Source organism: Gymnodraco acuticeps, unplaced genomic scaffold (genome assembly GCF_902827175.1).
Source record: "Gymnodraco acuticeps unplaced genomic scaffold, fGymAcu1.1, whole genome shotgun sequence".
NCBI lineage: Eukaryota > Metazoa > Chordata > Actinopteri > Perciformes > Bathydraconidae > Gymnodraco > Gymnodraco acuticeps.
This window is the reverse complement of record NW_022991154.1, coordinates 461,445-533,147: the sequence shown is the minus strand read 5'-3', so window position 1 is coordinate 533,147 and position 71,703 is coordinate 461,445. Positions and strand designations below refer to the sequence as shown.

The window sequence follows — 71,703 nt, the reverse complement described above, 5'->3', positions numbered from 1 at the left end:
GTTTGAATTGATAGGGGGTTTTGAAGACACAATTCCAGTATTTTCGGTCCACAGTCAAGATCTTGAGATTTTGACCTGTCAAGATATTCTGATTTACTGAAGTTTTATTCTTGTCAGATTAACAAACCAACAGAAAGACCCTGCGGACTACAATGAGAATTCTACCATGGTGAGACTCTCAAAGCACCCTTCCCACGTATTTAGTTGTTAAAATATAGTTTAGGTAGGGTGTTAAAGAGATTATTATATACATTTAATATCAATAAATAACTGGGCGACATTTTCATTCGTTTGGAGTTGTGTGTCTGGCCACTTGGCAAATCTTGGTCCAATATTCACTCCGTTCCAACTCTGGAGAAAATATCTGGCTCTTTAGCTGCTAAATGCTGCTAAATGTTAACCGGCCTTCGCTAGCATCGGTTATCTGTTTGTTTGGTGCTGTGCAGGTAGTGTACAGTGGGATTTTAGAGCTTATTCTCTGAAAACAGCTGCCTGCTAGGAAGCTAAACAATGAGCTGAAACCTGTTTTATATTACAGAGGAGAGCTACAAGCAACCTTTTACACATCATGTCATTTGATGAAACATTGTTATTATAAAACTATCGATTACAGCCATTTTAAAGACGTAGCTCTAGAAGAGGATCTTGTAAGACTATAAGTGGACAACAGTTACTGGTCAATACATGACATTTGATAAAAAAGCAATCTATATTTTCTCAGCGCAAATTAAAGGGGATGGTCCAAACTGTTTTGTCAAAATGCAGTCCCACCTATCTTCATCTGAGTCGTTGCTTTCCCTAAAGATAGTTCCGACTATTCACTGCTTTAGCTTTCTACAGGTTTTTCACTGAGTCTGTTCCAGATGCATTGATGGACCATCGTTTGTGCTTTTTGAGGCTCAAGTCTGCAGAGACCTCTTGTTTCATCACTCTGAATCATTCATTATTCCTATTCTGAGCTGCGGGAGGCTCGGCCGCTGAGGAGACATGTATCGGATCTGAGTCGGTCAGCCATGTGTTTTTAACAGGGCCTCTCTTCAGCTGTGAGAAACACGAGGTTCAAAGCAGGGAGGCACTGGAACATAAATGACTATCGAGTCTGTAGAAAGCCAATGACGGCTAAGACTAAGCTTATCTAGACAATCTGACATTTTCACACATCAGACTTTGCAATGTTGAGAAGTAAATCCCCCTCTCAGATGGAACAACCAGTTTATTAACCTGTAAAATAAATTGCTACTGTATATCATTAGCATTAAGTGAAATCCTTAGGGAGATCTTGGCTGTGTGTTCATGCGGAGATAAACATTCATGCTTATCCCGTCGAATAAACAGACACAGATTATCATGCTGCCAAAGACAACATGGTAACTGCTCCGGATACAGCCTCAAACACATCCACTAGTCCTCCATCAGGAGCCCTACACAGTTTACTCAGACACATGAAGCTGATTGGCATCTGACCAGCACTGAAAATAATTTATATCATTTATCATTTATATCAATTTATATCAACATTTTAACATCATGTATATTTTACTTTTGACTAAATGATTAACTTGGCAGAAGTTTGCTCAAATAAAAAATATTTTTCCTCTTTGCTGATAAGAAAGTGCCATGGCCTATCGTTTTTTAAACTGAACTGCTTATAGGATTGGATCTTTTTTTTAAATAGCCATGTTTTGCAAAGGAATTGTTGTAATTTTGGAAGATAACATTAAGCAGAAGAAAGCTTTTTTTTTATCACATGTGTTTGCTACGTGAAGAAGTTTGAGTTTACATACGTGGTAAAATATTTCCTCAACGGCAGTCGGTCTGAATTCTGCTCTTTAGTACTTCCATCCATCACCTGTGTGTGGATATCTGCAACTAAATGAATGTGCAGAGCAAATATACATGTCCTCCCTGACATACATAAACACGGTAAAGGTCAGACAGTATGCATTTCTTTTTCTATATTCTTTGGAATATTTGTTTATTTTACATGAAGCCAAACTAACTGGCTGAGCAGAAAAGTTAAGGTCAACATTACGTTTACTGGGCATAATAAAACCAGCTGGTGTCCATTTTCTTCTCTTTCCAACAATGCGTTATAATAAACATGGCATTTAAAATATTTGATTTTTTTATTGATTTATTTTGTTATGTTTTCTTTTCATTATACCCTCAGTTTTCTGCTCTTCCAACATTGTGGATCGCTTCTGTCCTCTAGTGGAGAGATAAAGAAAAGGTGAAAACACAACCTTGTCCTCCAAATATAAAGCTTATCAAGGCCTAACATGGTTAAATAGTGGCTTGGATGACGCCTGTGATTACACTTTTACATTGTGGTGTTTTTGCCAATTATTTATAAATCTTCCTTTTATTCATAATTTGATATGCTTGATATACATTTGTTGTGGAGACATTGCTTCAGCTTTTGCATCTTGCAGTCCATAGCTATGGGACACACATGTCCTCCTTGACCCTTTGGTAATCCATATATGGGGATATGTCTAGCCTCTGCACCCTCTATAGCAGGGGTGTCAAACTCAATGTCATCGCGGGCTACATTAGCATTATGGTTGCACTCAAAGGGTTGTAACTTTAAGACTATAGTCTTGAACTTTTTTAATCTCAGCTAAAAACTCACCTCTTTGCACTGGCTTTTAATAGGCCTACTAGTTGAACATAAAATGTTGACATTTGTATGTGTTTTTATATCTTTCTAGTCATTGTGCTTTTTATCTTGTTTTTAATTATTGTTTTATTATTTTACACCTATTTTGTTATTCTATATTGTATTTGTTCGCTGTAGAGCACTTTGGTCAACTGAGGTTGTTTTAAATGTGCTATATAAATAAATAAAGATTGTGATTGAGATATAAATATATATACATATATAATATAATGTATTATATATTACATTATTGCCTCTGCATTGGATTATTACCGGATAGGGTAATAACTTCATAATTAACTACGTCTGAAAGCAGAAGTCTAGGGCAAATAATTGCAAGTCTCTTCAGTGTGCATGTCACAAAATGAGATGCATTGTGGGACATGCAACATGCTTCTGTAAAGCGGCATGTAACTGTATAATAAACGTATTATATTTTTTGCAAGCTCTTGCGGGCAACATAAAATGAAGTTGCAGGCCGGATTTGGCCCACGGGCCTTGAGTTTGACACCCCTGCTCTATAGGCCTACAGTAAATGCATCCACATCAAGCACGGTGTGCCCCTGTGGGAATGAGTGGGAGGGCCAGTGGGATTTGAATCTGCCTCTGTTCCCACAGTTGCCTCTCAGCTGTGCTCTGAACAAGACTGACCCACACAAGCATAATACATATTAATTCATTAGATTTTCTGTTGGCTTAAAGGGGGGAAATATGTAATGCTTAAAAAGATGCTTTTGTTCCTCAAATTATCAAATCCAATTAATTGACATGCCTCCAATAAAATGAAAGCTTTTAGTTGAATGTGCAGACTGGGATAGAATCAACTAAAATAGATAGAAATATTAATAAAGGATGAACGTTATAAGTTTGCCTTTCAAAATTGGTAATTTTCTTGTCATTACTATTGAAAAGTTCCTATTATTCTAAAGAAAACTGTTTTAATGCATCTCTATGCCTACATCTTTACCCTCAGAAAAGACATATCATATGTTTTTTTTTCATACATATATTAAACAAAAAATATAAGGCAGAGAAAAGCACCTCGTATTTAACACTTAAAAAGGGCAACGGTTTGTTTGATTGTTTGATTAAAGTGATCGATGGACTGCATTTCCAAATAATAATACAACAAAGATGTTTTGGTTGTTTAATTTGGGGGGATTGTTGACAACAAAAGTCAAGTTTTTGCAGTATAAAAACATTTATTATGTGACAATGAATGTTTTTATACTACAAAAAAAAGTGGTGAGTCCCAAACCTATGGCAATTGGTATGTGTTTTATGTCATCTGTAGTATGAATTTTAAATGGAGTTTGGTTTGAATCATGATTTCTTTTTAAATAAAAAACACCCAGCAGATTGACTGTTTCTACCAGAAGAGATTAACACAAGTTTGTTTGTGTTGCATTTTGCTTCTCTGTAACTGTATATGTAGCATTTGAATATTCAGCACCATCTGTTTTAACCTCCTGTCTGTCTTTGTGACGTTTAGATACTACTGGACCCCAAAGCAGAGACTGACAAAAATAAAGTTTCAATGAGTTTAATAAACAAAGGTAGTCCAAGGCAGGTACTGACGACAGGGAGCTTGGCTGGCCGTAGTAAATCCAAAAATAAAGCTGCGGGAAAACGTTCCCGACCAAAACTCAAAAATAACTCCTTAACTAACTGCAAAGTGAACAACAACAGACTCCAGGCTGCAGAAAGGCACTCCGGACCGCGGGACAGCATGAAAAATACTCTGGCAGAGAAGTGATGTGAGGGCCAGGCTCTTAAAGAGCAGGTAATCAAGTGAGTGGGGACAGGTGTGCCTCATCTGCAGCCAGGAGTAACCAGCCACGCCCCCCTGTCACACACCAGCCCTGCAGAGACAGAAAGACAGAGGAGTGAGGGGTAAAAGGAGCACACAACAAGTAAAACACAAAAACAACAAAAGCCCCATGCAAAACATAACAGTCTTTGCCCCACTGATTTACTTCATAAACTCGGTTTAAGGAACATATGCTTAATCTAAACAGGAATTAAGTTTGGCAAGTTTTTTGGCAATAACAGGAAACTTAAGGGAGAACAAAATGTAACTTTTTTTGTATAGAAATAGTTTATTACTTCATTCCAAACACTTGCTGGGACTTTGCTGTTACCTCTGGATATTTCTTCATATTTCTCTCAGTGTTTTTTGTCTCTGTGGAGCAACACCTGTCCGGTACCTCAGGAGGTCACTGTTGAGCGGTTCCTGCAGCAGCTGTGTTCTTGGGTCAATATCTAATCTAGAATCTTTGTGTTTTTATTTATGGATGTGTCATAGGCTCTCTTAAAAATGATCAAATTGAAGCATCTTTGCTTCTCATATCATGCCTCTTTCCCTTCTATCAGCCTTTTGCTGTATACTACCTAAAACAGATATGCATGCAACTGAAACCATCATAAGACACTAAAACGAAAGAATTCCAGGAGGCTTTTTCCACCCTGGCAGGAAAATAAATTATATTCTTGACACATAAAGATAGCAAGACAGTGTTGAAAAGGGAAGACGGCTGGATTTAATCTGCATTAGGACTAAGCCCAAGTGCATGGGTTGCCATTTTGGGGAAATGTAGATTATAATAAAGCTTTATATCGGCTTTAAACTAATCTCCTACCTTCAGATTGAATATCATAACAGTTTCTTATCCCTGTTTGTTTTCAAATGTTGTGCCAAATAAGTTGGTGCAATATTTATAATGACGCAAACACTTACCTAACTTCTGTTTTCATATTGTCTGCTTATCTGTATTATTGTGTTGCATTGTTGGAGAAGCCTGTGACCTAAGATTTTCAATGACATAATTACTCTGTAGCTATGTTAGTTTGACAAAAAGAACCTTGAACCCTTGAACCTTGAGCCTTGAACCTTAGTACATCTAGTATGAATAACATGAAGCCATGTTGAGAAATGAAGGCAAATCCTGCATTGCCTAACAGCTAAATTTTGATTTCCCAACTGAGTTTTGGATCTGAATTTGTTTGCAAGCCTTTGGCAACTTTCTCTACCTTTTTACAAGGCCATCAACAAACAAGAGTTTGTATGAACTCTGTGTGAGTGTTGCGACAACTTTGAAATGTATGCACATAAAATAAACTTTAGTTTGATATTCATTTTAAATAGTGGTTATACTTTGGAGTTCAAGTTTCAAGCTTCAAGTTTTGAAGTGAAATTCCTCTTAACTTATTGTTTTATTTGATTTTCACTCGAGATAAGAAGAATCTGTGTCGACATGATAGAACGGAGCGCATTTGTTTGCGCTATTGATTGCTGCAAATGATTACCAAGAAGGACAAAACCAATAAACCCTTACAGGAATATTCTGTTTGTGTTACTGAATGATAGCAGAAGATGACTGGACAGGAAAATAAATCCATTGGAACACTAATTGCACTGTATTATAAAACAAAAAAACTTAAATCACTTTTTCTGTGATTTATTGAGCTTCAACTACCACATAAATCGTAGTCATACTTGAACCAATACAAAGAACAAATGTTTCAGGCTTTCTTAGTGATGCAGTGTGTCATTTAAGGTGTTGTGTGTGTTGTGACTTCCCCATTTGTTCTGTTGCCTGTGAGCTTCAGATTGGTTTGGAGGCTGGAACAGACTTGCGTAAATCATTGAGCAACCTCCTTCCCTGCGAAACCCTGAGCTCTCTCCCTCTCTCTGTATATAATAGTGTTTCAGTCTCCTGTCTCTACTTCTGTTTGGCGGTTCAGGGTAATGAAGATAACATGCATCTAATAACCCAAAGCTGTGTCCTTTTTTTGTGGATGCACTCGCTGACCTTCGTGAAAGGTGAAGGTAAGCCCAAGTATTACAATTTTGTATCTAACCATTTACCATTTACCGCTTGATGTTTTGTATCGGAGTTGGACACAAAATACTGATATGTATTTCTTGTCCCACAGAGTGTACACTCCAACAGTTTTTAAATAGCCCCCAGTATAATCAACATTTTGACACAAGTGGTCTGGCAGCCACATACAGTGGTGGAAAACAAGTCAGAGTGGGCTGCAATGTTGGCTTCAGTGGCTTTTTCAAACTGATCTGTGTCGAGGGAAAATGGGACACCAAAGGCACAATATGTACACGTGAGTTAGGATCTATTACTTTGTATATTCTACCATTAGGAAGTCATTCTATGCTAAGTACTTGTAAACATTATAAGCAACATGTAATCTTGTAATAGCATATGATTTTACCTATAAATGTCATGGTTTGAATCGGAGTACATTGCACAAGCAGGCTAAAAGTACTATTGTATCACCAAAAATTTGTTTTATCATTCTTACTTTTTAAGTAAAACCATGTGGTCATCCCGGTGATTCCCAGAATGCAGATTTTCAACTGGAAAAGGGAGAGGATTTTGTCTTTGGGTCACAGGTGAAATACACCTGTCACAAAGGGTATGAAAAGATATATAATTACAAATGTGTACTTCTTATGATTCTTTGACTTCCTACATATTATACGTTGTACATGAAGTTAACCCTGTATAACAAGCAGTACAGTTTAAATGTGGCTTTAACCCTTACATTTTAAATGAATGTATTACTATTTTCTACATTTCACCCCATTGCACCGTTATTACACCCATATTTAACTCATGTCACAACCATGTTACACTGTTATTACACCCACATTAATCCTATATTACACACATGTTACAACCGTATTACACCCATATTGCAATGTTATAGCACCCATTTTAAACATGGACACAGCCTATCACATGACTGTATACCCCGGGAAACAGGAACTATTTAATGGTGAACAAGGTATGTCCATCATCCTGTTACTACATTATCCTGTTTTCAGTTATCAAATGGTCAGTCGCACAAACTACCGGCGTTGCATGGCTGAGGGCTGGGATGGTAATATTCCTGTATGTGAAGGTAAGAGCTAAACAATTATGTTATTCTTCCAATAATTGACACTCAAAAACTCTATACATTTTAAATTGTTTTGGGTTATGTTTGTTTCAGCACAACAGTGTCCAATAATCAACGTGGACAAGCATGTCCAAGTGAATGGGGACATTGAGGAAGCAACCTTTGGCAATGTAGTTCGATTCAGCTGCAAGTCCAGCTCTAAAATGCTGTTTGGGTCAGCCGAGATGTATTGTGATGAAAATGGAGAGTGGGTGGGCAAATCTCCAACATGCAAAGGTATTGCAGTGTGTGAAAACAGGAAGCACAAAGTGTCTCATGTTGAGAAATAAACTGAAAATAGAGGGAAAGAGGTAGACAGGCACACATACACTATTAATCACCCTGTCAAGAACACCAACATAACAAAAAGCACATAATGACCACCATGTCAAATGTAAAAAAAGCAAAATATGTAATACCACCACCCCTCCAGTTGATCAAGGCGCATTCCACACTATGGCTTTTTCATTTGCCTTTTCCTTAAAGGTCCCCTATTATACTGTTTTTCATCAATATATTATAGGTCTCAGATATATACAAAACATGTCTCTGAAGTGTTTGGCTCCAAACACCAAACAGATCATTGTAGCATCCCATAAACCCCTCTGTTTCAGCCCTGTTTCAAAAGTGCTGATTCTCTGTCTGTTACTTTAGATGAAAATAAGGAGCCCCTCCCCACGCCCCTCTGAGAGATATTTGGTTAAAAAAAAAACAATGGAGCTCTAGGAGGAGATTCAGGTGATAAGGTGGGGTGGGGGGGGGGGGTTACCTTGGTTGGTGATTGGCTAATGGTTACACAAGCCAATAACTTGTGTAATTGGCTTGTAAAGTGGCCGAAATCTGATCAGCTCATTTTCAGACAGGTTTTTATATAAATGGATCAGGACAAAAAGTGAGCAAATCTTTGTTCCTGAAACTTTCAGAATCTCTTTATACAGTATAAACATATTATACATGTTTATGTATAAAAGACATGAAAAGACATTGCATAATAGGTGACCTTTCGGAAATCTTTATTCTTGCTTGTGTATTATTCAACAGAGATAATATGTACAGCACCCGAGATTGAAAATGGTGAAGTGCTTGAAGAAATCCAAGAGTACAAAGAACATCAAGTCCTGGAGTTTCAGTGTAATCCCTCATTTATACCTGCTGATGCCAGATCTCCAAAATGCACAAAGCATGGAGTAAGAGCAGAATGGAGCCCCACACCTCTGTGTGAACGTAAGTAAAAACTGAGTAATGCAGTGTACTGGTGACACTTCCCAATAAATATAGGTTCTGACGGATAATATGTTTATTTTCCAACAAATACAGCAATAACATGTAAACTACAACTGCCAGGGCTGAAAGGAACCAGCTATGAACCTGCTGAAAGAAACAGGTTTCTAGTTGGCGAACAAGTGACAGTAAATTGTGGAAACAACCACTGGATTTTTAGTCATCAACAGGTCTCAGTAGTAACTACATGCAAAGAGGACGGAGAGTGGACTATCACACCTGAATGCCAAGGTATGACACTGCTGTGAATGCTGTTTTATTTGTTTATATTTCATAAGCTCGATTACTTGAGATTTACAAAACGTTTTCTTATTCTAGAGGTTACGTGCAGCAAACGAGGAGTCCCACATGTGTCTTGGGACAGTCGTTGGCAGCTAACATTGAAATCGGGTGAGATGACACGTTATGGGTGCGCGAGAGGCTACAGGAGGAAATATGACAGGAACGACATGGCCACATGCACCCGAGATGGATGGCACCCAAATCCACTTTGTCAAGGTATTGTGAAGTAAACCTTATGTTTATAAGATATCTGTTATTTTGTTTCCATATTTGGCTATGGGGGGGGAGTTTTTACTATATAGTTTACTGTAAAAGCTACTTTCAAAAAAAGAGTCCCATGAACTGCAGCTAAGCACAGGAACAGTCAGGAATGTACTTCTTTTTTTTAATTGCTTACACATGCTTTTGAAATCATGGCTTTTTTCTTTTGATCACACAAGTCTTTAGGGTGGTATAAACATCATGACTAACAAAAACTAAACAAATATATTTTTATTTTTGTTTTATTATGTGTCCTTTGTAGAGGTCATCAGGTGTTAGTTATGCGAAGCATAGTATACAAACAACATTAACATACAAGTACATTTAGACAACATTAGAGCACAACAACTCAATGCAACAAATACTGAGCCCTCATTTGTAGTACTCCATCCTTTTTTGAAATGCAGAGATATATCTGACACTTGAGGCACTTGATGTATGTTTTCCCACTGCATCCGTCTGCCATGAACCCTACAGAAACCTAAGTGTTAGTTTTGGCCCATAGTGGACTCCATGTGTGTTGTGTAAAATGGGGGAAATAAAAAGTTAGCAAATCCCCATGTCCTCCTCAGAGGACATTCCTAAAAACATTTCGTTTTAGGTCAAATAGGTATTACACTGCTCTGAAAACTCACTACACTAACTCCTAAGATGTTCCCTTACTATAATTAATTAAAAATATTGAACTCACAACACTGGTAATTACAAAATTACAAACTTACCATTTATCTTTCTATAAATAGTGCCAGTGTTGATGGACGCCATTTTCGAAATACAATGAAATTATCTTTTTCAAAGCCACACCCGCACATATGTCATATGTTTGAAAAGCCCAGGATGTCCTCTGTGGAGTACAATTGGACTTAATGCTGTGGCATGCATAACCTCAAAGTAACGGACCAAAACCCAATGTGCTCCACAGAGGACAAAAATGAATGGGTGGGTCTCTGGAGGATAAACACTTGAAGTGTGCACCAAATGGCACACACTTCATTTAACATACGAGACACTTTGTCCAACCAACTTCAAACTCTGGTGTTCAATCAAAAGCACACTCATTTCTTATGGACTTTGTTCTGTATGTAGATAGTTCTGCAGGACAGAAATATGTGCAGAAACACAAATATTTTGTTGAAAGTAAACATTTGTATTTGTATCCTCAACTAATCTGCGAAACATGAATGCACAGCAAATACAGTCACAGTTGTGTGAACAAAAAACATGCTCTCAATCTGATACAGTAAATGGAAAAGAAAACTTAGAGAGAGGAAAGAAAAACACTTAAGCTTCATTTCACCACCTAGCTGGGTCTGGCCACAGCACGTCATCAACATGCAGAAGAAGCATGCATCTATAGGCTACAGTAGGCCTGACGGTCATAGAGCCTCAACTGTTAGGCTGCAAATCACTTTTCAATTGACTTTAATTCATCCTCCCTCTACCTCTTTCTGCTATGTCCATATATCCATTGTTGTTGTAAAAAGCTCTTACATGAAGCCTTTTTCTTGTGCTTACATCCTGATTGATGAGTCAACAATGAAGCAGTTTGGTGTCTATGGTCATTTGGCATGCGTATTTGTTAACTGCTTCATGTGTGTAGTATTTTTAATGGCAGTGTTTTGAAAATGGCAGACAAGTTAATATGTCAGATGTCTGTGTCTTACTTAGAGAACAGTGTGCAGTATATTGAATTGTAAATTGGGTTCAGAGCTGAAAATGTGTTTAGAGTTTTGGAGATTTGAGCTGAGGTTTTGCACATGTGTATATCTCCAATCTTTTCATATATATTGGTTTTCTTTTCAGTGATGACATGCCCTCAGCCGGGTTACCCGAATGCAGGCATTGTTGGAATCGACCTGGAAGAATATGAATACAGGGACAAAGTCAGGTTTATTTGCAACAACGGTTACGAGGGAGAATTCACTGTAACCTGTGGGGTTAACGGTTGGATCAGAGGTTTGCAATGTACAGGTAAAAACGTTTTCCTTTTTGTTATGCTTAAAAGACACATTAAGAACTTAATTTATTTGTAACAGGCTTGCTGTTCAGTAGATTATCAAGAAATGGATCACTTAAACAGTAAAAGGGGAGGTACCTTGTCTTTAAACTCTATTATATAGTTTCTATTTTTCTTTCTTTGTGTTGCCTCAACAACTGACTTTGGGGATCAACAAAGGCATTTTCTTTTCTTTTTCTTGAAGACATAATTTTTGAAATGGTTTGTTTGATTATGTTTTAATGTAACCGGAATAGCTGGAGGATGTGTGAATAACTTCAAATATTCTTTGAATTTGTTTCAGAAAGACGGTGCGAGAAACCTCACATCGACGATGCAAACTTTATCGGCGATGTAAGTGAAAGTTACAGGCAAAATGATCACATCCAGTATACGTGCAAGAACAACGTTGACATAATTGTTACTCTTACCTGTGAAGAAAATGGTTGGAATGAGACTCCGAGCTGTTCAGGTAAAGTCAAACAACAAATCATACAACAAATACAGCTTAAAGGAAAATGATAGAGGGATTTGGGTGTTTAATTAGCATGGTCTTAGCGTGTTCTCTTAACAGCTAAAAAATAACATCTTCAGTGACTTTAAATTGCATAACTACTTCGATGACCCTGTTTCATCAGTTTCAAAATGTGTACTGTTGAACAATTTCTACTTCATGCTTTTTCTCTCCCCTCAACACATGCCTGTTTACTTGAAAATGATAAATGAAGCTCCTCTCTTGATTTACTGCACTCTAAACTTTCATTTAAATAACAATGCTATCTTGTTATCATCCTGATCATTGCAATGCTAGCATGCTGTAAATGTATCAGGTCAACTGTCTTAGTTTAGCTTAGTTTAGCTTGTTAGCATGCTAACATTCGCTATTTATCAAGTCACGCCATCTCAATATCACTTATTTCTTTGTTTTTCATCAACAGCATGTTCAAACGTTAATGTCCCAAATGGATTTGTAGTGCCATACAACGACACCCTGTACTACACCTGTGAAGAAGGATATAAGCTTCCAACCAAAGGCTGGTGGGCTGAGGCCAAGTGCAATGACAGTGTGTCGTCCGAACTTAAATCATGCATCGGTAATTAATCTTTAATGCCTAACAGGTCTTGTTGTTGCAACCATCATGAAGCATACCAAAAACTATTTTAAAAGGTGTAGAAGAGGTTTTTTGGAAACGGTTAAGAATAAGATTTCCTAAGGATATACACAAACATAATACAAATCTATACTTTCTGAAAGAGATTATTAACGGTTTTGAGGAACACGAAAATCATCACAAATAAACACAATTTTGTATGATTTTGCAAGCATAAAAGCAATCGCAAATATAAAGCTAACGTTAAACTTAATAAGGCTATTAACTAATAACACAGTCACGCGACTTCAATTCCTCACCAAAGGCAGACTAATAATGACTTATGAAGTAGTCTGATTTTTGACACTTGTGAGCAACCACCTATTTGTAAAATGTTAATTAGTCTTAGTTTGAATTTGTTACAACTTCATTTATTTTTTAAAAGTGACATCCTTGATTGTTTACATTTTTATAATTTCAATGTTATGTATTGCTAATACCTGTTACAACAATAACAAACTAATTGTTTGAAACATATCCACTCTAGAGAATACAACGTGTGGAGATATTCCTGTTATTCCTAATGGGAACGTGACAGTTGCAGTCACAGGGGAAAGTGCCCAGGTTAATTGTAAAGAAGGATACAGCACTGACATGTCGCAGTTTAGTTGTCGTGATGGAAAATGGAATTCAAATGGAGTATCACTGAAAAGAATCTGTACACGTGAGTCATCTTCACTCTTAATCTGTACATGTTCATTATGATTAGAAGATCACATGGCGTAACCCAATGCTGTACATGTTTTCAACTTTTCAGCTATTGCCAATCTCTGCAATCCTCCACCTAAAGTACAGAATGCAGTTCTCATGACTCCATATCAGAAAAAATTCTTATCTGATTCCAAAGTTACTTATAAGTGCCGTAAAAGCTATACAGCGAATGGAAAACCCACGATTCGATGCAAAAATGGACAATGGGGGGAAACGCACATGATGTGCACACGTACGTACATGAAAAAGCATTTCACAAAATGTTGTTGTATGATGTATACATGGTAAAGGGAATTCACTGGCCTGAAGAAATACAGTATCTCTAAATCAGAATATGCTGTAAGGCAGTATTGGTTCATAATTTAGCTGTTCAAATATGTACACTTGATTGGTGTTCATACAACTTTATTAATGACATTATGATTTAAACTGAAAAAGAATTCCTTAAGAAATGCTACAATTATTTTCCAATGTATTATTATCATTAAGATGTGAAGCAGAAGATGCACTGATTTATGTTTATAGATCGCAAATAAAAAAGCGTCTCAAACTTTGTTATGGTTAGGATTAGGTTCTAGTTTCTCTTGGTTATGGTTAGAGAAAGGTTAGCAGACTCTTGTAAAAAGGATGGAGCTGAATGCATTATTTACACACTGCACTTTAAGATATGATACTGAACACATGTATTCCCTCCCACAGCTCCCGCTCAACAACGGTGATGCAGTGATTTTGTTGGTGGTCCAAAGAAATGCTAATAAAATGGACCCCCCAAAAATAATCTATGGTCTTTTTGGCATCTGTTCATCAGTAAGGAAGTGATTTTAAAGTGTGCATTACTCATACTCATATATCATCTTAATACATAATGCATGTATTATTATATACACTTGTTGGAAATTGAATGACTGAATCAATCATGTATGTATTAAACAATTTTTATACATTTGCCATATTGATTAAAAAATAAAATAAATTACAATTGCCTTATTTGGTCTCTTTATTGTGTTATAATGAAAAACAAGCCCGTAGTGACAGAATATGCTTTTTACTTATTGTAAGTGGCAGCTGCATAAAAAGACATGGCATTGTACAATACAAATTCAAAGACAAGAAATAAACAAGAAAGTAGAAAATATACATGTTGAATTTACAAATTAACAATAACAAGATATAAAGCAAGGTGTTGTATTTTTATATTTAAGTATGTGAGAGATGGAATATTAAATATTAGACTGAATATATAAATGTAAAATGTACAGTGAAGAGAAAAACTACAGCTTCAAAGGGGTCCAGCTCGATGCCGATGACAGACCCAGCTTTCCTGATCAGTTTATTTATTCTGCTGGTGTCACCGGCTCTGATGCTGATGTTAGTCAAGTTAGGGTAAGACATGTAGAAAGAAAAATGTAAAGGCGACTCGTGCTTTTGAAGGTTTTCAAATGGGAAATGTCCTAATTATTAGATTTTCTTTTAGTTAAACATCCTTATAGTGCATTATTTCAATACAGTAACTGTAATTCCGTCTTTGACTGGTTTTTCTACTTAATGATTTCAACAATGGACTTTGACTCTGTAGTATCAACACATTCCCCTCTCTGTCTGTGTCTGTGTATTCTCTTGTTCCGATTAACCCAGCCAAATCTTTTTTCTTGTTTTGTATCTATATCTACGCCGGGATCCGGAGTCGAGGCTGATCCTCTATCCTGAGTTCTGGATTAAGTCGTGGACGTTCGGGTCGTGGCTGAACCGGTCTCTGCGGTCCTGCCTTGGGTCTCGTCATGCTGCTTCCCTGATGGCTTCCACAGGATTGTAGCTGACATCCTCGTGGATTCATCTTATTATTACAGACACATGCATTTCCTAACATTCGGTCTATATGCTGTAAAATGTATTATCTCTTCGATTTACACACGGCATCTATTGCACGTCTGTCCGTCCTGGGAGAGGGATCCCTCCTCTGTTGCTCTCCCTGAGGTTTCTCCCATTTTTTCCCCTTAAACTGTGGGTTTTCTCTGGAAGTTTTTCCTTGTACGATGTGAGGGTCTAAGGATAGAGGGTGACGTTTTTCTCATACTGATATTGTGAACAATCTGTGCTGTTTTATTTGCTGTAAAGTGTCTCTACTGTAGGCTAATTTTATTATATGTACAGCACTTTGGCTCGACCACAAATCGTTTATAAATGTGCTATATAAATAAAACTTGATTTGATTTGATTGGATGTAGTAACTTGACAAACTGATACTCACAAACATATCCCAAAGACCCTCAGCTTTATTTCTAAGTTGCTTCATAGTCGTAAACCAGTGATGTTGTTACGGTCTGCAGGAAGCAAATGCAGATTTAAGTGACAAAATAATTCCTTTATTTCAAGGCTACAATATTTCAGAGACAGAACCGAACACTCACCGCAGTTTACTCACAACACAAGACGAACCGACACTGAACACAGGAAGAGACAAGACTAAATACAGGAAGGGGTAATCACAAGACGAGACACAGCCGGGCAGGGGAGGAGAAACACAAGGGCCACAGGTGAAAACAATCAGACAACTAGACACACCAGGGAAACTAACGACGGGAGGAAAAACACAGGAAGAAGGACCAGACAATATACAAGGATGAAAATACCCATAACCAGACATACAAAACTACAACACAGACAGATCCTAACAGTACCCCCCTCCTCTCAAGGGACGGATCCCAGACGTCCCAAAACAAAACCACAAAAAGTCCAAAACCACAAGCAGGGTGGGTGGAGGGGGTCCGGAGGAGGGACGTAGGCCACCAGGGTGGGTGGAGGGGGACCGGAGGAGGGACACAAAACTAGGGCCAACAGGGTGGGTGGAGGGGGTCTGGAGGACGGGCTTGGGCTGACAGCCCAGGGGTAAGGCAGAGCTTGAAAAGGGGGTTATGGAGGGGCGAAGGCCACCGCGGGCGAACTCAGGGGGCCGAGCATGAGGGCGAGGGCCGCGGCCGGGAAAGTCAGGGGGCCGGGCTCGAGGGCGAAGACTGCGGCTCTCAGAGGGCCGGGCTCGAGGGTGAAGACCACACAGCTCCGGAGGCCGGGCAGGAAGGCGCTGACGGGACAGCGCCGGAGGCCGGGCAGGACCCGGTGTCGGAGCTGGTGGGATAGGCCTCGGCAGGATCCCCCACGGAAGAGGACCAGGACACGGGATTGGCAGGACCCCCGGCAGGAGAGCAGTCGGCGGGACCTCCAACGGGACAGGACATAGGGTTGGCAGGACCCCCGGCAGGAGAGTAGTCGGCGGGGCCTCCAACGGCACAGGACAAAGGGTTGGCAGGACCCCCGGCAGGAGAGTAGTCGGCAGGGCCTCCAACGGCACAGGACAAAGGGTTGGCAGGACCCCCGGCAGGAGAGTAGACGGCGGGACCTCCAACGAGACAGACATGGAGTTGGCAGGACCCCCAGCGGAACCTCCAACGGACCAGGACATTGGGTAGGGACTCGAGAGGAGACTCGAGAGGGGAACCAAGGGGGAACTCGAGAGGGGAACCAAGGGGGAACTCGAGAGGGGACTCGAGAGGAGAACTAGAGAGGGGACTCCAGAGGGGACTAGAGGAGGAACTCGAGAGGGAACTGGAGAGGGGGACTCGAGAGGGGACTCGATTGGGAACTCAAGATGGGACCTGAGGAGGGACTAGGGAAAGGACTAGAGAAGGGGACTCGAGAGGGGACTCGAGAGGGGACCTAGAGAGGGGACTCGAGGAGGGAATAGAGAGGGGACTAAAGGAGGGACTAGAGGAGGGACTAGAGGAGGGGACTCGAGAGGGGATTCAAGAGGGGACTCGAGAGGGGACTAGAGGAGGGACTAGAGGAGGGACTTGAGTAGGGACTAGAGAAGGGACTAGAGGGACTCGGGAAGGGACCAGAGAGGGGACTAGAGGAGGGACTAGAGATGGAACTCGAGAGGTGACTCGAGAAGGAACTTGAGAGGAAACTGGAGAGGGGACTTGAGAAGGAACTTGAGAGGAAACTGGAGAGGGGACTCGGGAGGGAACTTGAGAAGAAACTGGAGAGGGGACTCGAGAGGAAACTTGAGATGGGACTGTGGCAGCTGGGGCCAGACCTGGGGTGCTGCCAGTGCTGGGTCTGGAACCATGGCTGCGGGGGCCGGAATTTAAGCCAGAATCATGGCTGTAAGGTCCGGTTCTGGAGCCGGAAACATGGCTGTAAGGTCCGGTTCAGGAGCCGGAAACATGGCTGAATGGGCCGGTTCAGGAGCCGGAACTGAAGCCAGAATCATGGCTGTAAGGTCCGGTTCTGAAGCCGGAAACATGGCTGTAAGGTCCGGTTCTGGAGCCGGAAACATGGCTGTAAGGTCCGGTTCTGGAGCCGGAAACATGGCTGTAAGGTCCGGTTCTGGAGCCGGAAACATGGCTGAATGGGCCGGCTCTGGAGCCGGAATTGAAGCCAGAATCTTGGCTGTAAGGTCCGGTTCTGAAGCCGGAAACATGGCTGTAAGGTCCGGTTCTGGAGCCGGAAACATGGCTGTAAGGTCCGGTTCTGGAGCCGGAAACATGGCTGTAAGGTCCGGTTCTGGAGCCGGAAACATGGCTGTATGGGCCGGCTCTGGAGCCGAATCCATGGCTGCCGGGACCGGTTCTGGAGCAAGGACCATGACTGCTGGGGCCAGAACTGGTTCTGGAACCATGGCCCTTTGGGCTCGTGCTGCCAACCTGGCCTTGCGACTCCTTCCTTTAGGAGCCGTTTGGAGGCTCCGTGGACCTCCAAAGGCCAGACGAGTACCAGCGAATGGCTCCTGGACTGTAGCACCGGGTGAGAAGCAGGGGCTGACGCCAGACAGACCACACCGATGCGTGTGGTATCAAAACGGGAGTTGGGAGGCCTGGGGCTGTCAGGCAGGGGATAACACACCGTGAGAAAATCCAAAATCCTGCCCGATAAGAATTTAACCAAGCCTGGCTTCTCCATAGTAATCCGGCGTGCCTCTGCCAGAACAGCCTCTCGCTGCTGAACCCTGGACGCTCCCAACCATCGATACGAGCAGTCATCCAGAGCAAAGGAAAACTCCAATAGCTCCTGCTCAAAAGGATCTGCTGGGCCCATATCTTGGTCGGGTTGTAATGTTACGGTGTGCAGGAAGCAGGACCCAAATGCAGATTTAAGTGACAAAATAATTCCTTTATTTCAAGGCTACAATATTTCAGAGACAGAACCGAACACTCACCGCAGTTTACTCACAACACAAGACGAACCGACACTGAACACAGGAAGAGACAAGACTAAATACAGGAAGGGGTAATCACAAGACGAGACACAGCCGGGCAGGGGAGGAGAAACACAAGGGCCACAGGTGAAAACAATCAGACAACTAGATACACCAGGGAAACTAACGACGGGAGGAAAAACACAGGAAGAAGGACCAGACAATATACAAGGATGAAAATACCCATAACCAGACATACAAAACTACAACACAGACAGATCCTAACAGATGTATCTGCTCCGTTAAACCATACCAATTTATGATCACTTTAATCTATAGTGTATTAAATACATTATTTGTTTTAGATGTCCATGTTGCTGATCCTGTCGGGTCCAACTTGATTTACCATACAATATTTCCTGATATCTGTCCCAAATGTTTATTAACATAATGTTTTCAGAAAGTGCAGAGTCTCTGGCAGTATTTTATGAATTATTTTTGAAAGGATACCAAAGGGAATACACTATTAAAAGACTACAAATAGATTATTTATAGTACAAAAGACACTGTCTATGAACTTTTCTGTCGCTTTATTATTGCTTTTACGAACAGTGTGTGCTCTTGTTTTCTAATGCGTCATGTTGTGTTCATACAGCCTTGTGCAATCCCACTGACCCTCGGTACTCCCCGACGACTGTGGCTGGGGACAAACACAGAAAGACAGAGTTGGTCAAAGAAGTTAGTCTCAATTAGACTTTGTCTCTGCACGGCTGCTCCTCAAAATGCAATTGTCTCTAATCCTCTTGCTTCTTCAACTGTGGGGGAGTGTGGAGGTTACCTTATCACAGAATGGTAAGACAGACTTTTTTTTATATATATATTTGCTTTTCGTTAGTAGAAACAGAATACAGGTTAAAGGGAGGGGGTGAAGTTCATGGATGTGATGTTGACTTTTTAATATTACAGTGTACTGTAAAGTTATATCCTCATTTTTAAGACATGTCCAATTAATCCTTGCATTCCCATGTTGCTGTTTGTTAGCATGTCCAAAGGTCCCACACATTCCTCATGCCCATGTGGTTGACGAGACCAAAAAAGCTGAGTACCAAGAAGGAAACGTGATACATTTCGCTTGTGAAACTGGTTATATATCAGGTATAACCATCAAATACGTATGTACAAACGAAGAGTGGCATGAACTCCGGAAAGGAAGTTGCAACTGTGAGTTAAACAGCTTTCTTCTTGAGTCATTTTTCTGTTACCACTTCAGTGACGGCTGTCATCAGTTTATAACAAATATAAATCCTTTAAAAACTGAAATTCATTTTTATAAAGACATGTTACATTATTTCCTTCAGGCTCAGAGTAGTTTCACATTTTATTGACACAACTGTAATTGCATACACTTGATTGTCCATAGTATCTGAAAACATTTGGAAGCACCCAGTCAATTTGCGTTCATGTTCAATTAAAATATCAAACATCAAAACAGGGATAATGTTACATTTATTAAGAAACTGTGCTAAGGAATATTCTTTTTTCAGTAAAGCCATGTGAACTCCCTGACGACACTCCCAATGGCTTTTATCAAATCATCCACGGAGAAGAGCTTGTTTTTGGAACACAAATTAAATACTTCTGTAATGAAGGGTAAGTGCTCATGGAATGATTCATAAAATAGACACGTATGTGTGTCTGTATGTATGATGCCTTAAGACATACTGTATGTCACCTGATTACAATTGTTTAAAATTATGTGTTTTTGGTCATAGGTTTCACAAGAAGAGTCACAGTGACAAATACAAATGTATTCTCACCTTCTTTATAGTGTGTTATAACTAGGGTTGCAAAGGGGCTGAAAGTTTCCGGTGAATTTCCGGAAGTTTCTAGGAAAGTTAAGCTGGGGAATTTTGGAAATATTCGATGCAAAATTTAACAAAAAACATGACATTTCAACAGATTTTTTTTTTTAAGTAGAACACAACAAGTTTTAATTATTTTATTGAACAATTATTTGTTTCATTGAAGAACGAAAACAGGAATGTTGAGTTAAATAATACTCATCCCCCCCAACTCCACTCATTAAAAAATGAACAAAAATGCACCCCCCCATCCAAAAATCCCCACAAAGTCCCATTCAAAATGTTAAATGAAAAGAGCCCTTCTCCCTCCAAAAAGTCCCATTAAACATGCACATCTCCCTTCAAGCAATCCTCTGCATTTTTGCTAAACCCTTTTAGTCAACGGGCTCTTCATGGGCCTCATCAACATCCAACTCTGAGTCTTCCTCTTCAGTGTTACTGTCCAGCCTTGTTGAGGATGTATGGCTCAAAGAGCCTTAGGTTTGCCCTCACATTTATGAGCCTGTTGCGAACCTTTGTGTGGTCTCAATAGCCATGCCGTAAGCAGTGTGCTATGGCATGGATATTTAAGTGTACTTGAATGGCATCTGTTTGTTTTAGTCAAGATTATGCCAAAACATACTTTCCCCAACTATATTTAAGTTCCCTATGAAGAGCCAACCTTCAATTTAGAAAATGCAATACTTCTTAATACATGCATGTGTGTATGTACAAGGAATACACAATGCATAGGCAAGTGGTGGCTTTATTTATGACCACAGCATGTACAGTGAACATGTACGTTGCATGCCGACTAACAACTGAATGCCTATTACCTTAACACGTCACCGTGTGGCGCACCAGCTACGGTGGCCTGCAAAGGACAAACTTAATCATATGAGAATGATCTACATCCCTTCTCTTTAGCTGATGTTTCTATCTGAAAGTAAATAACATTTAAGGCAGATGATATTGAACATTCCTTTAGCATTTGGTGACACAAACAATAAACCATTACTAAATACCTTACCAGGTAACAGGAAAAGGAAATGACTAAACATATCACTTTAACAAGATTGTCCAACAGTGTTACTGCACATATTTAGGGTTTGGTTTGCATGTGCGACCTGATCGTGTTATGTATGGTGTGTCACTGTTGTTGCAAGGGAAATGTGATGTGTGTCTTGGTAGTGAAGGGGAACTGTTCTGTGTCAGCCTGCTGTTTCTCTCAGGTGTTTGTGGTGTGTGGGGTACACAGTCCATCATAGAGGGGTCGGTGTTGTGAGGGTCGAAATCTTGAGGCTGCTGTTGCTGGGGCGACGGCTCGGGAACAGGAATGATGTGACGACGATTCCGTCTGTATGAAGTCCCGTTGGCTTGGATTATGTAAGAGCGTGGTTTCTCGCTCACTTCCTTGACAACGCCAAGCCGATCGTATCCTTTTGGGGTCTGCATCCTGATCACTTGTCCCTCTGCCAGGGGTTTCAGAGGAGAACTTGAGATGTCATAGTGGCGCTTTAGGATGAGCCGCTTGTTGAGGAGTTGTGTTCTGATTAGTTGTGCATCTTTTGGATTTGGCTGTAACAGTTTGGTACTCACAGGGATGGCTGCACGTGTTTGTCGCGACATCAGGCGTTCAGCAGAAGAGCCTAACGTTAGATCACGGGGAATGTTTCTGAGATTTACCAGGTTGAGGAAGACATCTGTGCCATCTCTGTGTGAACGTTCCATCAACTGTTTTGCACTGCGAACTGCTCTCTCTGCTAGTCCGTTTGACTGTGGGTATTCAGGACTGCTGGTGATGTGAACAAAGTCCCACTATTTTGCAAAGTCCTTGAAATGCTGACTGGCGTACTGTCCAGCATTATCAGAGATGAGTGTGTGTGGTGTGCCGAAAACAGAGAAATGTCTCTTCAATTTAGTTATCACAGTTGATGAGGTCACATCCCGGAGAAGGTCGATCTCAAACCAGCCAGAGTATGAGTCAACCAGCACCTGATACCGTTTTCCATGCCACTCGAAGATGTCTGTTGCCACTGTGGACCATGGGAGATCTGGCACAGGATGAAGCTGGAGGGGCTCCTTTTACTGATGGGATCTGGTGCTGTTGCACACTGCACATGAGAGCAACTCCTCAGTGATGTCTCTAGACATTTCTTGTCCAAAAGATGATGCTTCTTGCTCTGCGTTTGGTTTCTTCAATGCCGGGGTGTCCTCTGTGCACTATTTTGATGTACTCTCTGTGCAGGGACTGAGGAATAACAGTTTTGTGGCCTTTCATGACAATTCCCTCTTCTACTGTCATTTCATCTCTGTAGGGAAAGAAGAGACAGGTTGGAGCTGATTCTGTCGGATGGGCCATCCTCTATTAATGACTGCACTGAGGGCTTGCAGATCTTCGTCCTCTGCTGTGTGCTTTCTGAGTTCTTCCAGGTGGGCTGTGGAGATGTAGCTCACAGACATAACTTCATAAGCATCATTTTCAGCAGGGCTTTGAGATGTTTGTGCGGTTGGGGCAGAGATGGGGACTCGAGTCTGTGACTCGGACTCGAGTCGCACTTAAGTCGCACACACAGAGACTTCAGACTTGACTTGGACTCCTGCTCAAAAGACTTCGGACTCGACTTGGACTCGTGTTTTGGGAATCGTGAACAATCATTGTATTTTCTATTTTTGGCGTATTAAAGGTGGGGTAGGTAAGTTTGAGAAACCGGCTCGAGATCGCTAGAATTTGAAAATACACAACCGGAGAAAATCTGCCACTTCCTCACAGAGCCCCTCCTCCAACACACACGAACGCACACATGACCAATGAGGGCACGAGATAAGTTTGTGCCCCGATGGGAGGCTGACAGGCAGGTAGGCCATCCAGTTACTTTAGCCGGGCCGGCTATCGGGATGTTAAGAGCATTCCATGGAATATAACAAAAAGTGTATCTCGAGCCGGTTTCTCAAACTTACCTACCCCACCTTTAACATTAACATCATGGTAACACCATGGCGACCGGCGGCACACCTGCAGCTGTACCGCTTGTAATTAGGTTCAACTATAAAAACTTCGAACAAAACGCCGGCGGCACCAACTAAAGGAGCGCACACTGCAAAGTCTGCAATATTAAAATCAAGGATGCTGGTGCAACAACGTCAAATTTCATCAGGCACTTGAAAACTCACCCGGAGAGGTCAGTCACATTAACGCATATAGACGGTTAGCAAACATGTTTAGCTCAGCATCAGCTATGTAATGTTAACTTAGCTTGCTACTAGCTTTGTAATTGAATATTTGAAAAGAGGAGTGAATGTTTGCTTGTCACACTTGTTTGCGTTGAGTGGCGTTGACATCCAACTCTTGACATGACATAAAAAAGGTCGGTAACGTTAATCATTACGTTCCGCTGCTACCATCTACTGGCTAACGTTAAACGTAGAAAAATACATAGTTACATACATAAATACATCTGTCGGTTTATAGGCAGGTTACAGGTTTATTGTTGACCACGTAACGTTAATGTTACAGGTTTATCAGGTTACCATTACACTGGGTTTGAGTGAGAGGATAGAGGAATATGTTTATTTATAGTAGACTTAAAATATGTAATTAGAGACCCAGTGTAATTAAACAATACGGTTGCAGAGGTCACATTTTAACATTTTTGTCCACTGGACAAATGGCTAGCCTAGTGAATGTTGAACTGTTACCAGCCACTCAATAGATTGCCATTGTTATTTGTGGCTGGTGCGTGCAACATACAGTACCAGCCACTTGCATGATTTACCAGCATTTGGCTGGTAAATGGTGTTAATGGTAGATATCTCTTTTGGAACAGGTCATTTTTTAATATCACCAGTTCAGTATATTTCAGATAATATTGCAGCAATAGTTTTTTAGTTGCAAATGGCATAGAACAAATGTTTACTCTTAAGTACTTTTAACACAGTTTCCCTGCGGGGGATTAATAAAGTATTTGTGATTCTGATTCTGAAGTGTTTTGCTTATAAGTTGTTTGCATTTAGCTAAAGTGTGATGTTTTTCCTCATATTGCATTGCAATAGCCTGTTTAAAGTGATCATATAACAAACAACTAATCAGTACTGATACTGTATGCTAATAGATATAGGAGTGATAATAATACAGTAAATGCTTTGAATTTCTTAGATATAGCTGTGCAGTATTCTTAACAGACTGGATAGCAGCAGACAATAGAAGGCTTATTACAACCAGAAGAGACATGAGACTTTTTAGAGACTTGAGACTTGACTTGGACTCGTGACCAAAGACTTGAGACTTGATCAAGTCTCACCCCACAAAGACTTGAGACTTGACTTGGACTTGTGACCAAAGACTTGAGACTTGACTTGGACTTGCAAAAAAAGACTTGTGAACATCTCTGGGTTGGGGCACGTGAAAGAGTGTCTGCTACATACATATACTTGCCCTTTTTGTACACCAAACTGATGTCGTAGCTCTGCAGCCGGAGCAACATTCTCTGCAGACGGGCAGGGGCTGTGTGGATGGGCTTCTTTAAGATAGTCACTAAAGGTTGGTGGTCTGTCTCCACCACTACAGGCTTTCCATACACATAGTCTTTGAATTTTGTACAGGAAAACACGACAGCTAGCAGTTCTTTTTCAATTTGTGCATACCTCGTCTCTGTGTCAGTGAGGGTGCGTGATGCAAACGCTACTGGCCTGCCATCTTGCATGCACGCTGCTCCAAGTCCGTAGCATGACGCATCACAGGTGAGCGTGACTGGTCTTTTGACATCATAGTATGACAGAACAGGTGGACTTGATAAGCATGATCTAAGAAGGTCAAATGCATCCTGATGCTGCTGGAAGCAACACCATGCAGTGTCCTTGTGGATGAGTTTTTTCAGTGGTGCTGCGATGTCGCTGAAGTTCGGGATGAACTTGCCGAGTTAGTTAACCATACCGAGGAAACGCTGTAGTGAGACAACGTCTGTGGGGACTGGCATGTTAGTGATTGCATCTGTCTTAGAAGGGTCTGCCTTTAGGCCTTCACTTGTGAGAATGTGACCTACATATCCTACATGATCCAGGCGAAACTTGCACTTGGCTGGATTCAGCTTCAGGTTGACTTCTCTCACTCGTTCCAGCACCTTCTTGAGGTTGGCATCATGCTCAGCAACTCCGCGGCCACCAATGATGATGTCGTCAACGATGACAGAACATGGGTAACCTGCAAACAGCTGTTCCATCGAGCGTTGAAATACCTCACTAGCAGAGCTAATGCCGAAGGGCATCCGTAGGAATCTGTACCGCCCAAATGGAGTACTGAAGGTTGTCAACATGGAGGATTTCTTGTCGAGACGTATCTGCCAGAAAGAGCTTTTAGCATCTAGCACAGAAAACACTTTTGCTCCTGACATCAGTGCTGCAACTTCTTCTACTGTTCTCATAGGGTGATGTGGTCTTTTCAGCGCTTTGTTGAGGTCTTGTGGATTGATACACAGTCTTATTTCCTGCTTGTCTTTTTTGTGTGCTGCCACCATAGATGAGACCCAGTCTGTGGGCTCAGTAACTGGTATAATGACACCTATGTTTTGCATGCGGTTAAGTTCAGCTTTAACTCTGTCTTGCATTGCAATAGGAATGCGGTGGGCAGGTCTCACCACAGGTTGTACACTAGGATCAACTGTCATGGAGTAAGTGATTGGTAGTTCTCCAAGTTCATCATCAAACATGTCTTTGTACTGCATGAGTGTCTGTGTGGTGAAATCCGTGTTGCTTTCCGTAGTGATCTGGTGGACATCTTTGCTCAATGTGACAATTCCCATGTCTACGCATGCCCGAAATCCCAGTAGTGGCTGCACATCTTTGTTCACTATGAAGAAAGGCAACGAATGGTGCTGCTCAGAGGTTGCGCTAGACTTTTTCACTGCCCGTCATTTTGACGGACAGGATCGTAAAACTTCTGTCAAAATCCAGAATTACCCGTCGGCCTTTACACAACTCTGACGAAGGGGGATGGGGGAAGCATGCTCGTGAACTGTCAACGGGGGGGAGACAGTTCACATGCGCCGTGTTATGCATGGCTGCTGCACCTCGCGGGAGCGTGCACAGCGTAAAGCCAAAACTCACAGACATTTCAATGATTTGTACGGCACAGTTAGGTTTGGAAACGGTATGATTTCCTTTTTGGAGGGCATGCATAACACGGCATAACACCGGAGCCTCGCTGCGGGGAAACTTTGGCGCTGTTCCGAGTTTGTTCTAATCTGTCAAAATGACGGACTGCTTTCAGATTTGTCCGTCATTGTTAAAAAAAATCCGTCATAGACGGAAAATATTCGGTTAATATTCTGGTGCTGCTCCTTTAAGCAGCAAGGCAGTGTGACCAGGCCTTTGGTCTCAATCCTGCTTCCTCCATAAGCAACAAGGTTTATAGCAGTCTCTTGCTTCACAAGTTGCTCGCCATTGGTCACTTGTGTGAACGTTTCTTGAGACAACACATTGCATTTAGCTCCCGTGTCAACTTTCATTTCAGTTGGTATGCCATTAATGTGAATTGTAACAAATCCTTCTTCTTTGTCTTTAGCTTGAGGATTAACACTATTAACTATTAACACGTCTTTCGATATCTACGCCATCCACGTGATTATTTCTATTTGAATGACTGTAGCTGCGTGGTTTGGACTTGCAGCATTTTTTGTAGTGATTAACTTTTTCACAGTTATGGCACTTTTGCCCGAAAGCTGGACACTTTTCTCGCATTGCTGCATGGCTGCCTCCGCAATTATTACAGTTAGAGATGCTCTGGGAGTGAGTGAGTGACTGTGGCTTTGGCTGTATACCTTCTGCTAGAAACAGGTCTCACTGCATCAACACTGGTAGCTTGAACGGCTAACGTCCTGCTGCTTTCCTCTGTCATTTTGTGTATACGGCAGACTGAAACAGCTTTAGCAAGTGTCAGTTCACTGTCTCTCAACAGAGTTTTTCTTAAAGAATCATTGATTATGCCACATACTATTCTGTCACAGATTAGTTCCTCAGCTAAATCTCCAAAATGGCAACTTTTAGCTTTTATCTTCAGATCGCTGATGAATGACTCAATACTCTCACCTTGCTTCTGATTTCTTGAATGAAACTTGTGCCTTTCCATTATTTTGTTATGTTGAGGGTTGCATATTTCACTGAATTTCCGTATCAAACAGTCTGGGTCCTCCCTTGATTCAGCTGGGGAGATCACCGCACCGTCGGGGCCTGGCACGCGCACTTCAGCTGCATACATAAAGGATCGTTCACGTTCAATGGCTTCTGGTCCAGCGAGATTGAGGAGGATGTAAGCCTTAGTCCTGGCAGCCTTGTCTGGGTGCGCTGCGGCGATGAAGATTTCATATTCCCTCTCGAAGATCCGCCAGCTCTCCGCGACGTTTCTTCAAACGTAACAGGGTCCGGACGGCGAAATCCATCCGCCATTGTAGCTGGGGCTAGCTTCAGCCAGCTAGTTAGCGTTAGCACGGTCCGTGGAAAAAAAATTCTCCAGACGAGAGGAGAGGCTCGTGCCGTCTTCTGACCAGTGGCGAGCCGTGACTTTTATACCTAGGCCCTCTGACCCCCCCCCCCCCTTCCCTCGAAAGAAAAGAAGCGATATTACGTCACAGCGTATACTTCAGCGGAATATCAAAACAGCGGCCCGGGGTGCAAAACGCATCAATGACAGCGACCCTCTACCACACAGAACAACACCATTTATATAAACACCTATCATGACAGGGCACCCACAGCCAAGTAACAATTACAAATGAATTAAGTCGGCACGGCGGCCCACATTGAAAATGACTTAGGCCTACCTTTGATGATCAAATCACTTAAACACACAGTCCATCCTCCTGTCCTATTGGATGAAGCACTTGCGGGTCATTCAGCTGATCCTTTGCCACTCCAGTTTATCATTGTAGGCTAACTCAATTTTGAAAATGACTCGATTAATAATTTCGCAACGATGTCATCATCACTATCACTGAAGTGAGCCATCATGAACAAACTATGCTAATCATCTATCTATGATTCGAAAATAATAAAACTAGGGTAGACATGTGGATATTATCCGGCTGAACAAAACGTGCATTTATCTAACAGGTTCGTTTTCCACAGACCTTATTTCAAGCTATTTTCCAAAATCCTATGGAGAAATCCCACTGCTTTCTGTCGAGGGAATCCGAGCGCAGCTTACTTCCGGGTTTTAGGACGCGTCACTGCACCACTTGCATAGACCTCACAGCGGGCAGAACTTGTCATAAAGTCCGGGAAAATAAAGCCCGCCCATTTAGAGGGAAGATATGATTGGTCAATTGTACTGTCATTTGACATTACTCTCTCGTTGAGTTACTATAGCGGGCCCTCTGTGAATGTAGAGAGGGACCAACAAGCTCTCCCGTCTTCACAGTAACGGCCCGTCTACACTACAGGCATCGAAAAAGCTTGAAGCTGGGCGTGTCTGAGGCTTGGCGATTTCTCGCGCCCAAGGCGACCAACAACCAATCACATGAATCTCCCGCCCCCGACATACAAAGCAATAGCAATGTTAAAACGAAGTAAACTGGATATAAAATCCCCAAACAGGCGAAAACCTACCAGTTTCACCCACTGTCTCTGCCACCTCCCTCCATGCCTGGTTCCTCCGGTTTGTATCCCGGTAAATAGTTCTGGTCGGAAAGAACCGGGTGATTTGCTCCCGTAATTTCTCGTTTGGAATATGAGGAAATTAACTGCGGTCTGGCTCTCCCAGCTTGCACGCGGTTTGATTGGCTAGCGCTTGTACTGGCGGGAATTGCAAAAACGGGATTTGATTGGCTGACGCCAGCTTCGAGCAAGCATCGAGCCTCAAAAGTTGAACATTGTTCAACTTTTGACGCCGATAGACGCTCGCGATGCTTGCAACGCCTTGCCATGCTACCCACAATGCAGTTCGGCGAAGTTTGAAAATATCCTACGTCACCCCATTCAAATGAATGGGCGAAGCGTTGAAAGCATTTGTTGACGCCTGTAGTGTAGACGGGCCGTAACTCGCAGAGACGGCATTTAACCCTTCACATTCCAACAGAAACTGAACAGGCAGATTCGAAGGATTCATTTCTTTGGAAATATTATTTTAAATACAATTAAATCAAGTTATTTTGGTAAAACTAATGAAAAATGTAACAACAAAAAAATATAAAAAATAATATTTAAAAAAAAATGTTTTTTTTAATGTTTTCAAATATTACTTTTTAGAATATCTTAGGCCCTCACAGAGGGCCTAGAGGGCCCTGACGGCTCGCCACTGCTTCTGACACCATGTAGAAGTTGTCAATACTTCTTAATACATGCATGTGTGTATGTACAAGGAATACACAATGCATAGGCAAGTGGTGGCTTTATTTATGACCACAGCATGTACAGTGAACATGTACGTTGCATGCCGACTAACAACTGAATGCCTATTACCTTAACACGTCACCGTGTGGCGTACCAGCTACGGTGGCCTGCAAAGGACAAACTTAATCATATGAGAATGATCTACAGTAGACAAAAAAAGCAAAAGGAAACTGAACGTGTTTTTACTGTTTTAATGGCGTATCAAGAGCACAACTGAAACATCACATCTGAAACGATGTAACAACATAATACACTTTTTGGGGATGCAGCTTGGGATGTGAGAAGTGAGGGACACGGCTTAGAACGGGCATTCTGTCCTGCCAGTGTTGGCAGGACATTAATTAAAATGTCGAACTCTGACTTCATTTTAAGGACATGTCGGCCAGGGGTGTAGAGCTATATTTGTTTAAGCACCGGATTGGCAAAACAGGAGACTCTGTGCACCAGTCTGCCTTGGTCTATGAATTAATGTCCGTGACACTCACAGTAGGCCTATCTGCTGCCCACAGCTCTTTTATAGAAGGAAAACCTCCTTCACTTCATGAAATCTCTGCAGCACCAGGAGGCAGCCTCTGAGAAGACGAACGTGCAGTGCCTTTCACGCACCGCCTCGCTGTGTTTATCTTCAGAATCATAAGGCTAAAGAGCGACCGCAGGCTGATGTGTTTTTAACCATACACACCTCTACACACACACATGACTTAAACGCAGACTTTTGTTCCTCCATGTTTTGTTGTTGAGTCATTCTATAATTTAGGGTACATTTCACATCAACAAAACTGTAAAAAAAAAGTTATCTTTCTCAATAGAACAATCAGTGGTTCAAGTTAGTATATTCCTCAGTGTAACATATCCACTAGCAAAGCTTAAACTTTTTTTATTTTATTTTTTATTTGAAGGGAAAGGATGTTTTCACTACTCAGTTTGTCAACTATGTTACGGACAAACTTGATGTCATTACAATCATTTCATTAAGTCCTGCACTTCAAGTAAAATCCAATTTGAAAGGCTCTTGAGTCTATTCTACCATATATCCAAAGATTTTTAAAAGATTCAAAAGTAATTGTATTAAAGTTTTGTTTTTTCATGTAATATGTTCAGCACTGTCATTAAGGATAGGGATATTTTCTATTATAAAACTACCATACAGGTCATTTTGATAGTTTTAAGAGATGTCACGTAAAACTCCAACCTGTGTAGATGTACATTATGCTATAAAGGATATCAGAAGCACTATTTTATATATTTTAAATTTGAAAAAATGAGGTGCAACATAGTTGACAATGAAAGTCACACATTTGACGCAAATAACATAGTTGACTGGACACATTATTAACCATCAGCACTATGTTTATTTCAAGGAAGAAGTGCAAAATTAAATTGAAACTTTCAATTAATTCAATTATGAAACACCAAATTCATACAAAATACATTACATTTGAAATGTACTAACAAGCAAAACAAAAAATCACACAGTGCAAATTAAACATTCCCTCTGATCAGGTTGGAACAATTTCTTCTAATTCAGACATTCAGAATTCATTTCTAATTCAATTCCTACAGAACAGTCTAAATAGTTTACATTTACATTAAGAAATTTGACGGTTTCATCAAAAGTGACTTGTATGTCAGACAAAGGTCAAACCCACAGTAGAGGAACAAATAAAGAACAGTTTTTAAAGTAATGGTTTTGTAATGGGTTCAAACCAGCACAGGGGTCCAAGTGAAGCCTTACCGAAAAACGAAATATTAAAGAATAGTACAGTAACATTAATATTCAACAGAACAGTACTATTCAATTGCAACATTCAGTTGGACCTTTTAGAAACTAGACCAGATGTCTTTGTCAATCTCCACGTGGCGTGAGGTCACTGACTTTGGAGGAGGAATCACTCTCAAAATGTCCTCAAAAGGGTACAAAAGCACATCCTCTCTTAGTGTCCAGAAGAACCGGTTGACTCCGGCAACGTGCATGCACTTTACCTGCACATGTGTGTCCATGACCTCCTGAATGACTCCTGGGTAAATGTCTTCATCATATTTAAGGGCACACCACTGGCCAATTGAATCAGGACCCCACAGCCTTTCATTCTCTTTGCTGTTGCCTTTAGGTGCTTGAGGCAGCGAAGGGGTCGTTTGCTGAACCTCAAAACTAAAAGTATGAGTGTCATCACAGCGACACTCATAACTTTGTCTGGCGGTGCAAGGGCAACTTACATCTCGATACAAGATCTCTCCTGGTGCCCCTGTGACCACCTGGTGGATACGCATAGTTGAAGGCACTGCTGGCAGATGACTTGGCATCTTGTTAATTGCTTCATCCACAAGATTCTCTCTTTTGTAGAACACCCTAACTGTTCCGCTGTTAACCAAAGCACTGTAGAGATGTTCTGCTGAAGGGATGTCATGACCTTGGCTAACAAGCCTGTCAGCCATTCGCTTCAGGAGGCCTCCCACTCCATCTGGAGCACCCTTCCCATGGCTTGCTTCAAAAAAGTTCCATGTCCCCCTTTTGAAACCACGGTTCATCAGCTCTGTGCTTAAGAGGAAGAAGTTTCCCTTCTGTCTGTATTGCGTGCATGGACCGTCACTGAAGAAATGCACCACCTCGACAGAAGGATACGAGGCCTTCACTTCATCCAGGATGGGGGACAAATGTGCCCAAATGGCAGGTGGGCCTTTCTCCTTTGATGCCGAAATTGTGCCAAAGCACATGTGCTCTGCTGTCCCACCAACATGAAGAATTCCTGTGTGGAGCGTTGCTTGCTTCTGGTTTGGGGCTAAGTGCATTGCCTGGATTTCTGCTGCAAGCTTACATGAGTAGTTCTCCAAAAAATCCACATGAATCAAGCATTCTTGGTTGGTCATGCTTTTTCTTAATTCACGGTAGTGGGTGAACTGGCTTTTAATGTTAAATGTATGCCGTTTGAAATGTCTCAATTGGCCTTGAAACATCTCCAGCAGATCCGCCAACACTATGTCCTTTTTCTTCTTCACAGTGATTTTCATGGGGACCTTGTCCTTTTTACCATCTTTGTTTTTCTTTTCTCTGATGACTGTTTCAGTTGACCACTGAGTGAGTTCGACATTTGCCTGAAGGTTAACTTCTGCTGCTATGGCAAACTCCTGTCCTTTGCAGTGGGGACACTCGTTGTACATGCTGTCCTTTGAATTTGGATTGCAGCTTATTGATGATGTCAGGTCTTCCATGTCCACGCTCCTAATTAACTTGAGAGTGTGAAGCTTTTCAGCCAGAAAGGAAAGATTCTCATGAACCTTGCAAAGACAGGTTTGTCTGTCTGCAAGTGTTCGGTTAACTACCCAGAAGGGACGCATACGACAGAACAAGGAGTAAGAGAGATTGTAATTAGGATGTTCAGTGAGAAATTTCCTGTGGAGGTTTCTCAGGGTATGATTAAAAACCTCTTCTGTTTCTTTATCTTCTGCCTGGTGATTGTTTGTGCTTTACCTGCTGTCAATCGGCTGCTTTCATCCCTCGTCAGGTAAGCAATGACGCTGTCTTGAATTCGGAAGCATAGGCTTCGGTACTTTGTATTGCCTTGAGCAGGATTCTTGTTCCTCTTTCTGGAGATGTGTAGTGCTGTACGAACTTCTTTTTGTAATCCATACTTTTTAAGGATCCACCCAGTTAGAATTTGTGACATTGCCTGCCTGTGTGTTCTCCTTTTTGTGGTGGCAAAGGCGTCCTTGATGTTGGCCATGAGGGCATAATGAACAAGCAATGATCTCCGTACTTCGCCAGAAACAGGGACATTGTGTAGCAGTCGCCTTGTTTTTGATGCCGGGGACTCTGAGACCGCACATCGTCTTTTGCGTAGTTTGTCTGTTTTTTTGGTTTGTTTCCCGAGCAAATGTTTCAGTTTTTGTATTTCTCTGTGTAATTTTGAGTGTTCTCTCCTGGCCTTTTTTCTTCCAGCTTTTTTCTGTCTGAAATAAACAAAATAAATTACGTTACAGATAATGTGCTGTGTATACAGCATATTAATGGAAACCTTCTACTTTGTTACACAATTTTCCTGTTGAAAACATAAACCTGTTTCTACCTTGTTTCCTGAGGTTGATGGACAACTTCAACTTGGCTGTCTGGACTGTCTGGTGGTGTAGCTAAGTTGTCAAGCCTGTGCTATCTTTCTCTGCTTCTCTGCTGTGCCTTCCTCCAATAGGCCCTCTTGCTTCTTTTATCTCTGTCACTCATCTCTGCCACTGTTTTCACCTTTCCTTCTGATCTGAACCTGTGCCATGCCTCTCTCTGCTTCTCTAAATATGCTGCCCTTCTTGCAGGATCAGCATCTCGACGAGCCCTGTATCTCCGCTGTTTCTCAGCTGCTGACATCTATTTTAAATAATTGGATAAAAAAGTGTGTTGGACATATGTAGAATGATAATGCTGTGTAATGACGTCTACATGTCATACAAATTGCCAACTAGGTTACCTGTCAACTAAGTTACCCAGTAACTCAGTTGACAGGTAACCTAGTTGACAATTTCCCTATTTTGACCCATCATTTCAATGGTAGGCCTTGCCTGGATGACCACATGTCATTTTCTTGAACAGGTTAACATCACATTTGAACATATCATTGAATTAAAATCATTAAACAACTTTAAACCATAACAATGTACGTAACATTGTTGATGGTCAGTTAATATACTCATTGACAATGTGCTATTATACATAGAATATTGTAAAAAATTAGAGGACACTCACCACAGTGTGTTCAAAATGTCAGCCAAAGAGGAACATGGCATCATGTGATGCTGGTGACATAGTATTGGGACAAACCATTTTTGAGTTAAAGGGGGGAGTTCTGTTTGTAACATAGTTGACAGAACTTTTGCGGACATTCATATATTAAGATATTTAAATTATTTAAATTATTTAAAGGAGGAAATCAATTAAAAAAATATGATTAATCTTTAGTATTTATACTTTTGAAATAAATGAATAATAGTTTTTATTTACTTTAACCCTTTGGAGTCCAGGGCTAATTTGGCCGTTTTCGCATACTTTTGATTTGTCTTACTAAACCCCATTAAGAAATGTTTGGCATGTCAATGTTTGGTATCTTTTTTTTAAGGACAACCTCACCTATATAACCTGATAGTTATTTCTGTCATTTTGAGATACTATATGAACATTTTGGACCCAAAATCACAAAAAAACGTAAAAACAGATTTTGATAAATGATATTATTTTTCATATAGGTAACACAAACATACACAACGAAACCATTTGAAAGCTGGAAATATATACATGGGATGTCACTATGATAATGTGAAAGTTTGATTTAGGTAGCATGAACCTATATACAAATGTTATGAACAAATAACAGGTGAATCCATAGGCTTTTTTCCCTCGTTTCTCAAGTTCTGTCAACAGTGACACAGTAGGCACAACAAAACTAACTTTAAAAGCTTAAATAATGTACATGTGATTTCGTTCTGATATGGCAAAAGTGTTATTATAAATATAATACAAATATATATATATATATATATATATATATATATATACACATTATGTACAAAAATCTGTTTTTTCTGTCTTTATCTGTGCCACGCTTCAAAGCAGTTTCTGTCAACTACGACTCTTACCTCATTTACACCAACGGTGTTTCAGGGCCGGTTCGGAGCTGGAGCTTGAAAAGCACCGGGTTTTCCTCTTCACACCGCAGTGGAGCAGCCTCTTAGCTCCGGAATCCGGTTCGTTTCAAGCACCAAAAAATGGTCCGGCCAGAGCAAAAGCACCACATACGTCACGCTTACGTCGAGGCGGGGGCAGGGGCATAGACAGATCAACTCCTGAACAACAACAAAAAGCCCGCATTTTATCCAGTTTGTACACAATGATGGAGAAACTTAACAAGAGTTTCAGCCATAGACTGTATAAAGGTTTCTGCTCACGGTGAAGCAACGTGTCTGCGTGTTAAGGTGGAACCTGAGCATTCACGTTGATCACCTCTCATTATAAATCTATAAAACTATAAATATTAAACTTTACTTCACGTGTTTATTTGAGAACAGCTGTTAAATACCTGGGTGAAGGTTACAGTTAATGTAAATGAAAGATACAACGTTACTCCACACTCATGGTTCAGTCCACCTTAAGAAATAAGACCGACCTCGGAAGCAGTTGTGTTTTAAAAAAACCTTTATTGACACGAGTACACTTTTTTATAAGAATATAACTAAATCACAGAAATGACTCCGGAAAAGCTGCAGATAGAGCCATAAGAAATGAATGCAACTGATTTCATCCGCGCGGTTTGGCTTTATGAAGCAGGCACGCAAACGGTTACGTCATGACGCAAACGATGACGCAACGACGCATTACCAGTCGGACTCTGGGCGGTGTGAAAAGAGCCAGAGCTAAACCGAAGAACTGGTTCTGAACCTGAAAAGCTCTAGCACGGAGCTTGAACTGGAGTTGCGTTGGTGTGAATGAGGTAACAGAGGGCAACATCACAGGCTCCTCCTCCTCCTCCATGTCAAAAAACAAGCTTATAGCTTGACTCACGTTCAGAGTTCTCTTCATTATAGTTGAATCTTCAAAACTCTAAATCTATCTATCCATCCATCCATCTTCTCCCGCTTATCCGTGGTCGGGTCGCGGGGGTAGCAGTTCCAGCAGAGAGCCCCAAACTTTCTTTTCCCTGGCGACATCAACCAGCTCTGACTGGGGGATCCCAAGGCGCTCCCAGGCCAGCGAAGAGATATAATCCCTCCACCTGGTCCTAGGTCTACCCCTTGGTCTCTTCCCAGCTGGACGTGCCTGGAACACCTCCCTAGGGAGGCGCCCAGGTGGCATCCTAACTAGGTGCCCGAACCACCTCAACTGGCTCCTTTCGACGCGAAGGAGGAGCGGCTCAACTCCGAGTCCCTCCCTGATGACCGAACTTCTCACCTTATCCCTAAGGGAGACACCAGCCACCCTGCGGAGAAAACCCATCTCGGCCGCTTGTATCCGCGATCTCGTTCTTTCGGTCATGACCCATCCTTCATGACCATAGGTGAGGGTAGGAACGAAAATGGCCCGGAAGACTGAGAGCTTTGCCTTCTGGCTCAGCTCCCTTTTCGTCACAACGGTGCGGTAAAGCGACTGCAGTACCGCTCCCGCTGCTCCGATTCTCCGGCCCATCTCACGCTCCATTGTTCCCTCACTCGAGAACAAGACCCCGAGATACTTGAACTCCTTCACTTGGGGTAAGGACTCATTCCCTACCTGGAGTGGACAGTCCATCGGTTTCCTGCTGAGAACCATGGCCTCAGATTTGGAGGTGCTGATCCTCATCCCAGCCGCTTCACACTCGGTTGCGAACCGATCCAGTGAGTGCTGAAGGTCGCAGACCGATGAAGCCATTAGAACCACATCATCTGCAAAAAGCAGTGGTGCAATCCTTAGTCCACCGAACTGCAGACCCCCTCCCCCATGACTACGCCTCGAAATCCGATCCATGTATATTACAAACAGGATTGGTGACAAAGCGCAGCCCTGGCGGAGGCCAACCCTCACCGGAAATGGGTCCGACTTACTGCCGAGGACCCGGACACAGCTCTCGCTTTGGGAGTACAGAGATTGGATGGCCCTGAGTAGAGACCCCCCTCACCCCATACTCCCGCAGCACCTCCCACAGTAACTCCCTGGGAACTCGGTCATACGCCTTCTCCAAGTCTACAAAACACATGTAGACCGGATAAGCGTACTCCCAGGCCCCCTCCAGGATCCTTGCGAGAGTAAAAAGCTGATCCGTCGTTCCACGACCAGGACGGAATCCGCATTGTTCCTCCTCAATCTGAGGTTCGACAATCGGCCTGACCCTCCTTTCGAGTACCTTAGAGTAAACTTTCCCGGGGAGGCTGAGTAGTGTGATGCCTCTGTAATTGGCACACACCCTCTGATCCCCCTTTTTAAATAGGGGAACCACCACCCCGGTCTGCCACTCCTTCGGTACTGTTTCCGACTTCCACGCAACGTTGATGAGACGTGTCAACCATGACAGTCCCTCAACACCCAGAGCCTTCAGCATTTCCGGGCGGATCTCATCCACCCCCGGGGCTTTGCCACTGTGGAGTTGTTTGACGACCTCAGTGACCTCCCCCCGGGAGATTGGTGTTGATCCCCCGTCATACTCCAGCTCTGCCTCTAACATAGAGGGCGGAGTTGTCGGGTTCAGGAGTTCCTCAAAGTGTTCCTTCCAACGCCCTAACACTCCATCAGTTGAGGTCAACAACGTCCCATCCTTACTGTACACAGCTTGGATGGTTCCCTGCTTCCCCCTCCTGAGGTGTCGGACAGTTTTCCAGAACAACTTTGGTGCCGCCCGAAAGTCCTTCTCCATGTCTTCTCCGAACTTCTCCCACACCCGCTGCTTTGCCTCAGCCACGGATGAGGCTGCTGCCCTTCGGGCCTGTCGGTACCTTGCAACTGCCTCGGGAGTCCCCCGGGATAACAAATCCCTGAAGGCCTCCTTCTTCAGTCGGACGGCTTCCCTGACCACCGGTGTCCACCAGGAGGTTCGAGGGTTACCGCCCCTTGAGGCACCTAGGACCTTGAGACCACAGCTCCCCGCCGCGGCTTCGGCAATAGAGGCTTTGAACACCGACCACTCTGGTTCAATGTCCCCAACCTCCACAGGAATGCCCGAAAAGCTCCGCCGGAGGTGTGAGTTGAAGGCCTCCTGAACTTGGGCCTCCTCCAGACGTTCCCAGTTCACCCGAACTACACGTTTGGGCTTACCAGGTCTATCCAGAGGCTTCCCCCGCCACTCGACCCAACTCACCACCAGATGGTGATCAGTTGACAACTCCGCCCCTCTCTTTACCCGAGTGTCCAAAACATACGGCCTCAGGTCCGATGATACGATAACGAAATCGATCATGGACCTTCTGCCTAGGGTGCTCTGGTACCACGTACACTTATGAGCATCCTTATGTTCGAACATGGTGTTTGTTATGGCCAATCCATGACTAGCACAGAAGTCCAGTAACAAACCACCACTCCGGTTCAGATCAGGGGGGCCGTTCCTCCCAATCACGCCCCTCCAAGTGTCTCCATCATTGCCCACATGTGCGTTGAAGTCTCCCAGCAAGATTAAAGAGTCCCCTTCAGGAGCCCCATACAGGACTCTTTCCAGGGTCTCCAAGAAGGCCGTATACTCTGAACTGCTGTTGGGTGCATAAGCACACACAACAGTCAGAGTTTTCCCCCCCATAACCCGCAGGCGTAGGGAGGCGACCCTCTCGTCCACTGGGGTAAACTCCAACAACGAAGCACCTAACCGGGGACTTGTGAGTATCCCCACACCCGCCCGGCGCCTCACACCTTGAGCAACTCCGGAGAAGAATAGAGTCCAACCCCTATCCAGAAGTAAGGTTCCAGAGCCGACGCTGTGCGTAGAGGTGAGCCCAACCAGATCCAACTGGTAACGCTCCACCTCCCGCACAAGCTCCGGCTCCTTCCCCCCCAGAGAGGTGACGTTCCACGTCCCCAAAGCCAGCTTCTGTCGCCCGGGTCTGGTCCGTCGAGACCCTCCGCTTTCACTGCCACCCTTCTGGCAGCGCACCCGACCCCATTGATGTTTCCCGTAGGTGGTGGGCCCGCGGGACGGAGAAGCGGAGGTGTTGCCCACGTTGCCTTTTCGGGCTGGGCCCGGCCGGGCTCCGTGGCAAGCCCGGCCACCAGACGCTCGCCGACGAGTCCTCCTTCTGGGCCTGGCTCCAGAAGGGGACCCCGGGCTTCCTCCGGGCCGGGTATCCTCACTTCTTGTATCGTCTTTCATGAGGTCTTTTGAACCAATCTTAGTCTGGCCCCTTGCCTGAGACCAATTTGCCATGGGAAACCCTACCAGGAACACAAGGTTCCAGACAACACAGCCCCCAGGTTCATCAGGGCACACAAACCTCTCTACCACGGTAAGGTGCTGGTTCTTCAGAGAGGAAATCTATCTAACTATATCTAAATTGTCAATGTTTGTCTGTCACTTTACTTCAATCGCAGTCTCCCGCCGTCTCTCTTTGTCTCCCGCCACCTGTCTTCGTATATCTTCGTCTCTCTCCATTTCCCGCCGTCTCTCTTCGGTTCCCGCCGTCCCTCTTCGTCTCTTTTCGTCTCGCTTCGTATCATTCCGTTTACCTGATTCCCTCACCCCCTCCCTGGTAAATACATCCTGTTGAGCAGAATCTACAGTTTCCAGTATTTTCCGTTTCGTAAAATGATAAAATACGGCGAAGATATTAAAATATGTGCTTCCATTATTCATGCTTTTGAAATAGTAGTATTAACTTTATATCATCGTATCTCCGTGTTTATTGGGTCTTTTTGCATGAAACAAAGACTGGCATATCGTTTCAAGCCAGTACTTTTGACAGAAATACACATATACATCCTGTTGAGCAGGATCTACAGTTTCCAGTATTTTCCGTTTCGTAAAATGATCAAATATGGCGAAGATATTCAAATATGTGCTTCCATTTTCTATACTTTTGAAATGCATTAACTTTATATTATCGTATCTCCGTGTTTACTGGGTCTTTTTGCATGAAACAAAGACTGGGATATAGTTTCAAGCCAGTACTTTCGACAGAAACACACGGCAATGTTGTCCGGACTGTTGTTTTTATGCGGCACCGACTTGAACAGGTCATGTGATCTGATCACGCCGGCGTGACGGTCGACTCCAAAGGGTTAATGGTTTTTATTCATTATTTTAAAACCAAGACACCCTCCACTGAAAAACGGACAGAGCAAAAACTGTCAATTTAAGAACATCATGACACATTTCAAGCTAAACTAAGTATAGGATGCACATAATGTTTGTGTGATATTATAACATGCTTTCCAATAATAGGCAAAATATGATATTTTTGAAGAAAATAGAAAGAATAATTATAATTATCATCAATTGACATCAATGGACATGGAATGTACCCTAAATTGTAGAATCACTCTGTTATTGTTTCACTGAGCGGACCCGCCCCTTTTTTTTCAAACGCTTCCTTTTTTGGTCCATCTGCGGCGGTAAAAGTTGTTGTGCGCTGTGATGATTCGGCTGTACCTTTAATAATGACTATTAAATGTTGTGAGGAAATCTTTCCACCAATAATTCCAATAAGTAATCCAAAATGTATTCACTTCAGGTTTACGAAAGTAACTGTAATCAGATTACTCGTTTTTCAAATGTAACGCAAGCTGAATACAGTTGGGCTACTTGATTTTTGTATTCTGATTACGTAACGCCGTTACATGTAGGCCTATTCCGTTACAACCCAACCCTGGTTACACAACACATAACTACTGTCTTTTTTAATAGTGATAGAGTGATACAGTAGCACATAAAGAGATATTAATCGGGCACTTTGTTTTTGCAACCCTTGGTTATTTATCTGATGGTGTTCATCTCAGCATGTAAACCTTTATTGTACTGTTTAATTACAGGTATCAGATGGTGAGTAAGCATGACACCAGGACTTGTTTCCTGGACAATTGGACCAATCACTTGCCAATATGTGATCGTAAGTCTGGTAACAACACAGCAACAATATTGTTCAACGTTCTGTCGATTACTATCAACTTCATTGCTACAGTTCTTTTCATGGTTATTTAAAAAGAAAGATTTTATTTTATTAAAGCACGGGTGCTTCTTCGGTATCTTAGTAGGCAGCCCTGCGTTAATGTTAAAGGATTCAGTTGGCACAAAACTCTCCCGGTTGAATCCTCAGAACCAAAGATCAACAACTAGAAAGTATGTGTTTCTTTGATAAAAAGTTGATGGTACAAGACTGTAGTAAAAACAATGGGAGAGAGGTTAACACAACTCCCAAGGTGCATTTCGGTATAAAACATCCAAGCGTCAATGCATTCAGATTAGATTTTTGGGGTTCATTTTGGATTATCTATGTGATGTGTTATGTTTCACAACTGCAACACCAAAGCTTTTTTTGTGGTCCGTGCCTCTCACTGTCTTACCTCAATTGCAACTTGTTGATGATACAACAATGACATTCAAAACGTTGTTTCTAACCTATAATGATTACAGTGATGGTCATAGGAAAATATTAGTCTTATTTTCAGGCTCACATTGTATTTTGGGTTTACTAAAACGTGTTTTACACACTTTGTTTTATTTTCCTTCATTGACCTAACTGAGTGTTTGTGTTTACTCAGCTTTGAGCTGCGAACTCCCGCCTGCAGATGGAGGGTTCATTGTAAAAGGTATTCCAGAAAATGATGACTCCATACTTCCTGACCGCTTCCTCGAATTCAGCTGTGACGGTCCTTGGAAATATCTGAATGGCAGCTCAAGGCTGATATGTCTTAAAGATGGACAGTGGGACAATGCATTCCCAACTTGTGAAGGTAAAATAAAAAAAGTATTTTGTGTACTATATCTAGGTAAATACTTTTTATATGTTTGACACTAAGTTTTTCATTTGACAATATTGATTTCTATTTCACCCAGACATCACCTGCAAAGTTGTATTAGCGATACAGAAGATGAATGTTAACTTATCAGATACATTAACATTAAGCTCAAAGTTTGGTGATCAATAATTACAGAAATGTTTCAGCATAATGTCCTCTCAAGAATCTGCAATATATTTTGTCTATACCAATAACTAAACCTACCATATAAAAAAAAATGTGTCCCTTGGCGGCAGTAGAAACGAGCTGACATTGACATTAGTAATTATCTTTGAGTTAACTTTGTTTACTATAGCTATTCTATAACTGTTACTTCAGTTAGCAGTCAGTGCTGTTTATTTCCGACCTCCCTAATGTGATTTATTGTTGGCTTAAAAATGCTCGTTATAGACTCATTAAAATCAAACATCCAACATACTCTTCTGTACATCTATATGGTTCCAATATAAAAAAAGAAATCCAAAAACTCAGATCTTAGGTCATTCTATTGTTTATGCTGTACAAACTCTTGATTGACCAGATTCTCTTCTCCAAACAGAGAAATGCAAAGTCACGGGTGTATCTGACAATGTACACCTCGACACAGACCCCGAAAAGTTGAGGTTTAGTTGCCATGAAAATGGAGACACTCTTTTGGGGAATGCAGAAGTGACATGCTTAGCAAACGGACAGTGGAGTGCTCCCTTCCCAACATGTGGAGATGAATCTTTTCTTTCTTGCTGCTTTACAATACATCAACGTCTTTCTTTTAGTATAGAGTAGTTATTCTGACTGTTTCATGGTGACTCAACTTTCATAAAATACACTGCAATCTGGACATATTTCCGCCTTGTTCATGACCTGAACATTAAAACTTGCATTACGGTATGGTTTGTTGCAGAGCTGTGACAATAGACTGTATTTGATTTAAGCTAAGTGAACCTAGTAAAATGGCAGTGTGTACAGTATGTTTACAGACTTCTAAACCCTAAGATTGTTTATTTATTTGTGTGGTTTTTTTTTTTACATTCTTTTAGCTCTTTCGGGTTGTGGAAGACCAACACCCCTTGAAGATGGAGACATTGAGGGAACTGTTGGACACAGGAACAGGCACGGAGACAGGGTTAAATACATCTGTCCGAATTACTACAAAATGCAGGGTGATCCTCACAAAACCTGCACCAATGGTGAATGGATTGGACAGATGAGATGCCTCAGTAAGTTACAATTTCATTTACATTTTTTTCAGTGGCGGTTCTAGAACATTTTACATGGGGGGGAAAAGGGGGGGCAAGAGGTCATGCCAGGGTGGCATGGGAGGGCGGACAGTACGTGGTATTTTATACTGTATATAACCTATTTATGGTTAATTCATGCCCTAACACAAGTGTTCTTAATGCACAAGAGAAACAAGGTGTTCAGACAAACAATCGGGTGCCCTTTGAGTCCACCAAGCTTACCTCAACCATTTTAAATGAAAGGAAATTACAAAATGTATTTTAAAGCAATGAATTAATGGAACAGGTTTTTTTGCATTACAATGTACAACTAAATATATATTTTGTTTTTAAAAAATTGGTTTTCTTAGTATTAGACAGACATATTTGTATGTCCTCACTAAGCATTATTACATATTAATTTAATATCAAACCAATCAAAATGGCCAATTATCCCAAAATGTTGCTGCTAATATAATCATATGCTTTATCAACTTTAACTGATCAAAAATAAATTCTGAAAAAATACTTGAATTATCTATGAAATTGCAATATTGTCCCTCAGTTTGTTTCAACCCCGTCACGCCATATCATTTACCCTCCTATTAAAATAATGGATCAGTCCATGTGTGATCTGCATTGAGGGAATTACATCAGAAAAGTGTCAGTTTCTTCTCTTACCTATATTTCAGTTTTTGTATTTTCAGATTAAGATTGACAAGCTCAACATTTCAATTTATAATTAAGTACACAAATGACATCACCCATCTCTTCAGAGAGCTGAAGGTGACCTGTGCAGCAACACATTTCAATCAATATTTGTCAATACTAAGAGCTGCTAGATTGTGCTGCTGTGATGGAATATGTAAGGAGAATAAGAACATACCATGTGGTCCAGCTGGAGTTTCATCTGCCTCCTGATCCCTGCCTCTGTCCCTCTTTCTGATACTTCATCTTTATTCCTCACATACATTTCTTCTTCTTCACTAATGTCTTCATCTCCTCCTCCTGCTCTGACCCTCCTGGTCTCTTCATCTCCTCCTCTTCCTCCTGCTCTGACCCTCCTGGTCTCTTCAGTGAACTCTCTTTTCCTCTTTCTGTTCGTCCTGATCACTTCTCATATGTCTTTGTGTTGTTGTTGAATCACTCCTATACTCTGGCCTGCAAGAGTCTACTTGTGAAAAGCACTGGTACAAATGCTTGTATAACTTTACACGTTAGGGCCATGTAGCCTAGCTAATATGTAGCATATCATATAACATCAGAAAGTATTGATCAAGCGCACACAGGCAGCTGTGTTTGGATCCAGTTTTTACAGTAAAGGATGTATCCTGGTTTCATTGATCTGGCCTCATTGCTGTGATGTGTAGTTTACGTGGATTTAATAGTAGGCTACCGCGTAGTTTAGCAAAGTGATCGATCTCCCAGCTAACGCTGTCTGCGTAGTATTTTGTAACGTAACGCCCCAAACAGCGCCCGTCTGTTAAACGCTATCGATTCAAACGGCAGCGTTTTATTAATATTTAGTTTCAAGCTCTCGTCCTTAGTAAAAACAAAACTAGTGGAAAGGGAAATGCTCCCAGGGGAAGCTGATCCATAGGTGCTGGGACAGCTCACTCCCTCTCTGCAGCGGTGTGAGCCGCGGTCTGTGTGAACGCCGCTCCGCAGTTTAATGCAGGGCCGTAGCTGCGTTTTTATCGGGCCTAAAATTATATTTAAAATGATTCACTTTTAACTAATATAATGCTTGTTTTGTTGCTTGAGAAGCTTGTGGAAATAGTGTAGGTTTATTTTAGTACAGTTTTAGGGAAACAAAAGTTAGGGGGGCAGCTGCCCCCCCTTGCCCCCCCCCGTAGATCTGCCCCTGATTTTTTTATTCTGTGAGGTTTTTGGTATAAGGCAATATAACTTCCTGTCTGTTTACCAGTATGCTAGCTAGTAAGGCTTTGAATGTTGAGTATTGTAACAGAACAAGATACTGATTACATTTTGGACTATAGTTTTCGAGCCCTAAATATATTTGCAGTACGTACTGTATGAATCAGAATCAGAATCAGAAACGGGTTTATTGTCAGGTAGGTTCACACATACGAGGAATTTGACTTGATGTCATGGTACATAAAATATAAAACAAAAAAAATCTAATATAAAACAAAAAATCTTTAAGGACACTGTAATAAAATATAGTTAAATAGCAATACAAATAAATTAAATTAAATAAAGCAGTTATTTACAGTGAAATAGAGTGGAGTGAATTATAAAATATAGAACTAAGAATATGTGCAGTAAGCAGTATTTGAGCATTGTGTGCATTAATGTAATGCATATAGAGTCTACGTTGTGGCTGAGGTAAAGTGTCAGTGGTGGGGCCGGGCCTTGTTTAAGAGGCCGGTAGCAGAGGGGAAGAAACTGTTCAGGTGGCGAGAGGTTTTGGTCCTGATGGAGCGCAGCCTCCTGCCAGAGGGGAGGGGGGTGAACAGTTTGTGTCCAGGGTGGGAGGGGTTGGCCACTATCTTCCCTGCCCGCCTCAGGGTTCTGGTGGCGTAGTCATATGCCATTAACAATATACCCGCCCCTCTGAATGACTTTTAAGTATTAACAATATGCTGTGTATCCATTTTCTCTTGCAGAACCCTGCACTGTGAATAGCCAAGACATGACTACACATCATATTGACTTCAGACATGTTCAACAGAATAAATTGTATTCAAAACCTGATGATACAATCGAGTTCAGGTGTACCAGTGGAAGACACGACGGCGCAGTGGACATGCGTCAGAAATGTAATGATGGTGTGATCCTCCTTCCTACTTGCCACTAAAGCTTTTTAGGCAACTGGATGTGATGACCATGAACTAGCTGGACAAACATGTACATGATTAACCAAAGTAAAGAGTTAGACCAGTTCTTTCCTAATCAAGTGTGTGTAACCCAGTGCTCTGTGTGGTCATTCTAATAAAACAAATATGTTGACTTGGTCAGATGTCTGCCTCTATTTATCAGATGAACTCTTTATCTTTCATGATGATATCCAAAATATTAATAAAGCACAATAAAGGACCAAACTGGGCCAAGTTTCCTAATAATGATTGTCCTTAAACATAAAGATAATTTTCCATGAATGTTTCTTCAACAGTTTTTAAGGAGCAGTTCCCCAGAAAACAGAAATACATATTTCTCTTCGCTCCTGTAATGCACTTTATCAGTCTGTATCGTTTTGGTGTGCTGTAGAGATGTCTGCTTCTTCTTGAATATGATGACACTAGATGCCACTCGGCTTGTGTTGCTATAGCCTCAAATAGATACGTTTTGAATGTAGAATGTAAAAGCAGTGTTTCTTTCCGGAAATCAAAATAATTCGCAGTTGTGAGCAGTTTCATGTAGGAACTATTTTCTATATACCGAGCTACATTTGCCAACAAATAGACAAATAAATATTTTATAGTTGGATTTGTTCATTTTGAAAGTAAGAGTAATGTTCATTAAAAACTAGGCTTGCTGCCTGTAACACATCAAGGTCCTGGTAAGGAGTTTCAAGAAGTACACTTTACCTGCTGGAGATACACGTTACCATTATGATCATATTAACCCTGAACTGAAGCCATGTCTTCACAATACACGTAATCTACTGTTGCATACTGTACATTTATACTTGTATATACTATACATGTGTACTGGTATACAGTGAGTATATACTGCAATATACTGTTAATATATACTGATCATACACACTGTTATATAATGTTATAAGTTGACCTAATTTCTGTAGTATTATAAGATATACAACATAAGCACCATAAAAAGAGAAGATATGGAACCTGAAACTTCAAAATCAGAAGGAGGAGGAAGACCTGTCGGCACATTGAACATTGAACATGAGATGTGTTGATGGTGTGATGCTCCTGCCCACTTGCCAGTGAAGGGGTTATTTCACTCAAAGTAACTGGCCTGATTTGGCTGAATACCATTTGAATGCTAATTAAAAGTACAAAAATTGAGCATATATAAAAAATACACGTTCAATCAGTCTGTTTCCTTCCTTACTGTATATGTATTATGAGAAAATATGTAAATACTCCTTATTACCATCTATATTTTCCAACTCTAAGAATGTCATTGAGTAGATGATGACGATACTTTCTACTATTATAAGTATTTCAAAGTATGTACCTTGCTTGCAAACAGTTTTTTTATTTCAAATGCCCCCTGTGCAGATGTGGGGAGAAGTACTCCGATCTTGTGCTTGAGTAAAAGTAGAAGTATCAGAGTTTAGGAATACTCTGTTACAAGTTAAAGTCCTGCATTCAACATGTTACTCAAGTAAAAGCACAAAAGTACTTACATTGTACTAAAGTACAGTACTTTAGTAAATCTACTTAGTAACTGTATACCACTGCCCCTCTCCCATCACTGGTATGTCACTGTCTGTCAAACGAATGCCCTTTGGTACATTGAGATGGGTTCGATGTTTTGAAGGCGTGATGACCCTGCTCTCTGCCAGTAAACGATTGAGCTAACTGGAAGTGACATGAGCTTGCTGGACAAACATGTTAATGATAAACCAGAGGAAAGAGATTGACAACATTTCATGCTACTGTAATCTGTACAATTCAGTGCTTTATACACCAAAAAAGTTTTGTAAGTTGTAATTTTGAAATATATTATTCCACAGACAGGAAGCCAGTGTACATTTATGAGAACTGGAGGGATATAGGTCTTTGTTGGGACCTCTTAGAGGGACATCATTACCGTATAAGCCTATAGAAGGTAAAAGGGGAGGACAAGTTATTCTAAACACTGGTCAGACTGTTGTCCTCAAATTCGTGGACTTCTTTAAATAACTGAAACTTTTTTTATATTTTATTTGTTATACTTACTCATATAACCTGCTGCCTGCACCTAAATCATTGTTTGCAAACTTTGCATGCTGAAATTTATTAAATACAAAATACGGTGGAAAAACTATTTCCATATCAGGGTTGTTATATAATACAAATAACATATATATAGGTAAACCAATCGGAGAGAGAGAGAGAGAGTGTGTGTGTGTGTGTGTGTGTGTGTGTGTGTGTGTGTGTGTGTGTGTGTGGTGCGTGCGTGCGTGCGTGCGTGCGTGCGTGCGTGCGTGCGTGCGTGCGTGCGTGCGTGCGTGCGTGCGTGCGTGCGTGCGTGCGTGCGTGCGTGTTTTAAGGGGGAGGTACTCATGTTCCTGAGACAGTTTCATTCAATTGTTTGTACTTTCCACTGTGTAGAAAGAGTCGATTTAAGTAATTACAGAAGTACAGCTATTCCTGGATCCTCACAATGACATATGTTTACTTTCTTGGGTTCTTTATACTATGCCTTAAAATGGATACGTCTTTACAACAGGAAGGTAAGCAAGAGGGGGAATTATTTATTAATCCCTCTGTTTCTCTATATTATATATGAATAAAACCATATCCAGGACTTAATGTGAACCTATGTGTGAACTGAGTAACTCAATTGACTTGTTATATCAGACAAACCACTGAAAACTGGTTCTGTGACGGACAGTGCAACAATAAAATGTAAACTATATCTGCCACCACTGGAAGGAACCAGCAATGAACCTGCAGTTAAAGAACAGCAACAGATGTTATACCACCATGCCCTCCCACACCCCATTGTTACAGGCTGCATCAACTCTACGGCTTTTTAATTAGCCTTTTCCTAAATACATTTGTATTCTTGCTTATGTGTATTATGCAACAAAGATAATATGTTCAGCACCCAAAAACTGAATTGCTGCTCATCAAAGGGTGATCTTATTTTTCTTTATTGGAGACTAGTATTCATTTCTAAATGGTTTGTTTCACTTTATTTTAACTATTATTATTTACAGTTTAACTGAAAATTCAAGGGAAATTGTCATTCTGTTTATTTCTGTTTCATTCCCTAAATTATTTTTTAAAACGCTACATTTAAATGTTTTTGGGGTTATGTTTGTTGGGAGCCCCACACCTCTGTGTGAACGTAAGTAAAAACTGAGTAATGCAGTGTCTGGTGACACTTAGTGACAATGGATCAGGACAAAAAGTGAGCCAATCTTTTTTCCTGAAACTTTCAGAATTTCTTTACACATGTTTATGTATAAGATGCATGAAAAAGTGGATTTTGCATAATAGGTGACCTTTCAGAAATCTTTATTCTTGCTTGTGTATTATTCAACAGAGATAATATGTACAGCACCCGAGATTGAAAATGGTGAAGTGCTTGAAGAAATCCAAGAGTACAAAGAACATCAAGTCCTGGAGTTTCAGTGTGATCCCTCATTTACACCTGCTGATGCCAGATCTCCAAAATGCACAAAGCATGGAGTAAGAGCAGAATGGAGCCCCACACCTCTGTGTGAACGTAAGTAAAAACTGAGTAATGCAGTGTACTGGTGACACTTCCCAATAAATATAGGTTCTGACGGATAATATGTTTATTTTCCAACAAATACAGCAATAACATGTAAACTGCCAGGGCTGAAAGGAACCAGCTATGAACCTGCTTATAGAAACACGTTTCTAGCTGGTGAACAAGTGACAGTAAATTGTGGAAACAACCACTGGATTTTTAGTCATCAACAGGTCTCAGTAGTAACTACATGCAAAGAGGACGGAGAGTGGACTATCACACCTGAATGCCAAGGTATGACACTGCTGTGAATGCTGTTTTATTTGTTTATATTTCATAAGCTCGATTACTTGAGATTTACAAAACGTTTTCTTATTCTAGAGGTTACGTGCAGCAAACGAGGAGTCCCACATGTGTCTTGGGACAGTCGTTGGCAGCTAACATTGAAATCGGGTGAGATGACACGTTATGGGTGCGCGAGAGGCTACAGGAGGAAAGATGACAGGAACGACATGGCCACATGCACCCGAGATGGATGGCACCCAAATCCACTTTGTCAAGGTATTGTGAAGTAAACCTTATGTTTATGAGTTTTTTCAGTGGTGCTGCGATGTCGCTGAAGTTCGGGATGAACTTGCCGAGTTAGTTAACCATACCGAGGAAACGCTGTAGTGAGACAACGTCTGTGGGGACTGGCATGTTAGTGATTGCATCTGTCTTAGAAGGGTCTGCCTTTAGGCCTTCACTTGTGAAAATGTGACCTACATATCCTACATCAGGCATCCTCAAACTACGGACTCCGGTCCGGATCCGGACCGAACCACCACTGTCTCCGGACTCTGAGCAAATTATACTTTTCATATGTATGATCTCTAGGATCAGCACCTCCAAATCTGAGGCCATGGTTCTCAGCAGGAAACCGATGGACTGTCCACTCCAAGTAGGGAATGAGTCCTTACCCCAAGTGAAGGAGTTCAAGTATCTCGGGGTCTTGTTCTCGAGTGAGGGAACAATGGAGCGTGAGATGGGCCGGAGAATCGGAGCAGCGGGAGCGGTACTGCAGTCGCTTTACCGCACCGTTGTGACGAAAAGGGAGCTGAGCCAGAAGGCAAAGCTCTCTGTCTTCCGGGCCATTTTCGTTCCTACCCTCACCTATGGTCATGAAGGATGGGTCATGACCGAAAGAACGAGATCGCGGATACAAGCGGCCGAGATGGGTTTTCTCCGCAGGGTGGCTGGTGTCTCCCTTAGGAATAAGGTGAGAAGTTCGGTCATCCGGGAGGGACTCGGAGTTGAGCCGCTCCTCCTTCGCGTCGAAAGGAGCCAGTTGAGGTGGTTCGGGCACCTAGTTAGGATGCCACCTGGGCGCCTCCCTAGGGAGGTGTTCCAGGCACGTCCAGCTGGGAAGAGACCAAGGGGTAGACCTAGGACCAGGTGGAGGGATTATATCTCTTCGCTGGCCTGGGAGCGCCTTGGGATCCCCCAGTCAGAGCTGGTTGATGTCGCCAGGGAAAAGAAAGTTTGGGGCTCTCTGCTGGAACTGCTACCCCCGCGACCCGACCACGGATAAGCGGGAGAAGATGGATGGATGGATGGATATGTATGATCTCTCTGTATTATATGTGAGACATCGCCACAGAGTCAAAATTCTCCGCTATGTCCACTGCAAACAGCGCTCTGCATGTCTGACTGTTCCACTGTGTTCCACCTGTGTGTGTCAACGCTTTGGTCCAATCACATTCAGCATCCAGTCAGCGTTTTTTCCCCCCAAACAATCTGCGAATCAGAGGCACAGTAGGGCGGGTCTTCGCGGAATGCGGGTGGGAAAAATGTGTGTGTCTCTTTCAACCTGTCTAAGTCAGAGCGAGAATTAAAACAAAAACAAAAAAAATTCAGAGCGAGAGTTAACAGCTCATCTAGTTCCATCTGTACTGTAGCTAGTAGCCTAGTTTCACCTACCGGGGTGGCAACTGACACCCTAAAAATAGGCCTTGCCACCCCAGCTGCCACCCCAGTTGGCAGCTTTGTTTTGAAAGAAAAGTTGTGGCTCATCGGACATTTATGAGAGAAAGTCTCTAATGTCCGAGTGCAAGTGAATGCAGCACAAGATGCACGTCATGTAACCCCTCCCCCGGTCCTGGCGCGAGCGTGGACATACGATTTGGCGGCGATTTCATTTTTAACTGGACGGCGCAAAACGAGAAGCATTCGGACCCAAGCGCTGAAGGAATGAGGTATTTGCGGTCTACACTGACAGAGAAGAGACTGTCAGTTTGACTGTACTCAGCATTGAATCAAAACGCACTAAAGCTGTTGATCTTAATACGTTTGTGAGGCGTTTTGCTGAACAAGATGGTAATCGCCGCATTCAGCTGTAATAGACATGTCAACTTGATGCTCTGCTCACGGATGAGCATACACAACTATTAAGATGATGACCTTACGTGTGTAAATATATTGTTTTCTTTGAGGGGGTCTGCCCCCAAAAAACTGTTTTAAGTCCTGAGAAAGTCAAATAAGACGGTGTTTAAAACTACACTGCCCAGCCAAAAAAAAGTAACCACTTTGATTGAACTAGGCCAGTAGGTAAGGACTTTCCACTGGATAATAACTGCAGTATAAAAGAATGCATGACTGAAGTGATGGCCACCATGTTGAAGGCAAACAAAAAGAGGAAATAACAGGTCAAATCAAGCAAATCCCCTCTCAGATTGCACAGCAACCAGAAGAACATAAATACTGGCTGGTGATTTGATTCATCAGCTTTGTGATGGAATAAAAAATGCACAGTGCATTTTCTTAGCTGTGGGTGAGTCCACTGACACCACTGACAATGCTCAGTTGCTGGTGTTTGTGAGTTTTTATGATGAGGCAAAGGGGGAGTTTGTTGAAGATGTGTTGGGCCTGACGAACCTCAGTGGACACACAAGGGGGCAAGACATTTATAAAGCAATAATGGGAATGCTGAATGAAAGAGGGTGCAGCTGTCTTTATTCCTAACTGTGCAGCTCTTACACTGCGACTCTGAGGGGTCAAGCACAGAAACAATAACAATGAAAACTGCTGCATACAGATTATTTTTGTTTTTGCAACCTCGTGTTAAGAATCTTGTTGCAATTGTTTAAAAGTTTGAATGACCGTAATAAACGGACCTTTGTCTTATTGAAACATTTATTTTGGACCTTTAAGATTTGTATTTGAGTACCCCTGTCCTACATGATCCAGGCGAAACTTGCACTTGGCTGGATTCAGCTTCAGGTTGACTTCTCTCACTCGTTCCAGCACCTTCTTGAGGTTGGCATCATGCTCAGCAACTCCGCGGCCACCAATGATGATGTCGTCAACGATGACAGAACATGGGTAACCTGCAAACAGCTGTTCCATCGAGCGTTGAAATACCTCACTAGCAGAGCTAATGCCGAAGGGCATCCGTAGGAATCTGTACCGCCCAAATGGAGTACTGAAGGTTGTCAACATGGAGGATTTCTTGTCGAGACGTATCTGCCAGAAAGAGCTTTTAGCATCTAGCACAGAAAACACTTTTGCTCCTGACATCAGTGCTGCAACTTCTTCTACTGTTCTCATAGGGTGATGTGGTCTTTTCAGCGCTTTGTTGAGGTCTTGTGGATTGATACACAGTCTTATTTCCTGCTTGTCTTTTTTGTGTGCTGCCACCATAGATGAGACCCAGTCTGTGGGCTCAGTAACTGGTATAATGACACCTATGTTTTGCATGCGGTTAAGTTCAGCTTTAACTCTGTCTTGCATTGCAATAGGAATGCGGTGGGCAGGTCTCACCACAGGTTGTACACTAGGATCAACTGTCATGGAGTAAGTGATTGGTAGTTCTCCAAGTTCATCATCAAACATGTCTTTGTACTGCATGAGTGTCTGTGTGGTGAAATCCGTGTTGCTTTCCGTAGTGATCTGGTGGACATCTTTGCTCAATGTGACAATTCCCATGTCTACGCATGCCCGAAATCCCAGTAGTGGCTGCACATCTTTGTTCACTATGAAGAAAGGCAACGAATGGTGCTGCTCAGAGGTTGCGCTAGACTTTTTCACTGCCCGTCATTTTGACGGACAGGATCGTAAAACTTCTGTCAAAATCCAGAATTACCCGTCGGCCTTTACACAACTCTGACGAAGGGGGGTGGGGGAAGCATGCTCGTGAACTGTCAACGGGGGGGAGACAGTTCACATGCGCCGTGTTATGCATGGCTGCTGCACCTCGCGGGAGCGTGCACAGCGTAAAGCCAAAACTCACAGACATTTCAATGATTTGTACGGCACAGTTAGGTTTGGAAACGGTATGATTTCCTTTTTGGAGGGCATGCATAACACGGCATAACACCGGAGCCTCGCTGCGGGGAAACTTTGGCGCTGTTCCGAGTTTGTTCTAATCTGTCAAAATGACGGACTGCTTTCAGATTTGTCCGTCATTGTTAAAAAAAATCCGTCATAGACGGAAAATATTCGGTTAATATTCTGGTGCTGCTCCTTTAAGCAGCAAGGCAGTGTGACCAGGCCTTTGGTCTCAATCCTGCTTCCTCCATAAGCAACAAGGTTTATAGCAGTCTCTTGCTTCACAAGTTGCTCGCCATTGGTCACTTGTGTGAACGTTTCTTGAGACAACACATTGCATTTAGCTCCCGTGTCAACTTTCATTTCAGTTGGTATGCCATTAATGTGAATTGTAACAAATCCTTCTTCTTTGTCTTTAGCTTGAGGATTAACACTATTAACTATTAACTATTAACACGTCTTTCGATATCTACGCCATCCACGTGATTATTTCTATTTGAATGACTGTAGCTGCGTGGTTTAGACTTGCAGCATTTTTTGTAGTGATTAACTTTTTCACAGTTATGGCACTTTTGCCCGAAAGCTGGACACTTTTCTCGCATTGCTGCATGGCTGCCTCCGCAATTATTACAGTTAGAGATGCTCTGGGAGTGAGTGAGTGACTGTGGCTTTGGCTGATACCTTCTGCTAGAAACAGGTCTCACTGCATCAACACTGGTAGCTTGAACGGCTAACGTCCTGCTGCTTTCCTCTGTCATTTTGTGTATACGGCAGACTGAAACAGCTTTAGCAAGTGTCAGTTCACTGTCTCTCAACAGAGTTTTTCTTAAAGAATCATTGATTATGCCACATACTATTCTGTCACAGATTAGTTCCTCAGCTAAATCTCCAAAATGGCAACTTTTAGCTTTTATCTTCAGATCGCTGATGAATGACTCAATACTCTCACCTTGCTTCTGATTTCTTGAATGAAACTTGTGCCTTTCCATTATTTTGTTATGTTGAGGGTTGCATATTTCACTGAATTTCCGTATCAAACAGTCTGGGTCCTCCCTTGATTCAGCTGGGGAGATCACCGCACCGTCGGGGCCTGGCACGCGCACTTCAGCTGCATACATAAAGGATCGTTCACGTTCAATGGCTTCTGGTCCAGCGAGATTGAGGAGGATGTAAGCCTTAGTCCTGGCAGCCTTGTCTGGGTGCGCTGCGGCGATGAAGATTTCATATTCCCTCTCGAAGATCCGCCAGCTCTCCGCGACGTTTCTTCAAACGTAACAGGGTCCGGACGGCGAAATCCATCCGCCATTGTAGCTGGGGCTAGCTTCAGCCAGCTAGTTAGCGTTAGCACGGTCCGTGGAAAAAAAATTCTCCAGACGAGAGGAGAGGCTCGTGCCGTCTTCTGACCAGTGGCGAGCCGTGACTTTTATACCTAGGCCCTCTGACCTCCCCCCCCTTCCCTCGAAAGAAAAGAAGCGATATTACGTCACAGCGTATACTTCAGCGGAATATCAAAACAGCGGCCCGGGGTGCAAAACGCATCAATGACAGCGACCCTCTACCACACAGAACAACACCATTTATATAAACACCTATCATGACAGGGCACCCACAGCCAAGTAACAATTACAAATGAATTAAGTCGGCACGGCGGCCCACATTGAAAATGACTTAGGCCTACCTTTGATGATCAAATCACTTAAACACACAGTCCATCCTCCTGTCCTATTGGATGAAGCACTTGCGGGTCATTCAGCTGATCCTTTGCCACTCCAGTTTATCATTGTAGGCTAACTCAATTTTGAAAATGACTCGATTAATAATTTCGCAACGATGTCATCATCACTATCACTGAAGTGAGCCATCATGAACAAACTATGCTAATCATCTATCTATGATTCGAAAATAATAAAACTAGGGTAGACATGTGGATATTATCCGGCTGAACAAAACGTGCATTTATCTAACAGGTTCGTTTTCCACAGACCTTATTTCAAGCTATTTTCCAAAATCCTATGGAGAAATCCCACTGCTTTCTGTCGAGGGAATCCGAGCGCAGCTTACTTCCGGGTTTTAGGACGCGTCACTGCACCACTTGCATAGACCTCACAGCGGGCAGAACTTGTCATAAAGTCCGGGAAAATAAAGCCCGCCCATTTAGAGGGAAGATATGATTGGTCAATTGTACTGTCATTTGACATTACTCTCTCGTTGAGTTACTATAGCGGGCCCTCTGTGAATGTAGAGAGGGACCAACAAGCTCTCCCGTCTTCACAGTAACGGCCCGTCTACACTACAGGCATCGAAAAAGCTTGAAGCTGGGCGTGTCTGAGGCTTGGCGATTTCTCACGCCCAAGGCGACCAACAACCAATCACATGAATCTCCCGCCCCCGACATACAAAGCAATAGCAATGTTAAAACGAAGTAAACTAGATATAAAATCCCCAAACAGGCGAAAACCTACCAGTTTCACCCACTGTCTCTGCCACCTCCCTCCATGCCTGGTTCCTCCGGTTTGTATCCCGGTAAATAGTTCTGGTCGGAAAGAACCGGGTGATTTGCTCCCGTAATTTCTCGTTTGGAATATGAGGAAATTAACTGCGGTCTGGCTCTCCCAGCTTGCACGCGGTTTGATTGGCTAGCGCTTGTACTGGCGGGAATTGCAAAAACGGGATTTGATTGGCTGACGCCAGCTTCGAGCAAGCATCGAGCCTCAAAAGTTGAACATTGTTCAACTTTTGACGCCGATAGACGCTCGCGATGCTTGCAACGCCTTGCCATGCTACCCACAATGCAGTTCGGCGAAGTTTGAAAATATCCTACGTCACCCCATTCAAATGAATGGGCGAAGCGTTGAAAGCATTTGTTGACGCCTGTAGTGTAGACGGGCCGTAACTCGCAGAGACGGCATTTAACCCTTCACATTCCAACAGAAACTGAACAGGCAGATTCGAAGGATTCATTTCTTTGGAAATATTATTTTAAATACAATTAAATCAAGTTATTTTGGTAAAACTAATGAAAAATGTAACAACAAAAAAATATAAAAAATAATATTTAAAAAAAAATGTTTTTTTTAATGTTTTCAAATATTACTTTTTAGAATATCTTAGGCCCTCACAGAGGGCCTAGAGGGCCCTGACGGCTCACCACTGCTTCTGACACCATGTAGAAGTTGTCAATACTTCTTAATACATGCATGTGTGTATGTACAAGGAATACACAATGCATAGGCAAGTGGTGGCTTTATTTATGACCACAGCATGTACAGTGAACATGTACGTTGCATGCCGACTAACAACTGAATGCCTATTACCTTAACACGTCACCGTGTGGCGTACCAGCTACGGTGGCCTGCAAAGGACAAACTTAATCATATGAGAATGATCTACAGTAGACAAAAAAAGCAAAAGGAAACTGAACGTGTTTTTACTGTTTTAATGGCGTATCAAGAGCACAACTGAAACATCACATCTGAAACGATGTAACAACATAATACACTTTTTGGGGATGCAGCTTGGGATGTGAGGAGTGAGGGACACGGCTTAGAACGGGCATTCTGTCCTGCCAGTGTTGGCAGGACATGAATTAAAATGTCGAACTCTGACTTCATTTTAAGGACATGTCGGCCAGGGGTGTAGAGCTATATTTGTTTAAGCACCGGATTGGCAAAACAGGAGACTCTGTGCACCAGTCTGCCTTGGTCTATGAATTAATGTCCGTGACACTCACAGTAGGCCTATCTGCTGCCCACAGCTCTTTTATAGAAGGAAAACCTCCTTCACTTCATGAAATCTCTGCAGCACCAGGAGGCAGCCTCTGAGAAGACGAACGTGCAGTGCCTTTCACGCACCGCCTCGCTGTGTTTATCTTCAGAATCATAAGGCTAAAGAGCGACCGCAGGCTGATGTGTTTTTAACCATACACACCTCTACACACACACATGACTTAAACGCAGACTTTTGTTCCTCCATGTTTCGTTGTTGAGTCATTCTATAATTTAGGGTACATTTCACATCAACAAAACTGTAAAAAAAAAGTTATCTTTCTCAATAGAACAATCAGTGGTTCAAGTTAGTATATTCCTCAGTGTAACATATCCACTAGCAAAGCTTAAACTTTTTTTATTTTATTTTTTATTTGAAGGGAAAGGATGTTTTCACTACTCAGTTTGTCAACTATGTTACGGACAAACTTGATGTCATTACAATCATTTCATTAAGTCCTGCACTTCAAGTAAAATCCAATTTGAAAGGCTCTTGAGTCTATTCTACCATATATCCAAAGATTTTTAAAAGATTCAAAAGTAATTGTATTAAAGTTTTGTTTTTTCATGTAATATGTTCAGCACTGTCATTAAGGATAGGGATATTTTCTATTATAAAACTACCATACAGGTCATTTTGATAGTTTTAAGAGATGTCACGTAAAACTCCAACCTGTGTAGATGTACATTATGCTATAAAGGATATCAGAAGCACTATTTTATATATTTTAAATTTGAAAAAATGAGGTGCAACATAGTTGACAATGAAAGTCACACATTTGACGCAAATAACATAGTTGACTGGACACATTATTAACCATCAGCACTATGTTTATTTCAAGGAAGAAGTGCAAAATTAAATTGAAACTTTCAATTAATTCAATTATGAAACACCAAATTCATACAAAATACATTACATTTGAAATGTACTAACAAGCAAAACAAAAAATCACACAGTGCAAATTAAACATTCCCTCTGATCAGGTTGGAACAATTTCTTCTAATTCAGACATTCAGAATTCATTTCTAATTCAATTCCTACAGAACAGTCTAAATAGTTTACATTTACATTAAGAAATTTGACGGTTTCATCGAAAGTGACTTGTATGTCAGACAAAGGTCAAACCCACAGTAGAGGAACAAATAAAGAACAGTTTTTAAAGTAATGGTTTTGTAATGGGTTCAAACCAGCACAGGGGTCCAAGTGAAGCCTTACCGAAAAACGAAATATTAAAGAATAGTACAGTAACATTAATATTCAACAGAACAGTACTATTCAATTGCAACATTCAGTTGGACCTTTTAGAAATTAGACCAGATGTCTTTGTCAATCTCCACGTGGCGTGAGGTCACTGACTTTGGAGGAGGAATCACTCTCAAAATGTCCTCAAAAGGGTACAAAAGCACATCCTCTCTTAGTGTCCAGAAGAACCGGTTGACTCCGGCAACGTGCATGCACTTTACCTGCACATGTGTGTCCATGACCTCCTGAATGACTCCTGGGTAAATGTCTTCATCATATTTAAGGGCACACCACTGGCCAATTGAATCAGGACCCCACAGCCTTTCATTCTCTTTGCTGTTGCCTTTAGGTGCTTGAGGCAGCGAAGGGGTCGTTTGCTGAACCTCAAAACTAAAAGTACGAGTGTCATCACAGCGACACTCATAACTTTGTCTGGCGGTGCAAGGGCAACTTACATCTCGATACAAGATCTCTCCTGGTGCCCCTGTGACCACCTGGTGGATACGCATAGTTGAAGGCACTGCTGGCAGATGACTTGGCATCTTGTTAATTGCTTCATCCACAAGATTCTCTCTTTTGTAGAACACCCTAACTGTTCCGCTGTTAACCAAAGCACTGTAGAGATGTTCTGCTGAAGGGATGTCATGACCTTGGCTAACAAGCCTGTCAGCCATTCGCTTCAGGAGGCCTCCCACTCCATCTGGAGCACCCTTCCCATGGCTTGCTTCAAAAAAGTTCCATGTCCCCCTTTTGAAACCACGGTTCATCAGCTCTGTGCTTAAGAGGAAGAAGTTTCCCTTCTGTCTGTATTGCGTGCATGGACCGTCACTGAAGAAATGCACCACCTCGACAGAAGGATACGAGGCCTTCACTTCATCCAGGATGGGGGACAAATGTGCCCAAATGGCAGGTGGGCCTTTCTCCTTTGATGCCGAAATTGTGCCAAAGCACATGTGCTCTGCTGTCCCACCAACATGAAGAATTCCTGTGTGGAGCGTTGCTTGCTTCTGGTTTGGGGCTAAGTGCATTGCCTGGATTTCTGCTGCAAGCTTACATGAGTAGTTCTCCAAAAAATCCACATGAATCAAGCATTCTTGGTTGGTCATGCTTTTTCTTAATTCACGGTAGTGGGTGAACTGGCTTTTAATGTTAAATGTATGCCGTTTGAAATGTCTCAATTGGCCTTGAAACATCTCCAGCAGATCCGCCAACACTATGTCCTTTTTCTTCTTCACAGTGATTTTCATGGGGACCTTGTCCTTTTTACCATCTTTGTTTTTCTTTTCTCTGATGACTGTTTCAGTTGACCACTGAGTGAGTTCGACATTTGCCTGAAGGTTAACTTCTGCTGCTATGGCAAACTCCTGTCCTTTGCAGTGGGGACACTCGTTGTACATGCTGTCCTTTGAATTTGGATTGCAGCTTATTGATGATGTCAGGTCTTCCATGTCCACGCTCCTAATTAACTTGAGAGTGTGAAGCTTTTCAGCCAGAAAGGAAAGATTCTCATGAACCTTGCAAAGACAGGTTTGTCTGTCTGCAAGTGTTCGGTTAACTACCCAGAAGGGACGCATACGACAGAACAAGGAGTAAGAGAGATTGTAATTCTCTTACTCCTTGGAGTAAGAGAGATTGTAATTCTCTCTTACTGGATGTTCAGTGAGAAATTTCCTGTGGAGGTTTCTCAGGGTATGATTAAAAACCTCTTCTGTTTCTTTATCTTCCGCCTGGTGATTGTTTGTGCTTTACCTGCTGTCAATCGGCTGCTTTCATCCCTCGTCAGGTAAGCAATGACGCTGTCTTGAATTCGGAAGCATAGGCTTCGGTACTTTGTATTGCCTTGAGCAGGATTCTTGTTCCTCTTTCTGGAGATGTGTAGTGCTGTACGAACTTCTTTTTGTAATCCATACTTTTTAAGGATCCACCCAGTTAGAATTTGTGACATTGCCTGCCTGTGTGTTCTCCTTTTTGTGGTGGCAAAGGCGTCCTTGATGTTGGCCATGAGGGCATAATGAACAAGCAATGATCTCCGTACTTCGCCAGAAACAGGGACATTGTGTAGCAGTCGCCTTGTTTTTGATGCCGGGGACTCTGAGACCGCACATCGTCTTTTGCGTAGTTTGTCTGTTTTTTTGGTTTGTTTCCCGAGCAAATGTTTCAGTTTTTGTATTTCTCTGTGTAATTTTGAGTGTTCTCTCCTGGCCTTTTTTCTTCCAGCTTTTTTCTGTCTGAAATAAACAAAATAAATTACGTTACAGATAATGTGCTGTGTATACAGCATATTAATGGAAACCTTCTACTTTGTTACACAATTTTCCTGTTGAAAACATAAACCTGTTTCTACCTTGTTTCCTGAGGTTGATGGACAACTTCAACTTGGCTGTCTGGACTGTCTGGTGGTGTAGCTAAGTTGTCAAGCCTGTGCTATCTTTCTCTGCTTCTCTGCTGTGCCTTCCTCCAATAGGCCCTCTTGCTTCTTTTATCTCTGTCACTCATCTCTGCCACTGTTTTCACCTTTCCTTCTGATCTGAACCTGTGCCATGCCTCTCTCTGCTTCTCTAAATATGCTGCCCTTCTTGCAGGATCAGCATCTCGACGAGCCCTGTATCTCCGCTGTTTCTCAGCTGCTGACATCTATTTTAAATAATTGGATAAAAAAGTGTGTTGGACATATGTAGAATGATAATGCTGTGTAATGACGTCTACATGTCATACAAATTGCCAACTAGGTTACCTGTCAACTAAGTTACCCAGTAACTCAGTTGACAGGTAACCTAGTTGACAATTTCCCTATTTTGACCCATCATTTCAATGGTAGGCCTTGCCTGGATGACCACATGTCATTTTCTTGAACAGGTTAACATCACATTTGAACATATCATTGAATTAAAATCATTAAACAACTTTAAACCATAACAATGTACGTAACATTGTTGATGGTCAGTTAATATACTCATTGACAATGTGCTATTATACATAGAATATTGTAAAAAATTAGAGGACACTCACCACAGTGTGTTCAAAATGTCAGCCAAAGAGGAACATGGCATCATGTGATGCTGGTGACATAGTATTGGGACAAACCATTTTTGAGTTAAAGGGGGGAGTTCTGTTTGTAACATAGTTGACAGAACTTTTGCGGACATTCATATATTAAGATATTTAAATTATTTAAATTATTTAAAGGAGGAAATCAATTAAAAAAATATGATTAATCTTTAGTATTTATACTTTTGAAATAAATGAATAATAGTTTTTATTTACTTTAACCCTTTGGAGTCCAGGGCTAATTTGGCCGTTTTCGCATACTTTTGATTTGTCTTACTAAACCCCATTAAGAAATGTTTGGCATGTCAATGTTTGGTATCTTTTTTTTAAGGACAACCTCACCTATATAACCTGATAGTTATTTCTGTCATTTTGAGATACTATATGAACATTTTGGACCCAAAATCACAAAAAAAACGTAAAAACAGATTTTGATAAATGATATTATTTTTCATATAGGTAACACAAACATACACAACGAAACCATTTGAAAGCTGGAAATATATACATGGGATGTCACTATGATAATGTGAAAGTTTGATTTAGGTAGCATGAACCTATATACAAATGTTATGAACAAATAACAGGTGAATCCATAGGCTTTTTTCCCTCGTTTCTCAAGTTCTGTCAACAGTGACACAGTAGGCACAACAAAACTAACTTTAAAAGCTTAAATAATGTACATGTGATTTCGTTCTGATATGGCAAAAGTGTTATTATAAATATAATACAAATATATATATATATATATATATACACACATTATGTACAAAAATCTGTTTTTTTCTGTCTTTATCTGTGCCACGCTTCAAAGCAGTTTCTGTCAACTACGACTCTTACCTCATTTACACCAACGGTGTTTCAGGGCCGGTTCGGAGCTGGAGCTTGAAAAGCACCGGGTTTTCCTCTTCACACCGCAGTGGAGCAGCCTCTTAGCTCCGGAATCCGGTTCGTTTCAAGCACCAAAAAATGGTCCGGCCAGAGCAAAAGCACCACATACGTCACGCTTACGTCGAGGCGGGGGCAGGGGCAGAGACAGATCAACTCCTGAACAACAACAAAAAGCCCGCATTTTATCCAGTTTGTACACAATGATGGAGAAACTTAACAAGAGTTTCAGCCATAGACTGTATAAAGGTTTCTGCTCACGGTGAAGCAACGTGTCTGCGTGTTAAGGTGGAACCTGAGCATTCACGTTGATCACCTCTCATTATAACTCATTATAAATCTATAAAACTATAAATATTAAACTTTACTTCACGTGTTTATTTGAGAACAGCTGTTAAATACCTGGGTGAAGGTTACAGTTAATGTAAATGAAAGATACAACGTTACTCCACACTCATGGTTCAGTCCACCTTAAGAAATAAGACCGACCTCGGAAGCAGTTGTGTTTTAAAAAAACCTTTATTGACACGAGTACACTTTTTTATAAGAATATAACTAAACCACAGAAATGACTCCGGAAAAGCTGCAGATAGAGCCATAAGAAATGAATGCAACTGATTTCATCCGCGCGGTTTGGCTTTATGAAGCAGGCACGCAAACGGTTACGTCATGACGCAAACGATGACGCAACGACGCATTACCAGTCGGACTCTGGGCGGTGTGAAAAGAGCCAGAGCTAAACCGAAGAACTGGTTCTGAACCTGAAAAGCTCTAGCACGGAGCTTGAACTGGAGTTGCGTTGGTGTGAATGAGGTAACAGAGGGCAACATCACAGGCTCCTCCTCCTCCTCCATGTCAAAAAACAAGCTTATAGCTTGACTCACGTTCAGAGTTCTCTTCATTATAGTTGAATCTTCAAAACTCTAAATCTATCTAACTATATCTAAATTGTCAATGTTTGTCTGTCACTTTACTTCAATCGCAGTCTCCCGCCGTCTCTCTTTGTCTCCCGCCACCTGTCTTCGTATATCTTCGTCTCTCTCCATTTCCCGCCGTCTCTCTTCGGTTCCCGCCGTCCCTCTTCGTCTCTTTTCGTCTCGCTTCGTATCATTCCGTTTACCTGATTCCCTCACCCCCTCCCTGGTAAATACATCCTGTTGAGCAGAATCTACAGTTTCCAGTATTTTCCGTTTCGTAAAATGATAAAATACGGCGAAGATATTAAAATATGTGCTTCCATTATTCATGCTTTTGAAATAGTAGTATTAACTTTATATCATCGTATCTCCGTGTTTATTGGGTCTTTTTGCATGAAACAAAGACTGGCATATCGTTTCAAGCCAGTACTTTCGACAGAAATACACATATACATCCTGTTGAGCAGGATCTACAGTTTCCAGTATTTTCCGTTTCGTAAAATGATCAAATATGGCGAAGATATTCAAATATGTGCTTCCATTTTCTATACTTTTGAAATGCATTAACTTTATATTATCGTATCTCCGTGTTTACTGGGTCTTTTTGCATGAAACAAAGACTGGGATATAGTTTCAAGCCAGTACTTTCGACAGAAACACACGGCAATGTTGTCCGGACTGTTGTTTTTATGCGGCACCGACTTGGAACAGGTCATGTGATCTGATCACGCCGGCGTGACGGTCGACTCCAAAGGGTTAATGGTTTTTATTCATTATTTTGAAACCAAGACACCCTCCACTGAAAAACGGACAGAGCAAAAACTGTCAATTTAAGAACATCATGACACATTTCAAGCTAAACTAAGTATAGGATGCACATAATGTTTGTGTGATATTATAACATGCTTTCCAATAATAGGCAAAATATGATATTTTTGAAGAAAATAGAAAGAATAATTATAATTATCATCAATTGACATCAATGGACATGGAATGTACCCTAAATTGTAGAATCACTGTTATTGTTTCACTGAGCGGACCCGCCCCTTTTTTTTCAAACGCTTCCTTTTTTGGTCCATCTGCGGCGGTAAAAGTTGTTGTGCGCTGTGATGATTCGGCTGTACCTTTAATAATGACTATTAAATGTTGTGAGGAAATCTTTCCACCAATAATTCCAATAAGTAATCCAAAATGTATTCACTTCAGGTTTACGAAAGTAACTGTAATCAGATTACTCGTTTTTCAAATGTAACGCAAGCTGAATACAGTTGGGCTACTTGATTTTTGTATTCTGATTACGTAACGCCGTTACATGTAGGCCTATTCCGTTACAACCCAACCCTGGTTACACAACACATAACTACTGTCTTTTTTAATAGTGATAGAGTGATACAGTAGCACATAAAGAGATATTAATCGGGCACTTTGTTTTTGCAACCCTTGGTTATTTATCTGATGGTGTTCATCTCAGCATGTAAACCTTTATTGTACTGTTTAATTACAGGTATCAGATGGTGAGTAAGCATGACACCAGGACTTGTTTCCTGGACAATTGGACCAATCACTTGCCAATATGTGATCGTAAGTCTGGTAACAACACAGCAACAATATTGTTCAACGTTCTGTCGATTACTATCAACTTCATTGCTACAGTTCTTTTCATGGTTATTTAAAAAGAAAGATTTTATTTTATTAAAGCACGGGTGCTTCTTCGGTATCTTAGTAGGCAGCCCTGCGTTAATGTTAAAGGATTCAGTTGGCACAAAACTCTCCCGGTTGAATCCTCAGAACCAAAGAGCAACAACTAGAAAGTATGTGTTTCTTTGATAAAAAGTTGATGGTACAAGACTGTAGTAAAACAATGGGAGAGAGGTTAACACAACTCCCAAGGTGCATTTCGGTATAAAACATCCAAGCGTCAATGCATTCAGATTAGATTTTTGGGGTTCATTTTGGATTATCTATGTGATGTGTTATGTTTCACAACTGCAACACCAAAGCTTTTTTTGTGGTCCGTGCCTCTCACTGTCTTACCTCAATTGCAACTTGTTGATGATACAACAATGACATTCAAAACGTTGTTTCTAACCTATAATGATTACAGTGATGGTCATAGGAAAATATTAGTCTTATTTTCAGGCTCACATTGTATTTTGGGTTTACTAAAACGTGTTTTACACACTTTGTTTTATTTTCCTTCATTGACCTAACTGAGTGTTTGTGTTTACTCAGCTTTGAGCTGCGAACTCCCGCCTGCAGATGGAGGGTTCATTGTAAAAGGTATTCCAGAAAATGATGACTCCATACTTCCTGACCGCTTCCTCGAATTCAGCTGTGACGGTCCTTGGAAATATCTGAATGGCAGCTCAAGGCTGATATGTCTTAAAGATGGACAGTGGGACAATGCATTCCCAACTTGTGAAGGTAAAATAAAAAAAGTATTTTGTGTACTATATCTAGGTAAATACTTTTTATATGTTTGACACTAAGTTTTTTCATTTGACAATATTGATTTCTATTTCACCCAGACATCACCTGCAAAGTTGTATTAGCGATACAGAAGATGAATGTTAACTTATCAGATACATTAACATTAAGCTCAAAGTTTGGTGATCAATAATTACAGAAATGTTTCAGCATAATGTCCTCTCAAGAATCTGCAATATATTTTGTCTATACCAATAACTAAACCTACCATATAAAAAAAAATGTGTCCCTTGGCGGCAGTAGAAACGAGCTGACATTGACATTAGTAATTATCTTTGAGTTAACTTTGTTTACTATAGCTATTCTATAACTGTTACTTCAGTTAGCAGTCAGTGCTGTTTATTTCCGACCTCCCTAATGTGATTTATTGTTGGCTTAAAAATGCTCGTTATAGACTCATTAAAATCAAACATCCAACATACTCTTCTGTACATCTATATGGTTCCAATATAAAAAAAGAAATCCAAAAACTCAGATCTTAGGTCATTCTATTGTTTATGCTGTACAAACTCTTGATTGACCAGATTCTCTTCTCCAAACAGAGAAATGCAAAGTCACGGGTGTATCTGACAATGTACACCTCGACACAGACCCCGAAAAGTTGAGGTTTAGTTGCCATGAAAATGGAGACACTCTTTTGGGGAATGCAGAAGTGACATGCTTAGCAAACGGACAGTGGAGTGCTCCCTTCCCAACATGTGGAGATGAATCTTTTCTTTCTTGCTGCTTTACAATACATCAACGTCTTTCTTTTAGTATAGAGTAGTTATTCTGACTGTTTCATGGTGACTCAACTTTCATAAAATACACTGCAATCTGGACATATTTCCGCCTTGTTCATGACCTGAACATTAAAACTTGCATTACGGTATGATTTGTTGCAGAGCTGTGACAATAGACTGTATTTGATTTAAGCTAAGTGAACCTAGTAAAATGGCAGTGTGTACAGTATGTTTACAGACTTCTAAACCCTAAGATTGTTTATTTATTTGTGTGGTTTTTTTTTTTACATTCTTTTAGCTCTTTCGGGTTGTGGAAGACCAACACCCCTTGAAGATGGAGACATTGAGGGAACTGTTGGACACAGGAACAGGCACGGAGACAGGGTTAAATACATCTGTCCGAATTACTACAAAATGCAGGGTGATCCTCACAAAACCTGCACCAATGGTGAATGGATTGGACAGATGAGATGCCTCAGTAAGTTACAATTTCATTTACATTTTTTTCAGTGGCGGTTCTAGAACATTTTACATGGGGGGGAAAAGGGGGGGGCAAGAGGTCATGCCAGGGTGGCATGGGAGGGCGGACAGTACGTGGTATTTTATACTGTATATAACCTATTTATTGTTAATTCATGCCCTAACACAAGTGTTCTTAATGCACAAGAGAAACAAGGTGTTCAGACAAACAATCGGGTGCCCTTTGAGTCCACCAAGCTTACCTCAACCATTTTAAATGAAAGGAAACTACAAAATGTATTTTAAAGCAATGAATTAATGGAACAGGTTTTTTTGCATTACAATGTACAACTAAATATATATTTTGTTTTTAAAAAATTGGTTTTCTTAGTATTAGACAGACATATTTGTATGTCCTCACTAAGCATTATTACATATTAATTTAATATCAAACCAATCAAAATGGCCAATTATCCCAAAATGTTGCTGCTAATATAATCATATGCTTTATCAACTTTAACTGATCAAAAATAAATTCTGAAAAAATACTTGAATTATCTATGAAATTGCAATATTGTCCCTCAGTTTGTTTCAACCCCGTCACGCCATATCATTTACCCTCCTATTAAAATAATGGATCAGTCCATGTGTGATCTGCATTGAGGGAATTACATCACAAAAGTGTCCGTTTCTTCTCTTACCTATATTTCAGTTTTTGTATTTTCAGATTAAGATTGACAAGCTCAACATTTCAATTTATAATTAAGTACACAAATGACATCACCCATCTCTTCAGAGAGCTGAAGGTGACCTGTGCAGCAACACATTTCAATCAATATTTGTCAATACTAAGAGCTGCTATTGTGCTGCTGTGATGGAATATGTAAGGAGAATAAGAACATACCATGTGGTCCAGCTGGAGTTTCATCTGCCTCCTGATCCCTGCCTCTGTCCCTCTTTCTGATACTTCATCTTTATTCCTCACATACATTTCTTCTTCTTCACTAATGTCTTCATCTCCTCCTCCTGCTCTGACCCTCCTGGTCTCTTCATCTCCTCCTCTTCCTCCTGCTCTGACCCTCCTGGTCTCTTCAGTGAACTCTCTTTTCCTCTTTCTGTTCGTCCTGATCACTTCTCATATGTCTTTGTGTTGTTGTTGAATCACTCCTATACTCTGGCCTGCAAGAGTCTACTTGTGAAAAGCACTGGTACAAATGCTTGTATAACTTTACACGTTAGGGCCATGTAGCCTAGCTAATATGTAGCATATCATATAACATCAGAAAGTATTGATTAAGCGCACACAGGCAGCTGTGTTTGGATCCAGTTTTTACAGTAAAGGATGTATCCTGGTTTCATTGATCTGGCCTCATTGCTGTGATGTGTAGTTTACGTGGATTTAATAGTAGGCTACCGCGTAGTTTAACAAAGTGATCGATCTCCCAGCTAACGCTGTCTGCGTAGTATTTTGTAACGTAACGCCCCAAACAGCGCCCGTCTGTTAAACGCTATCGATTCAAACGGCAGCGTTTTATTAATATTTAGTTTCAAGCTCTCGTCCTTAGTAAAAACAAAACTAGTGGAAAGGGAAATGCTCCCAGGGGAAGCTGATCCATAGGTGCTGGGACAGCTCACTCCCTCTCTGCAGCGGTGTGAGCCGCGGTCTGTGTGAACGCCGCTCCGCAGTTTAATGCAGGGACGTAGCTGCGTTTTTATCGGGCCTAAAATTATATTTAAAATGATTCACTTTTAACTAATATAATGCTTGTTTTGTTGCTTGAGAAGCTTGTGGAAATAGTGTAGGTTTATTTTAGTACAGTTTTAGGGAAACAAAAGTTAGGGGGGCAGCTGGGGGGGCAAGGCTCTACAGTGGGGGGGGAAGCTTCCCCCCCTTGCCCCCCCCGTAGATCTGCCCCTGATTTTTTTATTCTGTGAGGTTTTTGGTATAAGGCAATATAACTTCCTGTCTGTTTACCAGTATGCTAGCTAGTAAGGCTTTGAATGTTGAGTATTGTAACAGAACAAGATACTGATTACATTTTGGACTATAGTTTTCGAGCCCTAAATATATTTGCAGTACGTACTGTATGAATCAGAATCAGAATCAGAAACGGGTTTATTGTCAGGTAGGTTCACACATACGAGGAATTTGACTTGATGTCATGGTGCATATACATAAAATATAAAACAAAAAAAATCTAATATAAAACAAAAAATCTTTAAGGACACTGTAATAAAATATAGTTAAATAGCAATACAAATAAATTAAATTAAATAAAGCAGTTATTTACAGTGAAATAGAGTGGAGTGAATTATAAAATATAGAACTAAGAATATGTGCAGTAAGCAGTATTTGAGCATTGTGTGCATTAATGTAATGCATATAGAGTCTACGTTGTGGCTGAGGTAAAGTGTCAGTGGTGGGGCCGGGCCTTGTTTAAGAGGCCGGTAGCAGAGGGGAAGAAACTGTTCAGGTGGCGAGAGGTTTTGGTCCTGATGGAGCGCAGCCTCCTGCCAGAGGGGAGGTGGGTGAACAGTTTGTGTCCAGGGTGGGAGGGGTTGGCCACTATCTTCCCTGCCCGCCTCAGGGTTCTGGTGGCGTAGTCATATGCCATTAACAATATACCCGCCCCTCTGAATGACTTTTAAGTATTAACAATATGCTGTGTATCCATTTTCTCTTGCAGAACCCTGCACTGTGAATAGCCAAGACATGACTACACATCATATTGACTTCAGACATGTTCAACAGAATAAATTGTATTCAAAACCTGATGATACAATCGAGTTCAGGTGTACCAGTGGAAGACACGACGGCGCAGTGGACATGCGTCAGAAATGTAATGATGGTGTGATCCTCCTTCCTACTTGCCACTAAAGCTTTTTAGGCAACTGGATGTGATGACCATGAACTAGCTGGACAAACATGTACATGATTAACCAAAGTAAAGAGTTAGACCAGTTCTTTCCTAATCAAGTGTGTGTAACCCAGTGCTCTGTGTGGTCATTCTAATAAAACAAATATGTTGACTTGGTCAGATGTCTGCCTCTATTTATCAGATGAACTCTTTATCTTTCATGATGATATCCAAAATATTAATAAAGCACAATAAAGGACCAAACTGGGCCAAGTTTCCTAATAATGATTGTCCTTAAACATAAAGATAATTTTCCATGAATGTTTCTTCAACAGTTTTTAAGGAGCAGTTCCCCAGAAAACAGAAATACATATTTCTCTTCGCTCCTGTAATGCACTTTATCAGTCTGTATCGTTTTGGTGTGCTGTAGAGATGTCTGCTTCTTCTTGAATATGATGACACTAGATGCCACTCGGCTTGTGTTGCTATAGCCTCAAATAGATACGTTTTGAATGTAGAATGTAAAAGCAGTGTTTCTTTCCGGAAATCAAAATAATTCGCAGTTGTGAGCAGTTTCATGTAGGAACTATTTTCTATATACCGAGCTACATTTGCCAACAAATAGACAAATAAATATTTTATAGTTGGATTTGTTCATTTTGAAAGTAAGAGTAATGTTCATTAAAAACTAAGCTTGCTGCCTGTAACACATCAAGGTCCTGGTAAGGAGTTTCAAGAAGTACACTTTACCTGCTGGAGATACACGTTACCATTATGATCATATTAACCCTGAACTGAAGCCATGTCTTCACAATACACGTAATCTACTGTTGCATACTGTACATTTATACTTGTATATACTATACATGTGTACTGGTATACAGTGAGTATATACTGCAATATACTGTTAATATATACTGATCATACACACTGTTATATAATGTTATAAGTTGACCTAATTTCTGTAGTATTATAAGATATACAACATAAGCACCATAAAAAGAGAAGATATGGAACCTGAAACTTCAAAATCAGAAGGAGGAGGAAGACCTGTCGGCACATTGAACATTGAACATGAGATGTGTTGATGGTGTGATGCTCCTGCCCACTTGCCAGTGAAGGGGTTATTTCACTCAAAGTAACTGGCCTGATTTGGCTGAATACCATTTGAATGCTAATTAAAAGTACAAAAATTGAGCATATATAAAAAATACACGTTCAATCAGTCTGTTTCCTTCCTTACTGTATATGTATTATGAGAAAATATGTAAATACTCCTTATTACCATCTATATTTTC

The 71,703-nt window shown here is 41.4% G+C and overlaps 5 protein-coding genes across 7 annotated transcripts; 3 read left to right on the top strand and 2 right to left on the bottom strand.

The window, feature by feature from the left end:
* The first annotated feature begins 6,239 nt into the window (after positions 1–6,239).
* Positions 6,240–14,287, top strand: LOC117560538 (complement factor H-like). 2 transcript variants are annotated; one of them, XM_034237446.1, is made up of 14 exons: positions 6,240–6,488; positions 6,596–6,778; positions 6,988–7,093; positions 7,506–7,582; positions 7,673–7,855; positions 8,660–8,842; positions 8,936–9,130; positions 9,218–9,397; positions 11,246–11,413; positions 11,743–11,910; positions 12,377–12,532; positions 13,077–13,253; positions 13,347–13,532; positions 14,000–14,287. In XM_034237446.1, the coding sequence occupies exons 1-14, from the start codon at positions 6,419–6,421 to the stop codon at positions 14,017–14,019; spliced, it is 2,052 nt and encodes a 683-aa protein (XP_034093337.1). In that variant the 5' UTR covers positions 6,240–6,418; the 3' UTR covers positions 14,020–14,287. The 2 variants fall into 2 exon arrangements, with proteins under 2 accessions (XP_034093337.1, XP_034093338.1); XM_034237447.1 differs by having other exon boundaries at positions 6,278–6,482.
* A 4,850-nt stretch (positions 14,288–19,137) lies between these two features.
* LOC117560544 (complement factor H-like) lies at positions 19,138–46,329 on the top strand. The gene is made up of 7 exons (XM_034237454.1): positions 19,138–19,343; positions 19,533–19,712; positions 20,036–20,141; positions 41,169–41,245; positions 41,898–42,089; positions 43,172–43,351; positions 45,982–46,329. The coding sequence occupies exons 1-7, from the start codon at positions 19,274–19,276 to the stop codon at positions 46,170–46,172; spliced, it is 996 nt and encodes a 331-aa protein (XP_034093345.1). The 5' UTR covers positions 19,138–19,273; the 3' UTR covers positions 46,173–46,329.
* On the bottom strand, positions 31,057–34,464 carry LOC117560540. The gene is made up of 2 exons (XM_034237450.1): positions 34,443–34,464; positions 31,057–33,661 (listed from the first exon to the last, which is right to left on the bottom strand). The coding sequence occupies exon 2, from the start codon at positions 33,047–33,049 to the stop codon at positions 31,535–31,537; it is 1,515 nt and encodes a 504-aa protein (XP_034093341.1). The 5' UTR covers positions 33,050–33,661; positions 34,443–34,464; the 3' UTR covers positions 31,057–31,534.
* Positions 46,330–48,541: 2,212 nt separating the features above from the next.
* On the top strand, positions 48,542–70,582 carry LOC117560543 (complement factor H-related protein 1-like). Its single transcript, XM_034237453.1, has 7 exons — positions 48,542–48,725; positions 49,544–49,726; positions 49,820–50,008; positions 50,096–50,275; positions 66,112–66,303; positions 67,387–67,566; positions 70,235–70,582. Exons 1-7 carry the CDS (start codon positions 48,656–48,658, stop codon positions 70,423–70,425), a joined length of 1,185 nt encoding a protein of 394 aa, XP_034093344.1. The 5' UTR covers positions 48,542–48,655; the 3' UTR covers positions 70,426–70,582.
* On the bottom strand, positions 58,608–62,188 carry LOC117560539. 2 transcript variants are annotated; one of them, XM_034237448.1, is made up of 3 exons: positions 62,036–62,057; positions 60,676–61,254; positions 58,608–60,633 (listed from the first exon to the last, which is right to left on the bottom strand). In XM_034237448.1, exon 3 carries the CDS (start codon positions 60,598–60,600, stop codon positions 59,086–59,088), a length of 1,515 nt encoding a protein of 504 aa, XP_034093339.1. In that variant the 5' UTR covers positions 60,601–60,633; positions 60,676–61,254; positions 62,036–62,057; the 3' UTR covers positions 58,608–59,085. The 2 variants fall into 2 exon arrangements, with proteins under 2 accessions (XP_034093339.1, XP_034093340.1); XM_034237449.1 differs by having other exon boundaries at positions 60,676–62,188.
* Positions 70,583–71,703: the final 1,121 nt, after the last annotated feature.

Bases quoted from the DNA above. Each gene is read 5' to 3' on its own strand.
- LOC117560538 (XM_034237446.1), top strand. From the start codon at position 6,419: ATGCATCTAATAACCCAAAGCTGTGTCCTTTTTTTGTGGATGCACTCG. The intron at 8,843-8,935 runs GTAAGTAAAAAC...CAACAAATACAG, and splicing joins CCCCACACCTCTGTGTGAAC to CAATAACATGTAAACTACAA. The intron at 13,254-13,346 runs GTGAGTCATCTT...TCAACTTTTCAG, and splicing joins ACTGAAAAGAATCTGTACAC to CTATTGCCAATCTCTGCAAT.
- LOC117560544 (XM_034237454.1), top strand. From the start codon at position 19,274: ATGCAATTGTCTCTAATCCTCTTGCTTCTTCAACTGTGGGGGAGTGTG. The intron at 20,142-41,168 runs GTAAGTGCTCAT...GTTTAATTACAG, and splicing joins AAATACTTCTGTAATGAAGG to GTATCAGATGGTGAGTAAGC. The intron at 43,352-45,981 runs GTAAGTTACAAT...TTTCTCTTGCAG, and splicing joins TGGACAGATGAGATGCCTCA to AACCCTGCACTGTGAATAGC.
- LOC117560540 (XM_034237450.1), bottom strand. From the start codon at position 33,049: ATGCGTCCCTTCTGGGTAGTTAACCGAACACTTGCAGACAGACAAACC.
- LOC117560543 (XM_034237453.1), top strand. From the start codon at position 48,656: ATGACATATGTTTACTTTCTTGGGTTCTTTATACTATGCCTTAAAATG. The intron at 49,727-49,819 runs GTAAGTAAAAAC...CAACAAATACAG, and splicing joins CCCCACACCTCTGTGTGAAC to CAATAACATGTAAACTGCCA. The intron at 67,567-70,234 runs GTAAGTTACAAT...TTTCTCTTGCAG, and splicing joins TGGACAGATGAGATGCCTCA to AACCCTGCACTGTGAATAGC.
- LOC117560539 (XM_034237449.1), bottom strand. From the start codon at position 60,600: ATGCGTCCCTTCTGGGTAGTTAACCGAACACTTGCAGACAGACAAACC.